Source organism: Bidens hawaiensis, unplaced genomic scaffold, assembly GCF_021521415.1.
Source record: "Bidens hawaiensis isolate Kalapana, Puna unplaced genomic scaffold, B.hawaiensis_p1.1 tig00006083_1, whole genome shotgun sequence".
Taxonomy (NCBI): Eukaryota; Viridiplantae; Streptophyta; class Magnoliopsida; order Asterales; family Asteraceae; genus Bidens; species Bidens hawaiensis.
In genome coordinates, this window is record NW_027491403.1 from 290785 (window position 1) to 362873 (window position 72089).

The 72089-nt window shown below is 37.2% G+C and overlaps 3 protein-coding genes and 1 pseudogene across 4 annotated transcripts; 2 read left to right on the plus strand and 2 right to left on the minus strand.

The window, feature by feature from the left end:
- Positions 1 to 34375: 34375 nt before the first annotated feature.
- Positions 34376 to 36735, plus strand: LOC143631471 (zinc transporter 4, chloroplastic-like). 2 transcript variants are annotated; one of them, XM_077100235.1, is made up of 4 exons: positions 34376 to 34427; positions 34503 to 34560; positions 34965 to 35686; positions 36252 to 36735. In XM_077100235.1, exons 1-4 carry the CDS (start codon positions 34413 to 34415, stop codon positions 36705 to 36707), a joined length of 1251 nt encoding a protein of 416 aa, XP_076956350.1. In that variant the 5' UTR covers positions 34376 to 34412; the 3' UTR covers positions 36708 to 36735. The 2 variants fall into 2 exon arrangements, with proteins under 2 accessions (XP_076956350.1, XP_076956351.1); XM_077100236.1 differs by having other exon boundaries at positions 34379 to 34414.
- A 3585-nt stretch (positions 36736 to 40320) lies between these two features.
- On the minus strand, positions 40321 to 40781 carry LOC143631465 (mediator of RNA polymerase II transcription subunit 32 pseudogene; annotated as a pseudogene).
- A 14831-nt stretch (positions 40782 to 55612) lies between these two features.
- Positions 55613 to 57655, plus strand: LOC143631466 (uncharacterized). Its single transcript, XM_077100232.1, has 2 exons — positions 55613 to 55749; positions 55980 to 57655. Exon 2 carries the CDS (start codon positions 55983 to 55985, stop codon positions 57321 to 57323), a length of 1341 nt encoding a protein of 446 aa, XP_076956347.1. The 5' UTR covers positions 55613 to 55749; positions 55980 to 55982; the 3' UTR covers positions 57324 to 57655.
- A 6954-nt stretch (positions 57656 to 64609) lies between these two features.
- Positions 64610 to 68043, minus strand: LOC143631473 (uncharacterized). The gene is made up of 3 exons (XM_077100238.1): positions 67710 to 68043; positions 66135 to 67064; positions 64610 to 65280 (listed from the first exon to the last, which is right to left on the minus strand). The coding sequence occupies exons 1-3, from the start codon at positions 68041 to 68043 to the stop codon at positions 64610 to 64612; spliced, it is 1935 nt and encodes a 644-aa protein (XP_076956353.1).
- Between the last annotated feature and the right edge of the window lie 4046 nt (positions 68044 to 72089).

A 72089-nucleotide genomic window follows, 5' to 3' on the forward strand; every position in this document is an offset into this window, starting at 1 on the left:
ATACCATATTTCATTTAGAGGAGTGGACTGTTCCTGCACAAAAGAAAGAGTTTGATTAGTTGAATGATGTAGTGCAAGCTTCTACAGCTTGCAACTCATCAATTTCAGTTTCTTTGACAGCTTGGGAAGTGAGTGTTGTTGGTTCTGGATCTTCATGAGTGACTTCTAAGTTGTCTGAATTATCAGTTTCATAACCGCACTCTCTTGGGGTTTTAACAAGTGAAGTTGAGGTATGTAATTCAGCTGAGTCAGTGTTATACTCTTTGATCACATAATCTTTCTTTTCAGAGTAGTCTCTCACATCAGCAACTATCTCAACTTTAGTTTCAGTCTTGGGTTTCCAAAGGAAACCATGTGGTTCATATCCATGTTTTAGCAAAAACTTCTCATCACCAGTGAATTCTGTTGGTTTCTTTCTAGGATATGCACCTTTTATTCTTGTCTTCTCACTGCTTGATGATTTTTGAGATTCATCAGATTTGACTGATTGAGTATCTTGTTTGATTCTCAATGGCTGAAAGTTCTTTTTGGTTAATTTCTCATGCTTCTTAGGAGATTTACTTCTCCTTGCTGATTCTGTCACTTGCTTCTTTGTTTTTACTTCAGCTTTCTTCTCAATCCTTGTCTCCTTTTCAGATTTCTTTTCTTCTCTGTTCATGGTTTCATTTCCACACACCTTTCCTTTTCCTAGATATACATCATACTTCTGTTTGTACAGGACAAAGTCTTGACCAAACTTTGTTCCATATGGGACATGAAATGGTTGAAATTTCAATCTCTCATTGCATGAGTCTGTTTGATGACCATATTCATCACACTTCTTGCACCATACCTTGCCTTTAAATTTTTCATGTTCTTTTGGTTTTTTGAACCTTTCTCTTGGCTTAGGTGTCTTGACTCCTAGAGTCTTCTGATTCTTTAAACCATCAAAATCAATTGAAAAAGGCACAAACTCCTCAATCTTGATATCGAGTCTATCAAGTTTGCTTTTGACAAAGATAACCTTTTCCATAATCATAGGTTCTTCATCACTGCTTTCTCTAACCCTTGACTGTCTCTTTTCATATTCTTTCATAGTTTCTACTTCTCCAACATCCAGTACTTCATGACTAGAGAAGACTGGATAAACTGGGATAAAGTTTTCTGATTCAACTTCTTCAGTTATTCTCTCCTTTTTGTTTTGCTTTATCCTTTCCAACACAGCCTTGCTTGGTGGCCTGACTGCATTGTAGCTTATCTTCTTCTTTTCACAAATGTCAAAAGATACCTTTTCTCTTTTCATCTTATCATTTTGTTTCTTCATTCTTGGTGGGACTTGTGGATACTTTGGAAGTTGATCAACAGACTCTGGTTTCTTGTATTTTCTTCCTCTTTCAGCAGCTTTGATTTCCTCTTCAGTAATTTGATCACTCAAATCACTCAAGTCATCTTGATCCAAATCAATTGACTCAAGGTCATCTTCATAGACTTGAACTCCAATTAACTTTTCTTCTTTCAGTTCTTTCTTCACAACAAACTCTCCTTCTTCACTCACCTCAACATTCTTATACAAATCTACAAGTTCTTCTTTGTCTTGAAAAACATCTATGAATTGTTGTAGATATGCATTTCTTTTATCTTTATCAACTTTTGGCATAAAGTTGTTGTTGAACGGTGGTGGTACTGCTTTGTACTTGTCTTCTTCCTTAACTTGATTTAAAATTCCACAGATGTTTCCAGTGGAGATCAAGTTCTTCATTAATTCATTATCAGCTTGTAGTTTTGTGTTCTGTACCTTTTCTTCTATAACCATTTTCTTCAACCCATCTATTTTAGTTGTGAACCTTTTCTGAGCTCTGTAGTTGTTTATACAGTCCTCTTCCAAACTTTTCATTCTTTCCTCACTTATCTATTCACTTGCCTCACATGTATTGATGATACTTTGTTTCCTAAAACACTCACTTTCCAGCGTGCCTACTTTTGTTTTCAATTCATTGATAAGTTCATTTAAATCAACAGTAGGAGCAGATTGTACCTGAGATGAATATGGAGTTTCTTTCTCAATTATAGCCATGAATGCCACATTTGCTCTCTTGATATCATCTTCAATGTCTTCTTCATGATTGCTTCAATAAAAGTTACCTTCATGTTGTGTAGTCACTGCCACATTTCCTTGGTTTCTTGGTTGATTTTGGTTGGCTGGAACAGTGTTGTTTGGAACATTTTGAATTGCTTGAAGGTTCTGATTAATATTCATTTGAAAACCTTGATTCTGAGGCACCCCTTGATTAAGATTATTCATTTGAGGCTGAAAGTTGTTGAAGTTGGGATTGTAATTGTTGTTGGGATTGAAGTTGTTGTTGAAGTTTTGGTTGTTGTTTCTTTGCTGATTCTGCTGGTATTGCTGCTGACCTCTTGGTTGTTGATTTTGGAATTGATTCATCTGATAATTTCTTGGCAAGTTGCATTCTCTTGCAAAATGTCCTAGCTGTTGGCAATTGTAGCAGATTGCCTTTGACTTGTCAAATCCAATCCTCTCATTAGGACCAGAAACCAGAGATCTACCATTTCTATTATACAACCTCTTACTTCTCAAAGCTAACGTGGCAGCTTGCCACTTCAAATCCATGTCTTCTAAATCATCTGCATCAATTTGTTCTAAATCATCTTGTACCACACTTGTGTGAATTAGATTCTTTGCAACAAATGCATTATATGAATCAGTAAACATAGACAGCAGTGCCTGTGTTTCATTGCTTTGACCATTTCCACCACTAGAGTGAGGTACATTCCCACTTGCCATTGAGGCAGTATCAGTGTCATCAATCAGTTGCACATTGAATCCCTGCTGATTTCCTTGATTACTTGTGCTACCACCAATAAAAGACTTTGGAGTATCAACATTGTGCTCAACTGGTTCTTCAATAATGGGAATTTGTTGTTGATTCTTGGTAGTCAAATTTCCCATGGGTGCAATCAATGCATTTGAAACATTGAAGCAGGGTCTTTCTTCTTTAATCATTTCATTCTCTATCATCTCTTGTTCTGCAGCCTGAAGGAAGCATATCACATCATCCAATTTCAAGTCATTGAAATTATGCTTCTGAAGGATGAACTTGCAAGCAGTATACCATTCTTTTGGCATTGAGTTGAGTAACTTTGTGTAAATTCAAAGTCAGTCATGACATAATCAGTTGTCCTCAACTCATTCACAATACCTAGAAAGCATTCTAGTATTGATTTTAACCTTTCTCCTTCCTTATACTTGAACCTTTCCAACTGTTGCTTCAATCTTTGCTTCTTTATGTTCTTCAGTTCAGTATTCCCTTCATACATCTCAATGATGGCATCATACATTTGCTTGGCAGTTGTGTGATGTGCCACCTTGGTTAAAATCTCCCAAGACAGTCCTAGCTTAATCATAGCTAAGGCTCTATCATCCACCTTTCTCATTCTTTCTCTTAGAGCTGCAGTTCCAGCTGTATTTGCACCTTCTTCAGCTGTAGCTTGTGGACCATTCTTGATGAAGTTCCACATATCAACATCATTGTAGCACACTGCTGCTTCAAAAAGCACTTTCCACTTGGTAAAGTTTTCCTGTCCATACAATCTTGGTATCTTGTTAGTAGACACCTCTTGTTCCTCATATCCAGACATTTTCAAAGACTTAAAAAATCAGTTCTTAGTAAAAATCAAAGTTTTAAAAATAATCAGATCTGAAAACAGGTTGTTCAGATCTGATGTGTCTGATATGATTAGAGCAAGATTTAGATATAAAGATTAAAGCTTTAATTGAAATAAGGAAGAGAAAACACCGGTATATTATAGATCTGGAAGAAAACTGAAGAACAGAGCTGCTGACGTCACGAATCAATGGAACAGTGGTCTGCTTATGTCATCTTTCTTCAAATCTTCAATCAGCAACAAGAATCTTTCCAAAATAGCGGCAACAAGCTCTGGTACCACTTGTCAGGTCCCCGATTTCAGCTGGATCTTACTCAAATCATGTCATAACTCACACAAATAGATGTGTTGACAAGGGAGTTAATGACGGGTTGCTATATTTAGAAAGTTCACCGTTTGTTAAAGGCGGAATCAATAACAAACATATGGTTGCTTAAAACGTATTCAAAGGTAATCAACATAAACAAGATTTACTCAAAAGATTTCCATTTATATAAACGAATCATACAAAGTGGATAATCGTTTTAGGGTTTCTTGATAAGGAAGGTTTCAGCCGTCACACATAAAATTCTTTCTTAATAAATGTGACTGTCTGCCTTGTTGTGTGTCCTTATCTTCTTAGATGTGCCCTAAATTATTCCATTTATAGGCCTGACACCTGTAGACAGCTGTCATTCCTTCTAGAAACCCTATCCGATGATACATATTCAGAAATATTCTAAGTGTAAAACAAGTCTTCCGGGTAGGCTTTGCATCAATCTTGTCTTTCCGAGTATGCTCGGCCATCCTTCATAACTTGGTAACATAGAAGTGTGCTCAGGATCAGTTTCCGGGTAGACTTTACTTGAAGAGTATTTTACCAAGTAAAATACTCACCGGGTAGACTTCAATCTTCTTGGCTTTATCAGACTTTGCCCGAAAAATCCTTACGAGCAACCTTATTATTCAATGGTCCTATCAACTCCTTGCCTGGAATAAGCTTATTAGCAAAGTGTGCTCGGAGGCACTTTACCTTGCTAGAGTTGAATCCTGCCCGATGATACTTGTGATACTTCATTAAACACTGGGCATACCCGGACCATCTTTATTAATGAATACCTTGCCCGATCTCCAAATACTTGGTTTCTTGAGCTTGGTTGGCCTAAAGCTTACTCGGAAGTGAACTTTACTTGGCTATGAAGAACAAACCTGCTTGATAAAGTGATCCTTGCCCGGACTTGCATATATTAGTGAACCATACCCGGTAACGTACTAATTAGCAAACCCTGCTCAGACATTCACTAAAGAAGACTTAGTGAAGATAACCTTGCCCGATAGACAAAATATCGTGCCCGGCTAAGTAAAAGCATGCTCGGAGGTCTAAGGTGTGCCCGGATCCATACTTAGCGAATTCTGAGGAGGTTGAGAAGATTCCAATCTTTCATCTGATCAGTTTTGTGTCAAATCTTGACTCAACTTATGTGACCAAAGGTCGCGACACCGTGGGTATGATATGGCCACACACAGTTTTGGGTGGCCTTATGTGGTAATAAGTGTGGCTAAAGGGTACAGGAATTAGTTGCTGGCCATCAAGAAGCCTCTCCAATAAGTGTGGCTAAACGGTAGAAAATGGCCACATGAGTATTTACTATGAGTGACCATTGCACGTATACAGCCACATGAATTAATGTTTCAGCCACATGAATTTTATAATAATGTGGCCAATAGGGTTGTGTTAAACGTGCATTGTGACCTATACCGTGTGGATATAGCAAAGCAATGGCCACCTAAATTTAATAATAGTGTGGCTAATTATATTATATAGACACTGGATATTACATTAAAAGTAGCTAAATATATTTACGTGCCACTCAAAAACTCCTTTGTAGATTATAGTGTGGCCATTGTCTTACCGTTTGTCACACAAAATGTTTTTCCTAATATAAAGTGTGGCTATTGTAAACCTTTTCGTCACACATACTGAAGTATTGTGTGGCTAATCATAACTTATAGACACTGGAGGTTATTGTAAATGTGGCTAAAAATGTGAACTTGCTAGTCAAAAACTCTTTTATAGTTTGTGGTGTGGCCATTATCTTACCGTTTGTCACACATAATGCTTTTCCTAATTTAAAGTGTGACTATTGTCAAACTTTTCGTCACACATAGTGAGGTACTGTGTGGCTAATAATATCATATAGACACTAAAGGTTGTTGTCAATGTGGCTAAAAATGTGAAGTTGCCACTCAAACACTCTTTTGTGGTGTGGCCATTGTCTTACCGTTTGTCACACATAATGCTTTTCCTAATTTAAAGTATGGCTATTATCAAACTTTTCGTCACACATAGTGAGGTACTGTGCGGCTAATAATATCATATAGACACCGGAGGTTGTTGTCAATGTGGCTAAAAATGTGAAGTTGCCACTCAAACACTCTTTTGTTGTTTGTGGTGTGGCCATTGTCTTTACCGTTTGTCACACATAATGCTTTTCTTAATTTAAAGTGTGGCTATTGTCAAACTTTTTGTCACACATAGTGAGGTACTGTGTGGCTAATAATATGATATAGACACTGGAGGTTGTTGTCAATGTGGCTAAAAATGTGAAGTTGCCACTCAAACACTCTTTTGTTGTTTGTGGTGTTCCATTGTCTTTACCGCTTGTCACACATAATGCTTTTAAAGTGTGGCTATTATCATACTTTTCGTCACACAAAAATGTTTATGTTGTGGCTAATGGTCATTTATAGACTCTAATTTTTGTAATTTCAGGTACTTTTGGCCACACCTATTTAATGTGTTCTATGTGGCCAAATTATGTGTAATTAGGCAATATATAATTATTTTTATTTTTTGTGCAGTAATATAAAACAGCTATAAGCAAGCATGACAAAAAAAATTAGAAACAAATTATATTAACAATAATATTCACTTAAGAAAATGTATATGCAAAATATCTTACAAAATACAAAAATAACGACTACCTAAGGCGTCGGTTTTCTGGCACTACTCCTTGTCTTCTGTTTGGTCACCCTGTCTATCGTTGTGTACTTTGCCTTTGGCTTCTTGCCAGCTATGTCTGGTTCTTTTGAGGATGGGAGTGGTGGTAGCTGGAACAACATAATATGAAAAACAAATATGTATAATTAATGTCGTATTTTGTAATTGAATAGAACAAAATAGTAAGCCTGCAGACGAACCGAACGTTCGTTTAACTGTTCGTGAACCTTTCGGCTGGAAGTTCGTTTATGTTCGTTTATCTTTGTTCAATTACGTTAGTTTAGATTATAAACAAACGAACATAAACGAACACAAGTGTTCATTTTTTAAACTAAATGAAAATGAACATAGATATTTGTTTGGTTAAGTTAAAAGGGAACAAACCTCCTGGTCACATAAGATTAGGTGTTCTGGCCAAGCAACAAAAGAACCACGTGTGTTGCCAACAGTCACAATTTCACCTGCCTCACAAGGAATAATTACTTGTTCCTTTATGACTTCATCAATACTAACTTTATAGCAACCCTCCGGGATTGTTTTTCCATGCAACTGTTGTGGAACCGGTGACCAATAAACTTTACCATTTGCCACCTTGTTACGCTTGTCATGCACACACAAACGACACTCATACACCTATAAACCAGCATGTGAAATTAATATGGCTTAGTTGAAGTCAATATATAAGTACATGCCCATGTTGGTGGGAAATTAACAATGTTTCGCGCAGTACATACCTTTATTTCAGCATGTGGGGAAGCTTCATCCGTAGATACATCAACTTTTCTTTACGGCTTCTCTGTTTTACCTAAAAACCATTCAATGAATCAATCAACAATTAAAGGAAAAACTGAAATTGTCAAATACTTACTGATGGTTTTATTGAGCCGTTACTATCCGAAGTGTGGTGTAGTTGTGTATCAGCTTGGTCAACATTATTCTCTACAGGCTTCATTGGTAATATAACAGAAATTGGAATTGTTAGGACTTATTAGGTTATAAAATATAAAAACTGAAACTGCCAAATACTTACTGATGTCGCACTATGGGGATCGACTACCGTTTGGTCAACACTTTTTTCCACAGACTTGGCTTGCAATTCGGTAAATAGAAAATGAGAACACTCACATTGGAAACAAATTATAAAAAGTACTGAAATTGTCAAATGCTTACTGATGTCGCGATATGGGGAGCGGGTACCGTTTGGTCAACACTTTTTCCACAGACTTGGCCTGCAATTCGGTAATAGAAAATGAGCACACTCACATTGGAAACAAATTATAAAAAGTACTAAAATTGTCAAATAAGTACTGATGCCGCGATATGGGGAGCGGGTATCGTTTCTACAACTATTTTATCCGCAGACTTGGGCTACAATTAACTTATGCAAAATCAGCACACTCACATGGAAAGTTAATTATTAAAACAAATCAATCAAACTGTCAAATGGTTACCTGAGAAGCGGATTCTTGTTGCACAGCCTCACCTGAGGTTAAGATGTTTCCCACAGAACTGGCCTACAAATCAATTTATTAGGTTATGGAAAATGAAAAATCACATGGAAAGTTATAATAAACAAAAAAACTGTCAGATACTTACTGGTGCTGGCATTTTATTTTGCGCCACAACACTAGTACTTTGGTTAGAACCAACCTGGTTGGGAACAGGATAAACCTACGAATTGTGACAAAAACAGTGTCAATTATGTATGTCGAATGCATTAATAATATGTAGCATACGTCACTGACTTGACTTGCCGACATTTGCGGCAACAATCGTTCGAGATGTCTGAACCTGGTCTCAAATGCTAACAGTTCCTTCTCACGGCTTGCTAGCATAGCACTCGTGGATTCAAGTAGAGTCGTCAACCTGTTCACCACTTCATCTCTCTGCACAGCCTCATACTCAAGTTGGGCAATCAGTTGCTTAAACAAGCCTTTTACCCGACTCACACCCCAATATTTACCTGTTGTCAATCCGTACCCAATCCATTTTAAAAACCCACCTTTCTCTTTGCCAAGCACTAAGGTGATGGCATCTGTGCACGGTTCAAGTGCTAGGGCTCCGGAGGCGATCTGCTCCTCATGCTGAGCCTACAAGAAAACAAATATTATAATACACTTGTAACACGCTTATGTATCCACATAAAGTTTTGAGACAAGTTATACAGACTCAAGTTTTTTTGACACCAATATAAGGCAATGAATTGACTTTAACATGATTTAAAAAGTTTAATACTAAAACATACTAATTTGGTTGCCACGCCTTCGACAACAGCATTCTTGTATGCACCATCTTTGTCCTCCCTTCCTTTCATCCACATTAATGCACGTCCGGGGATCTCATCCGGTCCAATTTCCTTCTTTTTGACCTTGTAAAATATTCAAGAGAAAGCAGCTGACGGTCATGCGTTAGACACATAACCAACAAATTATTGAACTAGAGAGAAAGCAGCTGACGGTGATTACCAGTTTCTCTCGAAGGTAGGTATAACCCCCTCGTCCCATGTGATGATCAAAAACATTCTTTGCTCGAGCTCCCTTTGATGAAGCCGATTTTTTCTTCAACCACACATTATAATCATTTCATTATATTTAAACAAAAAATATAAACCATATATAGTTGATCAATCTATGTTTGCAGAGTAGAGGATTTATACCAGAAACAGCTCTGATTGTGTGTACTCAACGAAGCGATCCCAGTCTTCTTGCCTAATCATCGTCATGTGTCTCTTGGGTGTCGCCTTCAGCTTCAGAGGTTTACCGATGTTCGGCATAATGTATTTGGCATACATTTTTCTTTTGAAATCCCGAAGAAGGTGTCCGAGCCGATTCATCACAGAAGGCCTGTGAGACGCCTCAATCTCAAAATATTTCTGCATAATATAATACAATAAAGGTAAATTACTTCTCAAAATATAAAATGCACAAATAAAAATTAAGAATAACCGTTATTTGTTCCCACAGTTTATCTCTAAGCTCCTTTGTGACCTCCCTCCAACTTAAATGTCTCAAGCCAACTATTTCCTTTACAACATCCCCTAAAAAACTTGCAAACTTTGATCTGTTTTGGCTAGTGAACCTACCCAGATTATCAAACTCCACTGCCAGTTTGACACCACCAGTGTTTGCATATTGGGTACGCATCTTAGGTAACCTCGTCAACCCTCTTGTAGGTTTTTTCGTAGTAGCAAAACTGTTGAGGGGTTCGATAACCTCCAAACTGTTGAGGGGTTCGATAACCATCGTCCCTATAACCTCGTCTGCTAGACCGTCGTCGTCATCGTTGGCTTCCTCGCTGGAGTAGCCTTCAATGTCGTCTGATTGAGAGTCATCGTCGTAGTTGGCTTCCTCATCGGAGTATAAAACATGTTCTTCTTCGATTCTTTCATCTATAAGCTTCATCTTCGATTGTTTTTTAATAATTTGGAGTATAAATCACTGTCGGCTGATTTGTGGAGTGGAAAATTTTTAATAATTTGGAGTGTAATTTGATTTTTGGAGTGTTAAATGTAATTTGGAGTTTTTGAATATTTGAAGCCAATATTTTGGAGCTTTTTGAGTTTTGCCTCCCTTTTAATTAAGAACCAATAGATTATTGGTATATTATTTACGGCAGAGAACCTGTGGCTGAAAATAGGCACTTTGACAGAAGATGGTTGGATAAGCGTGTATTGCGTATTAGGATATTTATATATGTTTATGTATATTAGCGTGTTACAAGCGTAATAGTGTTTTTTAACAAAGTGTTTTTTGTTTTATTTTTAGATTTAACCATAATTACCATTCATTAAAAGTTTTCATACAAAAGGCACCATTACAATACATTCCATGAAACAAAATAAGAGTGAATAACAAAATAGATGATACAAGAAACTATAAAATTAAAGAATTTAAAAGCTAACCAACCAACATTCAACACAATAAACAAAAAAGTGTATCAATACAACCATACATATACAAATAACCAACCAAATCACAAATGTTCCAAATTCACCAAACATGTCACCAAATATTTCCCAAATGTTCCAAACATCACCAAATCACTAATCAACTTTTGAAACTAACAACGTAGCTTCATTGAAGTCATATTCAAATCTGCACTTATCACCAATCTGTATTTCATTTTCTACCTTGAATTTTTTCTATTTTGGTAACCGATATCTGAATTTCAGGTCCGACAGTTCACCATGAAGTCTCATTTTTTTACAACCTTCGGGATTGACCAAAGTGATTGGCATTCCATCATAAGTATCAATCTTGGTGGCAATGTGACGCGGAAGACGCTGTGAAAAGCAAATTTTAAATATACTTGTAAATAAAAAAGAAATTTAAAAATTCAATTTACCAATTTCTTGGTGACGTTCATGTGGAAGACGATTTTAGAGTCATCATCTTGCTCATCAAGATGAATTGGGTTTTGGGAGGAACTACCTTGATTGCTTAATTGATAGTTGAGAAACAACTGATTTAGACCAGGAAGGTAAAATTCTATGCCATCTTCATGAAAGACATTAATATGAAATGTCTTATCTGATATGATTTCAAACACAACAAACGAACCACCTTTCAAGTTGGTTTGTTTAAAAACCTCAATCCATCCATCCTCTAGCCTACAACCCATTCCATCCCAAAGACATGAAACATTAAACATATATCTATCTGGAGCAATAAGCTCGAAAAGCGAATTCATGTAATTGTCACCAAATTCTTGAATCACATACCACTCAGGGAAATCCTATTAAACATGTTAATTAAAAGACATTTGAATTTGGAAACAATCATTAATAACAGAAATTAAAACTTACCAAGTAATGGACATGTCGGTTTCTGACTGGAATACATATCATAGTACCGGATTGATCATTTACGTTTCTTTTGAAAGTAAACATATTCAACATAGATCTTGATTTAAGCTCAAAAACAACATATGTTCCAACTTGTATACAACATTCTCTGATTAATTCAGTCCAACCGGTTCCAAAATAAAAGTCATCGAGTACTTTGATTATAACAACAGAAAACGTTCTACCACTTTGATCATAAATCAAACAACAGCCAGTATTCGATTTCATGTTAGCAAACATTGGTTGAACAGCTTTAGGAATGAGCTATAAGTAACACAAAAAATGTTCTTAGAATGTATATGTTGCAAAACTGTAAAATGTTTCATAAAAAAAATTTACCAGATAACATTAACATACCATCCTACTCATAAAATCGTTGTCGATATCTACCAGGAACTTAACTCCATTATTGATACATGGCATTTTTATGTTCTTACCAGGATAAGCGATGTCTACGAATTACAGTAAAGCGAAGTAGAAGTCGATTTAGGGTTTTGAAGTTAAAAGGGTTTTGAATTTTGGTTTTATTTATTTCTACACATTTAATTATTTATATATTTTGGTTTTTTGTTTTATAACTTTTTAAAAAAATAGTATAAAAACATAGTCTTACTTTTAGTTTTTTTTTACTAACATTCCGGTATTAAATTTCGATAAAATTTGAGTTCGTTTAATAAATCATATTTTTAAATAAATTTGAAATTTTATCCATTATTGAAGTATTATCTTAACCGTTAGTAAGATTTTCTGGATAAGATTTACAACTTCGTAATAGAGAGGCTCATAACATTCTAGTGTTATCATTATCATATGTAGTTTTGTATCATTATCATCTTCTAGGTTATCATCATCACCATATGTGTTATGATGATGATCAACATCATAAAGTTATCATCGTTATCATGTATTATAGTGGTTATCATCATCATAATCATCGATCACCATCACCATGAAACGGCATCATCATCAGACGTGCGGGTAATCAACATGGTCATTGTATAGGCTATCGTAGTCGGCGTTGATCATACGGGTAACATATATCTCGCTATAACTTTCGTCATCATCGTCACACATCTCCATCATCATCATCAGCATCATCATCATCCGATTGCCATGTACGGGATGTAGTCAGCATCGTATGGGTTATCGTAAACAAAACGCCCAATATTAGCGATCACTGTCGGCACCATCTTATGAATTGTTGTCGTCATCAAACGACATCATCAGTCGTACATGCTACCATCAGTATGACCATCGTATACGTTATCATGGTCGTCGTCGATCATACGGGTTACATGTCATTAAACATCGGTGTCACCATTATCATCAACATATATATATATATTATATATATGTGTGTGTGTGTGAGCGCGCGCCTGTGTGGCGTATTGTCATATAGGTACATATAATTGGTCCTCATCATATATATGTGTGATCATCATCATAGACTTTATGCTCGTCGTACGAGCTACAATCGCCATCGTATGGGTTGGCGTAAGCAAACTGTATATATAGGTTAGCAGCATCAATATGATAACCACCACCAACCCAGGTAGTTATATTAGCATCGTCTCGTCATAATTTGGCCAATCATCATGGTTATCATACGGGATAGCACCGTCATTATCTCATGTATTACATATCCGCAATCATACTACACACCACCGCCCACATTTGCCACAACGACCCCCAGCACCAACCACTAACCACACTCCACCACCACCCACCACAACCACCCACCACACCACCACCACCCACTAATATTATATATAAATATATATACATTTATTTATACCCATTCACCACCACCACCCACTACCCACCACCACCACCCACCCACCACCACCACCACCACCCACTGCCCACCACCACCACCCACCACCACACATCCGCCACCACGAACCACCGCACCTCCGCCACCGTTCACCACCATCATGACCACCTGAACCCACCACCACCCACTAATATTATATATATATATATATATATATATATATATATATATATATATATATATATATATATATTGCTACTATAAAAATACTAACCGTACAATTAAAATTTAAAAGCACGCGCCTTCTTTTAAAAGGGTCAAAAAACTACCCTTTTGGAACGTGGATAAGTAAGTCACTCATAAACTTCTGGAACGTGGATAAGTAAGTCAAAATTCCTAAAAACCGTCGACGATTCGTTTCTACTGTGAAGCACAAGCACAAGCTCGAGTGGTTTAATTATTCTGGAACGGAACCGAAATGAAGAACCCTAACTCATCTACTTCTGGAATGGAACCAAGGACGAAGCAAAAGCACGATAGGTCTCAGAATGAAGATGAAACAGGTGTTACTTTATGAATTTTTTAGCGTTTTAGGTTTACTTAATATTAAAATGTAAGCATTTGTTTTAATCTTCTTATGTATTAATGCGTTTGATAAGCGTGTTGTTATTGTAATACATATCCTTGTTTTTTTAAATCTATGTATAATATTAAAGCATGCTATATGCGTATGATTAGCGTGTTATGGCTTTGGTATGAGAATTTATCATTGTGATGTTTGATAAGAGTTTTCTGTTTCCTTGTGATTCGTGTTGTTATCCCCTACCCCCGTGTTTTATTGTATGTATGTGATTCAGTTGTCGAAAAAAACAAGACTGATAAAAGGAAGACTAAAAAAGTTGCTCCGGTGGGGAAAACAAAACATGTTGTGGAAGCAGACTCTGATTCAGACCTTGACACAAAAATCGACAGGTTGTTGTCAAAGAGGAACCAGGTGGAACACAGCACCTCTGACCCGGACTTAAAACACTCTTAAAACACTTATGCTGCTATTTTAAACTTATTACATTTGTGTGATGCAGTTGATTCAGATGTTGATGAAGTTGTTAATACAGTGCTTGCGACATTAAAAGAGGGTATTTAATTATAAATAAAAACCAAAAGGGGTTGAAGGTATTTAATTATAGTTGCAATTACTTTCAGTCAAATTTAATGTAAGTTGTTTTATGTTTAACAGTTGACACCGGATTGTCAACAAGTGATAGCCCAGATGCACTGAACTCTCCATATCTTCTGAGAGAGGTTGACGTATCCGCTAGTGTCACGGTACATGAAGAAATAATTTCAGAGTATATGTTTTTTTGTCTTGGAGACATTTGGGAGGAGGTCTACAAGTCCACTCACATAGAATCGTTCAAGGTGGTCTGTGAAAGCTTCTGTCGTGGAATTTATATAGCCGCCAATGCAATGGATGCATTCAGCTATATAATGAACTATGAAGAAAAGGAAAAATCTGCAGCATCACCGTTCAGATTCTTTGCTTCAAGCAATGTGCTGGTACAAATTAATCTATTTTGTTTGCACTATTAGAAAACGCACAATAAACGCTTTAATCATCTGCATTTTAATTATTATACAGACAAGTGACCATTATTCTGAGTCAAGGGGTTTCACAGACAAAGAAAGACTGGATGTGTTTTCAGACAACATCGAAAGAGAAATGGAAAGGAGTGTAATTCTATCACTCAAGGAGGTTGCTATAGTGCTCGTGCCAATAATAAAACGCGATCATTTCTTTGTGGTTACCTTCAATCTTCAAACAGGAGTGATAGAATTACTTGACAACAGTGCAAATCAAGAAATATCAGCTAATGCAAAGTTTAAAAGCTTAGAAGACAAATCAAAAGCAATTAGAGAGAATTTTGAAGAAAGATACGGAAAGACTCCTGATATACTGGTAAACATATATACCTTTACCCAAAAAACATACATACTTGTTATAAAAGTTGTCAAAATACTTAAATTGCTTTCTATTTTGTGTAAAGAAACGTTTTTTGCATGTATCTTAAAACAATCAAACACCCCATTACTCAGCAAATCCAAGTAGCAACAATCAATAGATTGAAGATGAGATGGAGAACAAAAAGTAATGGAATAGATTGTGGTATTTTTGCTATGAGACACATGGAGAAATATGATGGGAAGAGACCATGGGGGTGTAATCTCCAAAAGGAAGGCCATGAACAAAAAAGACAGCTAAAAGGGTTGAGGTTAAAGTATTTTTGCAAAATCCTCCTCTCGGATACAAACCAACACAGAAATATCTTATCAAGATTGCACTGCTATTCCATGAAAATGACGACACTCGTTTAACCGGAGAAGAGTTGATTGCTGAACTTAAGATAAGGCAACAAAAAATTTGAATGATTTCAAAACTGACTGCTATGTACTTTAAGATACTTGTTATGGAGATCTCTAGTCTTCTGTTAACAGTTTGTAATACACTTTAAGATAATAGTTACATGTTGAATCAATGTTTTAACACAAACATAAAAATTTTATTATTACCAAAACACACCATCACAAACATACAAATTTTATTACTACTAATCTCTGGGTGACACACATAAAAACACACCATGAAACACCATCACATACTAATCTCTGAGTGACATAAGAAACTTCGACTTCAATTCCATTGAGCAATTCAGTTCAAGAATTGCCTTGCCCAAAAGTTTTAACTCGTCAAGCTCTCTCTGTCCTACATCAAGCATAAACAAAACAACAAGATCTCGGATAGTACTAGCGAGCATTCGAGTAAGAACTTTTGCAATGACATCCCTGGCATCCAAGTTGTTGCTAGTCTTTACAAATTCTTCAGTAAGAGTTTCCTGACAAGCTTTATCTATCTCAATTTGAGCCTCAATATGCCTTCTAAGGGCAGCCTTGTAGGATCTGGATGATGATGATGACAAGCAATCCATTATTAACTAAAAAAATAATTTAAAATTATGTAGGTTTATGAGTTTCACAAATGTGGTGTAGGTATATATAACCAAAAGGCTCACAGACAAAACAAAAGGGTGTCCCACGCATGGGAAACGCACACAGACGAATGGTAACTCTGTAATAAAAAAACAAAAGGGTGTCCCAAGCTTGGGAAAAACACCGGATGAATAGTAACTGTATTAAAAAAACAAAAGGGTGTCCCACGCTTGAAAAACGCAACAACTTGTCTCATGTATTTTTGTTTAATCTGGAGATTACTTGCATTTATATCACCTGTCAGAATTAATTGATCACAATTATACGTCACCTGTCAAAAATGCCGGGAAAAATATTATGGTAATGATAGCCTACATTAAAGTTAAGCTATATCTTACTAGATCTTACTATATCTTACTACAAATCAAACTTAACTATATTAAGTTTGGTTATTCAACCACACTAGCAGTTTCAGAAAGATAATAAAAATGAATTCTTCTGAGAAAACCGTGAAGGCCATAGTGAAAAAAACGATGGATTTTCAGAAAGAGAAAGACGACTCTTTGTTGAAAAAAGTCGAAGCGATTAGGGCTACACTCGCTTGGGAAAAAACAAACACCTTCCAATCCTGTAACCTCATGTTGTGGGAAGACGACATTGAGTTTCGAGCAATGGTTGCTGATTATCAGCAACAACAGTCTGAATGCTATGACTCAGTGTGTGAGACCCTGGTTGACACCATAACTACGGTGTCAACCAACATGAGATTTAAGGAGATGGGGCGGAGACTGTGACAAGTCGGAGTGATGGTGATGTTAGCTTCTCTCTTTTTGGTTTTTTTGTGATGCATTGTAGTTAATGGTACTTTTTGTAAGGCATCTTTTGAGGAATGGTAAATATATGGATTATCTTAAAATGCTTTATGTATAGTAATTAATGGTACTTTTTGTGATGCATCTTTTGATGAATGGTAAATATGAATTAATGGTTCTCATCTTTCTTTGTTAAAAATGCGTATAATCAATTAGCTTAAAATATGTTATATATTTGTTCAAAAGAGTCTATTACGCTTGCAACACGCTACTGTACAAAAACATATATAAATATCCTAAAACACTGGTAACACGCATGTGTACAACAACTCCTTTCTAAACCCTCCTATATATATACTTATATATCTAGTTTTGTTTTCAATAAAAACTCCTTTTTCACCATGGAAGAAACCACATCGCGGACCACAACATCCAGTAACAATCGATCTCGGGTTTATTGTTTTTGTGGTCAAGAAGCCATTCTAAGAACATCAAGGACCACCAAAAATCCAGGTCGGAGGTTCTACAATTGTGCATCTCAGGTTAGTGAAATTGCAAATAAAGTTGAAATTGCAAATTGTTGACCCTAAACTCTATATTTTTTAACTTAGGGCAAAAAAAATGTGATTTATTTACATGGTCTGATTGTGTTTCGTCCACAAGATCTGATGTGTGCATAAGATGTACAGACATAATTCCTATTTTGATAAGGGCAAATAAGTCATTAGAGGATCAACTTGCTAGAAGTGTAGCTTCACTGATTGAATCAGAAACAAAAGTGAAGATATTGTATTTTATTTGCTTCTTGTTGTTTTTAGGGCTTTTAATTAGTTTTGTAATTAAAAGCTAAGAAACTTTGTTATGATTTTAGACCAGCTATTATGATGTATTTTAATGTTTCTGAACGGATTTAAAGCCTTTTAATGAGTAGTTTAGTTTGAGTGTTTTCAAAATCACAGTGTATTTATTTCATTGAAAAGAGGTTATTATAAAAAATTAATAAAAATATGTTCCCTCCAGAGTTTCGAACTCGCGGTATTTGCAATCTATGTTTAATCACAAGTGCCTCAACCATTTGAGCTACACACTGAGAACGTAATAGAACCTCTTCTAATATTTATATAAAGAAATTTAGAAGTTTAAAATTTTCATTTTTACCCGCCAATAAATCGAGTTATCTTCTGGAAGACTCCCAAATCAATTAGTATTTATTGAACCAAATAAAATCTCACTAAACCCTAATAAATGATCTGCTAGTGTATTTATTGAACTCTCATCAATATAAATTCTACCAAACAGCTTCATTAATCTCAGGTGAGTACCAAATATTTTCGCTTTTAATTAGTCGGCTACATTTATTGGCGTTAATTAGTGTGTGTGTGTGTGTGTGTATCGTTGATGACACAGTTAATAAAAAATTTCTTGGAAGATGGATAAGTCTTGGATGTCAGTAGGCGACAGGTGCAGTAAAGCATATAAAGATGGTGTTAAGGCATTTCTACATTTTGCAGTTCGTAATTGCAATGAGACATCACCACCAATTTCTATTTCATGTCCATGTGTTCGGTATGTGAACCACGTATCTCTTAGTGTAGACGATGTAGAACATGACTTGTACAGGTTTGGAATTGATAAGAGTAATACTACTTGGATAAAACATGGAGAAACCGACACCAACATTCCAACTAATGTTAATAATACTGGGTTTGCCTACACCTGCATTCCAACTAATTATGATAATAATACTGGGTTTGTTGACACCAACATTCCAACAGATGCCTGTGAAACTGTGGAAATGGTAAATGCTACAAAAGACAATTTTAAAGGCGACAAGAAGTATCAACAGTTTCTACAACTACTTGTTGATGCTGAGAAACCCCTATATAAAGGATGTCTTGACTTCACCAAGTTGTCTGCATTAGTACAACTACTCAACTTGAAGAGCAAGCACGGGGTATCTCATAAGTTCGTTGATGAACTTCTGAAATTGTTGAAAAAGATGCTACCTGCAGATAACGAAATGGCAAATAATATGTATGAGGGAAAAAGGATGATGAAGGCAATGGGCTCAGGATACGAAAAGATACATGTGTGTATAAATGACTGCATTATTTACTATAAGGATTACAAGGATTTGGAAGCATGTCCAGTTTGTAACAAGTCAAGGTGGAAGGTGGATGAGAAGACTAACAAAACTTACATAAACACGCCCGCTAAGGTACTGTGTTACTTTCCCATTATTCCACGATTCAAGCGCCTCTTTCAATCAAAGACCACAGCAGAGAATTTAACATGGCACGCCATAAGTACCAATAAACCCGGTGTTTTACGCCACCCATCAGATTCACCAGCATGGAAAGCCATAGATGACAGGTACTCCGATACCATCGGAAGCGATCCAAGAAATCTTCGTCTAGGGATTTTCACTGATGGGGTCGACGTACATAGAGGAAACAGAAACCACAGTGTCTGGCCTATTTTAGCAGTCATTTACAACCTTCCACCTTGGATGTGTATGAAAAGAAAATTCATCATGCTTTCCTTATTAATATCCGGAGTGCCAGGAAACAATATTGATGTGTTTTTACAGCCTTTAATTGACGATCTAGCATCTTTATTTGAGGTCGGGGAGCCAACATATGATGCATATAAACAAGAAATGTTCACACTACGTGCAGTTGTGTTATGGACGATTAATGATTACCCTGCTCTTGGTACACTATGTGGTTGCCCTTACAGTGGATTCAAAGGTTGTGTGGTGTGTCGGGGCGACACTCAGTGTGTTCGACTTTATCACACAAATAAGCAGAGTTATGCTGCCCACAGAAGGTATTTATCACATGACCACCCTTTTAGAAAACAAACAACGACGTTCAACGGAAAAGAGGAGATGAGAACCGCTAAAGAGCCTATGACAGGGGAAGAGATATACGACGAGGTCAAAAACATTAACAATGAATGGGGAAAGGGATCTGAATCCCTAAGTGGGAGTAAGAGGAAAAGGGATAACACAACGCCGCACCAATATTGGAAGAAGTTCAACATATGGTACCAACGGCTCAGCTATTGGAAGTATTTACCTGTCCAACATTGTATTAATTTGATGCATGTTGAAAAGAATGTGGCAGAAAGTATTGTCGGGACGTTGCTGAACATTCCCGGTAGGACAAAAGACGGATTGGCAGCTAGAAAGGATTTGGAGTTTTTAGGGATTAAAAAGGAGTTGCAACCGAAAGCAAAAGGCAACAATACAGAACTGCCGCAGCATGCTTCACATTATCAGCGCAAGAAAAAGACATGTTTCTTGAAACACTGTATAAACTGAAGGCTCCACTAGGGTATTGTTCCAACTTCTCTAGTTTGGTGAATCTTAAAGAAAGGAAGCTACAAGGCCTTAAATCACATGATTTTCACATGCTTATGCAACAGTTTCTGCCTCTTGCAATACGGTCCATCATGCCAGAACCAATGAGAAATGCTATAATTAGGCTTTGTTTTTTTTTTCAAGTCAATTTGTAGCAAAGAAATCATTGTAGAAGAGCTTGATAAGATGCAGGAAGAGAAAATAGTTACACTGTGCCTGCTAGAGAAGTACTTTCCGCCATCATTTTTTGATGTCATGGTTCACTTAACCGTGCACCTTGTAAGAGAGATAAAATTATGTGGGCCACCATGCTTTCGTTGGATGTATCCCTTTGAAAGGTGTATGAAGGTTATCAAAGGGCAAGTGCGAAACAAAACTTATCCAGAAGGGTGCATTGCTGAGGAGAACATTGCGGAAGAAACAATCGAGTTTCTGAGCGAATATCAAAAAAAATCAAGAGTACTATTGGTATTCCACGTGATAAGCATGATGATAATGGGGAGACAATTCCTGTCACGGGCGTTAAATCAGTTGAAGTTTCTCCTGATCTTTTCAAGAGAGCACATTTCTATGTGTTGCAGAATACGCCTGAAATAGCGTCGTATATCGAGTAAGTATTACTAACATATATACTCTAAATTATATATATATATATAAATATATATATAGGGTGCAGTTACTGATATAGAAAACTTAAACGCTCAGCAAACGCACCAATATATTAAATCAACTTAAACGCTCAGCAAACGCACCCATATATTAAATCAGAATATTCCGTACGTTAAGGAATTAGCGTACAGTAACTGCACCCATATATATATATATTAATTCATAATATATTATACTCCTACTTGCAGACAACACAAGACCTCTTTGAAAAACCAAATGCCTGGTAAACGACAAGCATTGCTGGAGAAGGAGCATACTTTAAAGTTTGGTGACTGGTTATGCGACAAGGTAGATCAATTATTAAGTCTTCTATAATTTTTAAAATTCTTTTATAGTTTCTGCAATGTAGGTGAAGAATCTAATCCTTGTAATGAAATTCAGGTTGAAAGAGAGCTAGCGGGCTCCCCAGGTTCTGTATCGAAAACCGTAAAGTGGATTGCACACGGAGCACACCGCAACGTTTACAAATACGACTCGTACGGCATCAACGGTTTTGAATTTCGTACAAAATCTCATGATAGTAGAGTTTACCAGAACAGCGGGGTTGGTGTAGAGGCGGATGACATGCACATCAAAAAAGACGTGGTGACGTATGGACAAAACTTTTATTTTGGGGTTTTGCAAGAGATATGGGTCCTAGATTATCATACTAAAAGAATTCCGGTCTTCATGTGCCAATGGGTTGACCGTAAACATGTCAAATATGATATTCTTGGTTACACGTCGGTCGACCTAAACAAATTTGGCCACAAGGATGATTTGTTCATATTGGCCTCGCAAGCATGCTAGGTGTTTTATGTTCAAGATCAGCTGGATAGAAAAAAGCATGTTGTCCCCATGACTCCACCCAAGAATTATAGGCATTCGTATGACGAGGTCAATGAGGAATTTAGTACGGTAACTTTCCCTCATTAGGGTAATACATTGCCACTTGTACAACCAAATCAACTACTTCGTAATGAGTCCCCGGATGATTACTGGAGGCCCGGGAAAAAGCCTACAACTATTCGTAATGGAGATTGACACCGATGTCGGGGTTGTCGACCCAGCAGTTGTGTTCGTTCAGCTAGTTAGATGTAAATAATGTTTAAATATAGTTGTGATACATGATATCATCATTCTTTACTTTGTACTTATTAATTCAAACTAAAGAAATAATGGTTGTTTTTAATACTATTACTACTTATACGTACAGGCCAGTTTGTTGAATTCATTTCATCTTCTGGCTATTTTGGTCAATTGGTGTCAAGTTCAAACATACATCATGTTACATCGATAAAAGTCACAATTGACTTGTAGTGTAGCATAGTAAGATCAATAAAGTCATTACACTCATAACTAACTCGTGCGATATCAAAGTTACATTAATACAAAGAAAGCCCAAAAATGCATCATGTTGTCTAGGGTGTTCAGTGACAGTCATCATTTCTCGTCCGATAGTTTTGTTTCTTGCACAACCTCTATTTGGTTATGTTTCAACATACTTTTCAACAGCTGGTTTCCTGCAAAACATTATCAACTCATTTTATAAAAAAAAGACCATTATGCCCTTCTTTTCACTAACCTGCATACCAAAATTGTACCCTCCAGACTTTGAAGAAGCCTTTGAACAAATAACATTCAGTTTTGAAAAACCGCTTCCAAACTCAATGCCATCACCAGTAACCTTAGATTTAAGATTTGGTGATGGCATTGAGTTTTGGAAAGGATTTTATCAAAATCTAAGATCTTTGGAAAGTTTAAGATCTGTGGAAACCTTAGATTTTTTCTGCTTGGCCAAGTTTGGAATTCACATAAAATATATAGAAGTGTAATAAATTTCACTCACCAGTTTTATTGTAGTCAATAAAGTCTCTGTTGTTATATAGTTGGTTGTTGAGTGTATAACACACTATAACTGCATACTACATGTCAAATGGTTTCCACACGCTTTGGAAACGCACAGAAGCTAATTATTTTTGGAAATTAATTACATTTATATCTACTACATGTTCAAAATCTTGGAAATATATTTTGTAATGATAGCCTACATTCAAATTAATTAAAATAAAAAAAAAACTAGTAAATCACACGCTTTGTACGCTTTTAATACCTGTCAAAAATCTTGGAAATATATTTATGTAATAATAGCCTACATTCAAGTTAATTAAAATAAAAAAACTAGTATATCTTACTAGATACGCTACAAATCAACTGAACTACAATAAATTACTGTCTCAACTACCAAAAATTAATTTTAGGTCTATTTTGTTATTCAATCACACTAACATCTATTTTAAAGTTAATTAAAAAAACTACATCCAATACGTTATACATACGCATAAACCAAAATATAATAATAACATTTAAAGTTAATAATTAATAACATTTACAATAATAACTCCTAGTTAATAATATCACGCTTTGAAAACGCTTAACGCTCTACAGTTAATAATAACATTTACAATAATAACATTCACATAATATAAGTGATTAGGTATTAAAAAAAACCAGTCATTAAATTTCAGCCACCAGTTATATATATCACGCTTTGGAAAAGCTCCACGCTTTACAGTTAATAATAACATTTACATCAATAATATTCACATAATATAAGTGATTATGTATTAAAAAAATAATATGATTAATCAATTCACATAACATAAACATATTAATACCAAAATATAAAAATTACAATAACAACATTTACATTAATATAGAAAACCAAAAATTACATAAAACTATAACTAGCTCCTAGTATCCGACTCCGTCTCATAATCTACATCGACATCCATCGTAGACCTCCCTGTAGATTCCGTATCCGAATCTACATCTGGATTCTCCTCTGGAGTATGAGAGGGCATGATCCTCTCGTACATGCCATCGGAGGTGTAGGTGGAGTCCCTAAGCCTATGGAGGCGAAGGTTCACCTGAGAATGGAATGCCCCATAAACGAACACTGCCTTGAAGTGCTCCAAGTCGTTCAACTCGATGTACGCCATCTCAATTCCCAGCACTACCATTTCAGTGCTGAAATAATCAACAGTCGTGTACCCAAGCCACCTAACCATTCGGTTAAGTTGTTGGTACGAGAAGGTTTGAGGGTTGACATAGTCAATATACCTCACCCTTTGATTCCTTCGGAAGGCGCCGGAAAAAAAGTGGAATCGTATCGTGAAAAATGTGGGGTCGTAGTAGATAGGGGCTTGAGCACCCGGTGCACGTCCGAGCCAAGCTGTAGCCATTATCGGAAATTATAATCGGAAGAAAGGTGGATTGTGAGTGTGATAGTGGATTCTGATTATGGATTGTGAATGTAATTGTGATTGTGACTGGTATTTAAACACCATCGGAAACCGCCGGTACATCTCCCTGACAATTTGAATTTGGCGGCACAAGAAACTGTAAAGGCAATGATGACGTCGCCACTCGTCAATCAACGTGTAGCCATTAATTACGTTTTTGACACGCTTAAACATATTTTAGTGTGACCATTTATCAATTATAGCCACACATAATAAGTGTATATGTGACAATAAAAAACTTAGAAAAAATAAAACTAACATACTCTTTGGTCACACAACCTCTTATAAGTGGCCATTAATTATATTTGGACACACTTAAAAATATTTAAGTGTGACCATTTCTCACTTATAGCCACACATAATAAGTGTATATGTGACAATAAAAAACTTATAAAAAATAAAACTAAGATACTCTTTGGTCACACAACCTCGTATAAGTGGCTATTAATTACATTTGGACACACTTAAAAATATTTAAGTGTGACAACTTATCACTTATAGGCACACATAGTAAGTGTATCCGTGACAATAAAAAACTTAGGAAAAATAAAAGTAAACTATTCTTTGGTCACACAACCTCCTATAAGTGGCCATTAATTACATTTGGACACACTTAAAAATATTTAAGTGTGACAATTTATCACCTATAGCCACACTTAAATAAGTGTATCCGTGACAATAAAAACTTAGGAAAAATAAAAGTAAACTACTCTTTGGTCACACAACCTCGTATAAGTGGCCATATATTTTAAGCGTTTTAGCCACATTACTAATAAATACAATGGTTGTTCGTCATATTTCGCCACTTTATTAAAAATGTGGCTAGAAAATGTGACATTAGGTCACACAACGTAATATAAGTGGCTATATCTTTTACCTTTTAGACACATCTCTTATCAATACAGTAGCCGTTTGTCACATTTGGCCACAGTATTAAAACATATGGCTAGTTAAATGTCACAGTTTGGCTAATGCATGTGTTTTTGGTCACATGTATCAAAGATCAAACAAACTATGACTGTAGGTCACATTTCGCCACACGTTTTTATAATGTGGCTAGTTTTTGTCACAATTTTTTTCAAAGATGTGGCGAAAAGTACCTGAGTAGGTATAGAATTGTCACATGAAGAATAATATGTGTGGCCAAAACATTCTGGAAGGTTTTCAAACATGGTCAAATACCTTTTAGCCACACATTTAAGCCGAAGTGTGGCAAATCGCCCAGACCACATGTGTGGCCGAAGGTCGATATTCATGTAGTGTTTACGGGCGTGCAATACATCTAGTGGGGCATTGTGTGCCGATTCCAGATTTCAAGTGGATTTTTTTTGTACTTTTTATGGTATTTTCATGTCTTGTTAGGTTAAAATCATTCGCTTAGCATGTTTAGTTGTGGTGTATATGATCAAGTTTATGCTGAAAAATCTGGAATAAAAGTGATCTAGTCAGAATCTGTGTAACTAGGTATGAAATATTAAAAGGATGAATCCAACTTTTGTAGAAGCATTAAGTTTTAAAGTTGTAATCAAATCGCCTAAAAATACCATTTATGCAATTATGTGTATAATACATTTAAATTTGAAACAATACATTTAAATTTGAAACAATTTATGGGAAAAACTTATTCCTTTTATTAAATCATTTACATAGAACGAAACAATTTTACAAATTTAAGGATATGCGTTATACATCACTCTCATCAATATGGATCATTCGTCGCATTAGCGTCACCTTAAATTTTTCTTCATCATTCAACCTTACCATTCAAGCTGTGTTATTCTCGATTTATCACTGTTCTATTTATTTATATTATTTAAAATCAATAATAAATGAAAAAGAAATCAATAAAGGAAAGGAAAAAATGTTTGGGCATTGGGTGTGGTGCTCAATGGCTTCTGTGGGTTGGCTCGTTGAGACCCACCACAAGTGGTCCGGGGAGTATGGATGTGGTGTTTCAATGAGGCCATTGATGTCATCTCAGCATTACTAGTGGTATTGCTTGCCTTCTTGAATGATACCGTATAGACTAATGCAATTTACAAATGGTTAACCTCTCTCCATTTTCTCCATTTTCTGTAATGTAATTATATTAGTTTGTTACACAACAAATCTCAAAATTACGAACCTAATATAATTCCAAGTGTGATTAACATTGATTTATTCCGTTAAACCTTTTTGATAAGATAAATCTTAAGGGATGCCATAAATTCTAAAGTTGAAAAAGTACCCTTTTTGATAAACGTAGCGAAAGATAACCTCATCTCAAGAAAAGTAATATATTCCTAACCACATAATTAGTATAATCGAAGACACATAAATAAAGAATAAGTATACGTTTATTAGCTAAAAACTAGTAATTTAACCCCCGTGTTGCGGGGGCGCGGGACAGTCAATTTGAGTGTTAACACGTAAATGAACCCGTAAACATCTAAAAATGTTAATGTGACTCAAAACATAAATGCAACAAAGAAATATATAATGAAACTTTAAAACAAATCGAAATGTAACCTTAATTACAAAGTAAACACATATGTTTTATGCAGCGCTTTGTAGTGTCTTATAACTCTAATTGTTGATACAAATTGCAAACGCTACAGAAAAACAACACGATTATAACAAACAAAATTTATTACAAAATACAGTTCTTGTATTGCAACTGTTTGTACATCATTAGTGATTCTAAGAATGTCTTTACTTTCTCCTTCCAAGTTCTTTGATTCAACATTATCATCTATCAATCAGTTCAGCAACAGCATCTTGCAGCAATTCTTCAAATTTTAGCTTCAAGCATTCGTCCTCAGTAGACATAGTTTTTATGTTACATTTCCAATCAAATGCATTGTTGCTTCAGTATTTGTGAAGCAGAAACTTTCTCAAAATCACTAATGATGAAAATGCTAAGAATCAATTTTCAAATATAGAATTGAAAATACGAAAAACTAAAACGCATTCCCATGTCGTCAAAACAACATTATCTAGAAATCAAGTTTTGGTGAGCCTGTTTGTAAAATTAAATCAAAGTTTACATGGATAAGATAAAAGTTGAGAAATTTTTACCTTTTTTGTTGGATTACTCAATAATAGTTTATTGTACTTGCATTCCCTTTTGAATCCTTTTTCTAACTAAACTTATCAAAATTAGAAAAGAAACCCCTTTTCCCCTTTTGATTGTCCCTTCGATTGATTGTATATTATCTCAAAACACACAATGTCAAAAAGCTTCCCCTCACTTTTCTATTGAAAAATAAAATGTATATTTACACTCAAAAAAACCAAAATTTATGACAAACAGGATATTCGTTGACTGAGAATTCGTCAATGATTCTTGGATTTGAATCTAAAATTTGGTTTGCCAAACGACATAAGAAAATACAAATTGATACATACTTGATTTATCCTTTTCTTGATTTATTCTTTTGAATCAAAAATCCTTCTCAATTTCCATTATAACAAAAATGATAAATATATGTAAACCCCATAACGGAAATTGTTACACGGATAATAAATTGGCTATTTAGAGTATGTTGCCTATAAATAAAAAAATGAAGGGAATTTTTTGTAACAAAAAAAGGCCCGGGTGGGTATTGACCGGGCCAGGCCAAAAAGGCACTTCGAATAAAATAAAAGCAAAAAGGTCTACTTTTTTTATCTTTCTATTTTGATCTTTCGAGCATCTAAATGAAATTGCTAATTCTATAATAACGATAAAGAATGTGAAAGAAATAATGTAATCCTTACTTGAAGTGTAATGTAACATAGTAATTATCTTTTTCAATTGGGAGAGATGGCTGAGTGGACGAAAACTTAAATCATCACAGCCTCTTAATACCTGGATGTATACTCACTCCAAACACCCACACCTATACGAAGCCGATATAATTGAGCCGTTACCCGACCGACTTGTTTAGCTCATATTTGTCTATTGGACCACCATGGTTGCAATAGTAGTTGCAACTGGAGAAACTCGCACCTGCCGTCCTCAGATTATGCCGCGTGGCACCAAGAGAAGATCACAGCTTAACTCGTAACAGCCTCTTACATCTGCACAAAAAGTGTAGTTGCAGCCCATAAAAGGTGTAATTATAAATTTATAATACTTTTAACTTTGAATTGAAAAAGTCAAACCGACAAATCATTTAACATGTATTCACTTGTATCATCATGTTGATAATAAAAAATGTGATCATCACATAATGATGCTCATCATTTTAAACCTATGATTGTATGTATAGTTTGAAAGTGTAATTATATTCATGTTGCAATTGGTTTGTACGTGAATGATTACAAAAAAGAAAAGAAAACATCTTTAGCCTTCCAAGTTTTCAAGTCTGTTTAAAGACTCATTAAACCTGACTATCACCCGGATTCGATATAGACATAGATGTTAGTTCACGGGTCTATGTAATGGCATTGAATGCAATCTCAGTTCGGTTTTGGCTGGTAAACCCGTGTGCATATTCCTAGCCATACAACCGATTAAAATGGACACAAAACAATAACATTTTCAAATCAATAATTTCATTTCCTCTAGAATCAAACATTTCAATATAACAAATCCATCCGAAAATTTCTAACTGAAATGCTTGAACCAACTAAGCAAGCACCACATATTAGGAATTTCCACATTCAGAGTTATTTACAAACCAACAACTTGCATCTCTCGTATTATTTTTATAAAACGAACCATCAAACTTCAAGCCATAACTTCACGCTAAAGCTTGTAAATTCTTTGAAACGTTAGTAAGTAAAGGATTATATTACGCAAGTTTCCAATACACAATTTAAACACTAAATAAGTATAATGATATTGAACATGTAAAGTTTTGATAACGCCTCTTTAACCTAAATCAATACCCGAATATAGTCAGCTGAAGAGGATAGGTTACCGTGATCTTCAGCCAGTGAAGAAAAGTGTTGGCCGAATCAATAATATTGTGGCTGGCGGTGGATGTTTGGTTTTGTGAAAACAAATAGGCTTTCTGCCCCCCCCCCCCCCCCTTTTTATCTATGGCAAAAATTGGTGAGTGTGCGCCACCAGGCCCACCATCACGCCAAACACCTAGAGATCCAAATTAGAACCAGTCAATGAATGGCTTTCCACCTACCTGCATAATGTTATCGAGCTTTCTCCATATCAGTAAAAGATCATCATTAGAAACCAAAGCGTATGAATAAAACCTCTTACCATAAACCAATGGTGAATTAATGCAATCTAATTATAAGAGTAAAAATATGTAAAAGCTATTCTCTAGCCATGTCCCATACCATGGTTGATGACATCCAAAGCATACTGAAACCATAAAATATATGATTTATAAACAAACAGAGACAAAAACCAAATCTATAATTTTCATACGTATGCATAATATGTAACATCAAACATACCATAGGTGGTGAGATTTGACATTGCAAATATCGGTGGTGTGATTAAAGTTTAGATTCAAGTGTGTCTAATAACTGCAGGCAACCCAAGCTTTACGTTTGTAGAAATGTAGAGATACCCTACCAAAAAAATTCAAAATTAGCAATAAACCTAACTGAAACTACAACAACAACCGTAGCAGATCACCACTCACCCCACCGGTCCATAAATCAAACTGAGGGGATGTTAAAAGATCTTTATGCTAAAAATTTTAATCAAACAATTAAAAACACAAACTTGATCAAAAACCCTAATACCTAATCCAATATATTAAATGAATAAACAGAAATTACTAAAGAACAACAAACCTTATGGGAGAAACTAAGGTTCTTGATCCGAGTTTTTTCTAAAATCTTGATTTCGAACGGATGCCAGATTAGCATAGTCAACTTTTGAACAACCACCATCGCCACCGTCACAAAGGTTCCGTATTTACGACAATGCACTACCCATCTGTGTTGTTGAAACAAAATCGATGGAAACGAAAGTTATGATTGTGACGGTGGTGGAAGAGTGCACGTGGTTGACTGTGGAAAGCAGAGTATGCAAAGCGATATATGAAGCGTGTTGTAGTGGACTCTGCGGTCCAATTAGAACCAAGTACAAAGTTAGGTGCACAATGTACAAAACAGTTATGCACGTTTCTCCCAATATTTTTATATTATAAATAACAAGATATGCACGATAAACATATGATGAGTCTTTTTCTGTCAGAAAGGTTGTTGTAGATGAGTCATTCCATGATTCTCAGAAAATGGGTTATAGCACTTTGATATAATTGTATGTTCAACAAGTAGAATTCGTATGGCCACAAGCATAATATCTTCATTTTCTGGAACGATCATTGGGATTAGTGACGAGCATTGGCTCATCCAATTATCTTTATTTTCGTAGCATGGACAGTGAGGTGCTAAGTTGGCACACGCCTAAAACAAAGCTCGCATATCAGTATGCCACGTCAACCCCAACTTAGAGACCACCCTTATTGGAAAGCACACCATATATACCCAACCTAAAACCTTTAATTTTATTATTATTATTATTATTATTATTATTATTTACTGCTACTACTGTTACTATTGTTGGTCACAATTAAGATTTAAACCTAAGAGTACATTCTTTTTAACAAGGAAATATTTTCAAAATAGACCATTTGAAGATAGAGAACTTGAAAATATGCCAAAAGTTTAAAAAAATTCCAATATTAATCCTTCAAAAACCATCAGCGACGATGTTTTTAGTTTCCCGTCTGAAGAAGCACGGATCTAAACCCAAATAGGCAAGACCGATGGTTCCACAGAATACGGGTTAAGTAAAAAGTAACACAACAACACGAGCAACAACTCAACAAGTCCGGTGACGGAAACCTACAAAAAAGAACACCGTGAGCTCGCTATGGGAAGGTTTTTCATTATTCTTCTTCACATAAGTTAAGCGGGTGACGGGAATGTTCCGCGGGTGACTTCTGAGGAAGCCCTGAATGACCCGCGGATGATCCTTTATGAGTATTTGGATCTTTTCACTACCCTACCTCTATAACTCCCCCAGTCCATTGTTTCTTCTACGTGATGTTTTATGCGGGTGAAATTTTGGACTTAAGATATTTTTATGGGAATTTTGAATTTTTTGAGTGTGCTTGTGGAGATGTTTCTGTCTTTTAAAGACAAACATGGGAAAATCTGATGTAACATGTCTGCAGACGCCGCATGGTGATATGACGTATGTGCCAGCTATCAACTGTACCCTATTGTACCTTCTTTTTCGCTTTTTCAGCTTTCCCGCGTGACGTGTCACATTCTTACTGAACCTTTCACCTTCTCTCTCCACTGTCACCTTCCCATCGCATTAACTGCGATGGGCATAAATAGGACTTTTGGGTTTCTTAGGGAACTTTTATCACCCTTTCTTCATCATCTTTATCTTATTTCTCCAAACTTGATATTATTATCATATGCAATCTTCTGTGCATTATCCTTTAGCCATCATTGCTCGTTGTTTTCCTTTAACTCCTGAAATATTGGCCCAAGGGAAGAAGATGTCGCCCTAAATAGAACATATCGAGATCAACTGGAAGAAACCTGAGTTTGAGAAACTCATCTCTACTTACGGCATAGCGCCGAAATGGGGCCAAAATACCCTGCTGCCAAGACCACGGCCGAAAAGCCTCCGCCTGGCAAGATGGTTGTATATACCGAGTATTTAACCACCGAAAATCTTCGGTTTCCAATAACCTAGTTTTGGGAAACGTGCTTACTGGCCACGTAATCCATCTGTCACAATTTCATCAGTTTGGCCTTAGGCGGATTCGACATTCGATGTAGAGAGAGAAAGATTCTAGAGAGAGAAAGTGATTTGGTGTGAGAGGAATGAACTGTGAACCTTTTATTTATAGGCTGAATTTGGGCTCCATCGCGATACTCGATGGACCCCTTTCTCATGGTCATCGCGTATCACGATGACTCGTGTAGTTCAGAGAGCGCCACGTGTCGCCACGTGGCTAGCGACGTCTGCCACGTGGTGGACACGTGTCATGAGTTGTCAGACCACGTCATCGCGATACGCAATGACGTAGTGAATGCTGGTGATCGCGTATCGTGACACCGCCCTTTCTTGGGTTTGATGAGACAGCCATCGCGCGGCGATGCGAGCGTGCGAAGTGCAAAGTGCGCCATCAAAGCGCCACATTGCGCCCAACGCCCTTCTCTGTCGCCTTCGCCATCGCCATCGCCATCACCATCGTCCTCGTCCTCGTCTGAGCCCGAGCCTGAGCACGTGCGCTGTGCGCGTCGGGTGCTACGCAACCTCCGCTAGAACCACTTGGTGCATGCTTACATTAAAGAATATTACTAGAGGAACTTTCTTCTTTAAAAAGAGCTTCCATTTCGGTTTTATCTTCCTTATTTATACCCATGTGAAATGCTTACATTTTCTTCCATCTTTCCATGTGGGATGGATTTTCCTTTTTCTTAACATGGGATAACTTCTTCATGGAATATTTTTACTTTCCTTATTTCCTTTAAATTCTTTATTTAGATTTTTCCATCACTTATTTTTAAGAATAAATTTGATCCTTCAACTTTCCTAAGTTGTCAAATTTGGATCAAAATTTTGGGGATGTTACATCCTCCCCACCTTGGAATGAATTTCGTCCTCGAGATTCGTTGTGAGTGATTTCTTGCCTATTGATTTGCTATCAAATTCTTTCTAATCTGCTGCTTGAGCTTAACTTGAACTGTTTGCATGGTTGCAATTTATGATTTTTTGTTAACTTGTATATTTGGATGATGTATTAAGTTAATAGTCCAGAATATCCTAAGTAATTGTAAATTGCTAAGCACAGTGGCCAATTGTGTTTAACTATTTACTTTACCTTTGTATTCTAAACATTTACTGATGTTAACAAGATTGCTTCTTGGATTCAGTATATTGAATCCTTTTAACTTACTCATCTTAATATCTTTCAAGATATTCATACTTGAGTAATGCTATTCTTTTACTTCATGATCTTGACAAATTTCTTTCGTTTATGTCCATCAATCATTTCTTTGAACTTTCGAAGTTCGGATAATTGATCTTCTTGGTATTTAATATATTACATGAAAACCCGAGTTGTTACAACTCCCAGCGATAGTAACAAATGGTTTAGCGTTGCATCTGCATCTTGATAAGCTTGATTATGGAGTGGAAGGATGAAAGCATGGATGATTATGGTAATTAAAGGGTGTTAGGATGGTGTATAACGGCTCCAAAATCGCCCAAGGATGATAGGATATGATGAATAATCGATTTAGGGTTTATCCCCATTTAAATATGGAAGAAAAACAAAAAAAAATCGGATTTCCTGCCAGACCCAGCCGTAGCCAACGGCTGGGAACTGTAGTTTACGGCGGACCCGTAGGCTACGACATGTCTTCTGCCTTACGGTCACAATTCATCAGCCAGAACCGTAGGCTACGATCTGGGACCCGTAAACATAAAACCAGTCAAAATAATCGTTTTCGATACATATAAACAATTAAAACACACAACACTAAACATGTTCTTTTACCCACACTATCTATATGTATTTAAGTTATATAAATACTTGTTTATTTATTAAAGCACGACATTTACGTTAATAACATTTTAGGTTTTGTGTTCGATATATGCTTCAAAGTTCAAACCACTCTTCACGTCTTTCATGGATAACTCTACGCTTCTCGTGTATTCTCCTACCTCGTACAATTTATTTACATATCCGGACTCGCCAACGTCGAAGTCGTAGGTTCTCTAGCATCATCATTATCCTATCTTGAAGCCTTTATTCCCAAAAGTTTTATAAAAAAAACCTTGTTTTATGAAAAGGCAAAAGAAAGGTGAAGAATAAAAATGATAAAGGTCCAAAATGAAGAAATGGCAAAAAGATGAAGCACCTACATATTAAATATAGAGACAAAAGTAGTTATATAATGTCGACACACAGCCTCCAAGTCACAACTATTTCATGTCCTCTTTCCACCGAATCTCTCAAATATGTCGACATTTCTGATCACATTCTTGAATACAAATTGCGCACCAACAAACTTGATTCCTCCTACGGATCCCTGGATTCTAATAAAACCCCAATTCTCAATCCCATGTCAGTGCTTCAGGTTATTGCTCTTCTTCTTCTTCTTCTTCTTCTGGGTTTTGTTTCTTTCTTGATATCTGATCTGGGTTTGTTTCAGGAAGTCTTTCCTTTGTTGTATTCGCAAGAATTTGAAGCAAAGATTCAGACTTTACCCGGTAATTTCGAAAACCCTCTTTTGATTGATTAGGGTTTTCAATTTGATGATTATGTAACTATTTATTTATTGATTTATTTAATTTGGTGGATATTAAGTTTCAAGATTAAAGATGTATGTATGTATGTATAATTCTAGTCACCCTATCTATATGCACACCACTTGTTTGTTTATATGTCTTTGGACAATTTTAAACTTTTTGACTTAGAAAAAAGTGTATTAAAAATCATCTTCTTTTTAACACTTTTTTGATTGTTTGTTTGTTTATCAAATGTTCTTTTAACGACATTATTATTATTATTATTATTATTATTATTATTATTATTATTATTTTTTGATTTTGTGAAGATTTATCAGCCTTTACTTGGCTTTAATGATTCATGTTTAATTTCGATTCTCAAACAGGCTCGTTTCTAAAAAATCTTACTGAATCAATGTCAACCGTCAGCTGCAACGACTCACCCGATCTAGAATCATGTCGGGACGAAAAGGCGGCGTTAATAATCAAATTCGTGGCCATTGCCGCCATCCTCACCGCTGGAATAATCGGAGTCGCGATTCCATTGATCGGAAAGAAGCGGCGGTTTCTTAGAACCGATACTAACCTCTTCTTTGCTGCCAAGGCCTTTGCCGCTGGTGTGATCTTAGCAACTGGATTCGTTCACATGCTACCGGACGCCACGTCAGCGTTATCCAACCCGTGTCTTCCTAAAAACCCGTGGTCCAACTTTCCGTTTTCAGGGTTTATTGCAATGATGGCGGCTTTAGGCACGCTGCTTGCGGATTTTCTTAGTACTCAGTATTATGAACGGAAGCACGAGAGGCAGGTGCAAGCGGCTAGAGTTGACTCGTTTGACTTGGCCTCGGAGTCGGGGATTGTACAGGTGGCGGGGGGTAAAGAGGATGGTGGGATTCATATTGTGGGAATGCATGCTCATGCTGCGCAACATAGGCATAATCATGCAACTGGGACAGAGGGCTGCGAAGGGCAATTGAGTGAGGGCGGTTCACATGAGAACTCACATTCACATGCACACTCGCATTCACATTCACACTCACACTCACACTCACACTCACACGGGTTTGATGATGATGAAAGTGGCATTCGACATGTTGTTGTTTCTCAGGTAACGTCTAATGTAAGAGGGCTTGAACTCAGCATGCTAACAAGTTTTCGTGCTCGAGCTTCGGCTGGGCTCACCCATTTGTTATCTATTAATTACTATACATGTATAGTTTTTAAATTATATTTATAGTTATGGTCTAATGTGTAACTAAATATATATTATATAGTTGTTATTGTTATTAGCTTATGTATAACAGTATTTATTATGTAGTTAAATATTTGTTATATAAAATGAAAATTAATATATTTTTTAATAAATAATACTTAGTGATTTTATTTTTGTACACATATAGATATAGTTGGTTGTTTCATATTCTATAATTATAATTATAGATATGGTAAATATATATTATTTATTATTTAAATATATACTTGTTATGTAAAACAAAATTTTTTATATTTATAAAAATTTACAGGCTCGTATATGTTTATGCTCGCGAGCCTACTAAAGCTCAATATGTCAAGCTTGAGTTGATCTCAAGTAGCTCATGATCCTTGTGAGCAGCTTGACTTGTTCACACCTCTGGTTTGTTTGGATAATAACTGGTTATTCATACATTTTGCAGGTTTTGGAACTCGGAATAATATCACACTCGATAATAATCGGGCTTTCACTCGGAGTGTCACAAAGCCCATGCACAATAAGACCTTTGTTGGGCACGTTATCTTTTCACCAATTCTTTGAAGGATTCGCGCTCGGGGGGTGCATCTCACAGGCTAAATTCGGGAGCCTTCATTCTACAATAATGGCGTGTTTTTTTGCAGTAACGGCTCCAATAGGTGTGGGTATCGGGACGGGTATATCCAAGTTTTATAACCCGAATAGCCCGCGGGCTTTAGTGGTCGAAGGAGTCTTGGATTCGATATCCGCGGGGATATTGGTGTATATGGCTTTGGTGGACTTGATTGCAGCTGATTTTTTGAGTAAGAGGATGAGGTGTAATACTAGGTTGCAAGTGGTGTCTTATATTGCTCTTTTTCTAGGAGCTGGATTAATGTCTTCTCTAGCAGCTTGGGCTTAGGTTTGTTTTTTTATTTTTATTTTTTTATGCCAGAGTATACCACGGGTTTATAATGAGATTGATATGGTGTGGTTAATGGTTATTGTGTTCAAGTGAAAAACACAAAACTTAGTATTGTATTAGGTAGGTAATTAACAAATGATGAATTAAATTTATAGTTAATAAACCAGGTTCAGTTACAAGATGTTATATTCCTGATTGTTATGGGTTGTTTTGTTTATTTATAATCATAGGTTAGTTTGGGTATTATTCGAGAATCCATATTATAATTTGACACCCTAAATACGTCGGGTCGGGTATATGTAGCGTATTTCCGACAATCTCTGGCTGACTTTGGTATTTGTGAGTGCCAGAGAAAGTGTCCGCCGATAGGTGGTGGTGGTTTACATACTGTAGATGTTTGTGGTTACAAGACATGACAGAGTTTGATTTTGAGAATGAGCATGACTTGTAGACGATGATAGGTTGGGATCTTCGTTGATTCAATGTGCAACCACTCATCAACCCTTAGTAGTTATGCTAAAGGTGCTTTATCGTAGTCGTGGGTGTGATGATAGGTTTAAATGTAAGGAAGAGATCAAAGAGAGATACGGACCACCCTCAGAACGGAAAGGGCATAGTTATTTTGGTAGTCAAGCCTGCTACCTTTAATTCTTCTTGCCTGTTTGTTCAATTGGTTTTGTGACGATCAAATAGGGGAAGCTATTATCCGTAGAAACGACATCAAGATCTTTGACCCAATGGATGTGTTTATGTTTGGGACATCCATCTTAATGAATAATCCTATCAAGGTGCGGTGATGTGATGTGATGGGGCAAAGATAAAGTTGGAAGCTAGTCTGTTCACGAGGGTTGTGAGATGAGATGCTAGTGCCCGTCCGTCTTCATAAGCTACACCAATTGAGAATGGTTGGCATGCCAGTGCCACGGGGGAGATTGCTGAGTCAAATTAGGCAACCACATACTTTTCGACTGAAAGCCAACATAGTGGATTAGAAGAACGAGCTGAAGATTTGGATAAATCTATGAAATATTGTGTTGAAACGTATAATAAAGTATTAGGGTCGTAAGAGTTATTACGTTTTCAAACTTTGACCGAGAACATTTTCAAATGATCTTGTGGAACTCAGTCTCACTTTCTACAATAACCTACCAACACAAGAATAAATATCAAAACTTTCTTGGCATATCCCAAAATATACCCATTTTCATGCATACACCAACTCTTCATTGTTGTATGTCTTTTCAAATTGTAAAGGTCGGGTAAAAGGATACTAGCATAAAGTATTATTATTATTATTATTATTATTATTATTATTATTATTATTATTATTATTATTATTATTATTATTTTAGTATATTTTCAGTTCAATGTCTTCTTAACAAATAAATAGAGATGAAGGGTAGGGGAGAGATATTGTAAGTATATGCTAGAATACTTGGTAATAGCCTATAAATAGTTGGAGGAATATGAATTCTATCAACTAAAGTGCCTTTAAAGGTTGTTTTAAGTATATGAATGCATTACCGGGTAATTACTCCTTTGGTTTGGCTTGCAATAACCGCCAAGGGAGATTTGCCCCGCAGTTCATCGTTACTTCGACATTTCTAGCTTCTGTGTAAAGGATGTTCCAACGGATGATGTCCCAAGTCATCGGACAAGATTAGCTCGATCATGCCTATGGAATTGAGTTACCTTTAATGTAGGAAATATGAGTTTTAGTGATACTACATGACTAATGTTCAAGTGTCATATGGTTTTGTTCCTAAATTGTCTATAAAATAGAGTTGTTATCTTAAAGTATTACGCTGCCATTTCTGTGCTTGATACATGACTGCTCCGACTGACACGGGAGTCCAAATCGCGTATGTATTAAATGATTATCCGTTGATGACGACTACTACTACTACTACTACTACCAATGAACGCTTAATCATGATGCATGAGTGAAGAGCTCATACGCGACACTAAGTCCCCGTATCACATGCACTTAAGCCTTTATTAGTGGGCAACAGTCTGTCGCTCATGCAAAAGAAGATACATGACTACAAAATTACGTGTATCATAACTACACTAAGTAAAATTTTTGTATAACTATAAAGAGGTAACACACCAAGAAACAAATAGCTACTTTCATGATTTTCTACATTTTTTTTCAAGTATTGATCCAGATTTTTAATAAAGATCATACATGTGTTGTCCCACCAAAGCACATGATTTAGTGATGATGTTAGAGGTGAACAAATTTCCAGAACCAGAACCGATCCTGAAACAAATTTGGGTTAACCTACAAATTTCCTATATACACCCATAAAGTAGATATATTGCAAGACCGTTGCTTTTTGTTTTTGACACGTAATACTAGTCCTGGGCAAGCCGGCAGGGTGGTCCGCAGGTAACAGGTCAAAGCGGGGAGCCATTTTAGGAAAAAGGTAATGGTTCGGCCCAAACAGACTTAAAAGATGGTTATCTTAGATCGTGTCAGGGCGGGTTCTGGTCTGAACAGACCAATTTTAAAATGGTTTTTTTTCTTTGTTCTAAAATAAATTGCATTGCAGCAATAACACCAACTATGATTCATATACTCATCAGCACAGACAAGATCCGCACCAATTTGAACACTAGTGCTAACTGATAGTAGTAGTAGCTAATCACATTTGTATAGATCTCCAAGATCAGAACACACACACACACACACACACAGAGAGAGAGAGAGAGAGAGCACAATTTAAACCAATTCAAATTCAGCAAGTATCATGTAAAACGAAAAATATGTAAACATTAAATCCTCTCTTTTAATCTCAAGCTGCAATGGAAACATAGATGAAGGAAGAAGAAGTTCATTTTCGGTGTTAAAAGAAGATAAGGAGAAATGTTTTATAGCTGCCTAATGTGACTCGTTCATTCCTTTAGCTCAGCCCATCTTGACCGGCCTAGATATTTTGTTCTCCAAATTTCAGCCCATAGCGACCCAACAAAAAAAACCATATGACCCAAAAATGTTATGAAAGAAACCCGTTATGACCCAAAAATTTGATAACCGGGTGGTCTCTTTGCCAGGTCAACTAGGCTCCAAGTAGTGGTAGAGATGATTCATGTACCAGAACAAAGTGTTCTCTCAGCTACAACGGATCTGAATGTGTCCCAACCCAACATTAGTATTATCAGTTTCAAACCTATTTAATTGGTTGGTATTCAAGCAAATGTTGACGTTGATCAAGTACAAAAAAAAAGCCATTTTTTAAGGCTGCTAAGGTTATTAATAGGTGACTGAATAAAACCAACAACAATCAAAGGGAATAACTTGGCTGACCTCTAACTTATCTAATCAGTTTCTGACCCGGACCGTCCCAACCCAAACCCCCGTTTCGACCTGCACAAAAACAACCCGACCCGTTTGCTAGTCCTACTAGTAATCACCCGTTACGAAAACTCTTGCCTCCCAACTAATTGCCGACATTAAACTTGAAACAGCCACAAAAAATACAGCAATTTCAACATCAAACTGAAAGCAAAAAGCGCATAAACCCTAGTAAACCGAAGTTCTTGTTTATGTGTTTACAACCGACACATTGAAAGCCATCTAAAGATAACATTTCATTCATTAAATTACCTATTGAGCCGAATCTTCATGAAACCTAGCATCAAAGGAATGCTGCGGCATCCCCAAGATTCCTGCAGATCCCGACCCCTGCTGAAGCTCAATCACCAGCCACCGAACCGCCTTACTCATTTGCTCCAACCGAACCGCACTAATCGGTGGCAAACCCGGGGTGACCGGCTGACCAGGCTTCCCGGGCACTGACCCGGTGGCCTCATCCACCAAACACTCAGAGCCGATTCTGAGCTTGACAGACTCTACGAACTCCTCGGACTGATCGCAGGCGACGCGAAACAGTTCGCGGGTTTGTTTGAGATTCTCCAAGGCGGCATCAGCGGAGGCCTCCTTGGCTTCGAGAGTGGCGGCGATTGCAAGGACGAAATCTTGATAAGCATTGTTCATAGCGTCTACTATGTCGTCCATTATTATATGTTGCAAGCTGTCTGTTATTGAAAGCAACAAATTAGAAACTGAGTTAAGGGTATGTTAATGAAACCCTAGGAGAATTGTTATATAAATAAATGGGTTGAGATTTAGCATAGAAGTTGCAAGGAACGATTAACGATTGTATGACAGGACTGAGATGAGACCAAGACAATTGTACCTTGAATTGTTGTTTTTGAAGGCAATTATTCTTCCTCCGATCAGACTGAGTAGTTAACGGGTACAAATACAAAACATGAATGAATCAAAAGGGGTTAGGGCTCCATTTTATTTGATGCAACTACTAGCGTTTCATACAGTATTTATACATTTAAACCTTCTTCAAAACCAACTATCCCACATACCGAGTAACTTTTCCAAACCTTAATATTTTCTTACAAAAATTACATTATAAAAACAAGCATGTTATTATTTTAATTTGAGTATGATACTGTTATACTTTTTTAACTTTCAAACATTAACATATTACGTGATAACCGGTTAGGATCGGCATCAAGTTGAGTCAGGCGAGCTCGGTTCATGTGTAAAACCAAATTAAGGTCGGAACGAGTCGATTAAAAAATGATTAATTTGGTTCAGTTCGTGTCGGTACGGTTTTGAGTCGAAAGGGGTTAGGTCAGAACATGTTTCAAATTAGAACAGTGTCGGGTCGGAACGGGATTAGGATCAAAACAGGTTGGTTTAAAAATTTATCTATTTGAAATTACTCTATATTTCAGCTTTGCTTCTTGATTTTCGCCACCGGTGCCTTTGCACAAATTACACGTCTACATTCGAGTTATGTGTGCACTGTCAACATGTAAATCATGTATCGACACTGATTATGTGGTTGATTTCAGATTGTGCGCCCACCCTACCGCACCATGCGACCACCAAGCTAGTTTTATTAAAAGCTTCAGCTACCCTACCAACACTTAAATGTAACAATCCAAATTTTTCGTTTATTGTTTTGATAGCCGTTACCCGGCCCGTTTCTATGTTCGAGTAATTTAATCAATAAAATATCGCATTTATCGAATTATTATTATTTTTTTTATCATATTTATTTTATTATATAATATAACTTTGGTGTATATACAGAACTAACCATGCACTTAGTTTTAATTCATAATGTATCCATGTATGAACTGCAGAGACTAATTTGCAAATTAGATTAAATAATATATATCATATTCAGGATCTAAACCCATATCCTAGTTAAAACCCGTATTTGAATCCAATCCCGTGACCCGTATGTTTTCTTGTACCTTAATCAATGGATTATAATCACAATTGATTCACCAAATCGTTTATATTGCCTAAAACGATCAACACTGACATGTTAATTAGAGTACGAGATCAGAAATCGATCTTGTTGATCAAATAAGTTACCGTCTTATAACAATTTAGTATTATACCAATTAGGATCTATACATTCAATTAAATTCGTGCAAACCTTCCTGCAAGCCTCGCAAACCAAACCCTTTAAGTAATTGAATTATATATATCTGTTGTTAACGTTTCAAATCCGTTCTTGAGCCGGTCCTGTTTCAATCTAATTGACCATCAATTCTTAACTATTTAATGTAATTTTTGTATGATTCTTATTCGTCGTTAATCCATTTATAATAACCCTCTGGCAATTCGGCCAAACATCAAACTATTTGGCCGATTGTAAATTCTAGGGTTCATATTGATTTGGGGATGAACTGGTGATGTGTCGTAAAACACACTAGTTTTCCGCGCTATTTATCATTGTTTTAATCGCTTGTTTATCTAATATTTTATGTTTTTAACTTGCTTTAGCATGATATTACATAAATATATATTTTGTAGGTTGCGGGTTTAAAGAGAAAAGAAATGGGCTTTGAAAGAGATTTAGAGGCCTTTTATGCACTATTCTTGAGGAACCAAGTTAAAGGCTTGGCCCATATCCATTTGTGTGAAGCCCATGCATGATTTATTATATAATAACATAAATAACAAACCCTAGCAGCCCCTAGACCTGATCTAGCCGAAATCATCAGCAGCTAGCAGCTAACACCCCAGTCCGATCGCAATCTGCAGCCAAAAGAAGAAAGGACAAAAAGTGTTGTGGAGGCTAGTGGCGGCTAGAGGAAGAAGAAGATCATTAAGGGTGACCTTGGACAACAGCTAGGGTTAATATTAATCACTAATCTCAGCCCTAATAATTGAGTATAACATTCATAAACCTTGTATTCTTGTTAGTATTCATAACTCTTTGATTTTGAACTTTAAAGTTGATTTCTTTTGCAATTGAGTTAGGGTTTGAGTTGTTACTGATTATCATAGATTGTTGAATGATTTTAATGATGTTTGTGATGATTAATATGGTGTTTACATTGATGTATACCTGCTGTCCAAAAATCATGAGAGGCTAAACTTGTTAGTTCTTCATAGGTTTGATGAATATTGTTAGGTTTTAGTGAGTTTTATGGATTGTTTGATCATCATGACTTGATTTTTTATTGAAAGTTTGGTTTAATATTGAATTAGGTTGTGTTTAGTGGCTGTAATTTTATTAATTATACTCATAAACCCCTTGCTTTGATTGGTTGAATTAGTTTGTGATGATTGTTGCTTGTTTGATTCTTTACTTCGTGTTTAGAGATTGTTTGCGGGGTGTACAACCGTAGGGTTTAATTGGGTGTGTTAATTGATTGAATTTAGCGGGTAGGCACCTTCTTAGAGACGGATAGGTGATAGGAAGTAAAGTGTCTCATAGCTTTTACTGTTAGGATTAGCATTGCGCGAGAGCGGGTTCGGTTCTTGTCGGGTTTGGGTTTGTGAGCGATTAGTTGGTCTAGTTTGAGTTAAACCAAATTGTTCCTCTATCCTTGGTTGCGTAGTATTTGTTTCCATTAGGGTCGTGTGTCGGTGAGACCTAGGGGAGAGTCGACATTAGAACACTTTAGCAACTCGTTTCCCGATTTGTTCTTAAAATCAATTAAGTATAAGTTAGGGTTTGTTAGTGAGACCGAGAGGTGATCTAGCTTTCTTGAGCGAACCTTAGTTGTGTCATCCTTAGATATCGGTTTCGTGAGAGTATTCAATCCATTAGCTTGTTAGACATTCAATATGATTCTTACCTAGATAGACGTTTTCTCCATTGTCAGTTTCATTCGTAAAGTTTCGTTAAGTCTTGTTAAGTCGTTTAATTTAGTTAAAGTAAGTTAGGTCAAGTAGTTTAATTATAAAAAATCATTTAAAAAAATATTTTTCTTAGGAAGGTCTTGTCTAGGGTTTAGTGATCATAGACATTTTCACGTATCCTTGTGTTCGATACTCGGACTTCCTTAGTTCTATACTACTTACGATCGGTACACTGGCCGGTTGTGTGTGGTTTCGTTTGAAGTTTCGTTTTATAAATTTAAAGCTTAGTTGTGAGTTCCATAAAAAGAGCATCATTAGACACACATCAACTGGGTTGTTTATTTAAATTTTTGGTTCCAACTTTCAAATGGGTTAGACACCAGCCCTGTTGGCTGGTGCAATTATGTGAGTTCATATGGACGACTAGAGGCGCGGGTTCGAGCCTCTAGTCGGTTTTTTGGCATTTTATTTTTGTTTATATTTTTAATACATAAAATCTAATATAATTAATATAAAAAGGATAATTAAGTAATATTTTTATGGAACTAACACGTTTAGGTTGACGTTTTCTGTTTCTTTTAGTTAAAACTATATATGTATGTATGTATATATGTATGTATGTATGTATTCATAAATATGTGTGTGTGTGTGTGTATACTAGCTTTTAGCCCACGTGTTACGCGGATTACTTTTAGTTTTTTTTTAATAATTGTTTTTTTTAATTATTGTTTATGTATATTTTTCATGTAGGATGTGTTTAGGTATTAAACTTTAAGGTTACATGAACTTATAAAACATGTTATATTTATTAGCTGTAGTTAAAATATAGTTTGTTTTGATTTTTGTTTATATCTCAAATGGGTCTCATTGGTCTAATAGTTAACATGACCCAACATTTTGTTATTTAAGATGCGAATTTTCGTCTTAATATACATGAATGCATAAAGAAATTTATATGGTTTGTGTTATTTTCGTTTGTATTGAGTTGTTACGGTTTGTTGGTGATGTAGAACGTACATGTTGTTTAATGGATCACAAAAAATGGGCTCTCATGTGTCTGTCAATTAATGTTGCCCAATATTTTGTTTTTTGTTGTTTAAAATATGTATTTTGTGCTTGATAGTGAATTGAGCTTTTAATAAATTGATGTATTTGAAATTCTTTAGGCCAATTATAGTTCCACGTCTATCTGAAATGGGTACGTCATGTGTTAACATTTAATTTTTGGGTGAATGATTAATTATATTTTTCTAGTATGATGTTTAATTTGTGATTTTATTATTTTTTTTATGTATTTGTTGTATTTATAGATTTTGTAGTTTAGTTATTATTTTGTATTAAAAGAACATTTAATTTGTTAATTAGTTTTTATTCTTATCAAATATAATAGAAGTTATATTAATTTATGAATTATATTAACGAAAATTTTATGATCATATGTAAAAACTAAGTTTTTAAAAATTTGTTTTTTATTAATAATGTATACGTTTTTAATATTTTATACATAAATTTTGTATTATGAAGTTTTGTATATTTAATTCTTTTTTTATATTCTAAAATGGGTAATATTTGGAAGCCGTCATTTGAAAGTGACGCTATAACGATAATAAACCGTCTTGAGAAACTCTTTTCTCGTCTTCTTTATCAAATCATTCGTTTCATCTAACAATTAGAAACCCTAAGTTAATATTCCCCTTAATTAGGACGAATTTTGTTGTTAGATGGAAGTTTTGTAGGTTGTTGAAGGGTTTTGTGTTTGTTCTTAGTTTATTTAATCAAACATTGTGTCAATAACAATTTACAACCACTTTTAAAATAATATATTCATTTTAAATAATCTCAACTATCACCTTTTAGCCACTGCCGATCATAACTAACGAAATGACTAATGAAAGTCCCATCGTTTATCATTTTTTTCTACCAGTGAACCCTGACTAACGAAATCCTAACGTCGTTAGTTTTCATGATGTGGCAGACTTATTTGGCATATATGTGGCATGCTTATGTGACATATTGCACTACCACCACCACCACCACCATGGTAGTCACCACCACCACGACCACCACCACCACCAGTTTCCTAAAAATTATTGGGATAAGAATATGGTAAAAGAAGATTGGAATCTTTTCACCCTCCTTGGAAAAAGGCTAAGTATGGACACTGAGCAAACTTAGACATTCGAGCAAACTTAAACTTAGTCAAGCAAGGTATTTTGATTTACGAGTAAGGTTATATTCTTGAAGTCTTCTAAGTGTTAGTTCGAGCAAACTACACTTCATCAAGCAAGGTTGTTCTTCAGGTCAAGCAAGATTGGTTTCAGAGAAAACCCTTGGCTAAACCATGCTAAAACCAAGTAATTTGGTGGATCGAGCAAGGTTTGTTAAAACAGCGGTCCAAGCAAACTTGAAGGAAGCTAATGAAGAAATTACTCTAAGGAATTCTAACGAGCAATGTTCAACCTCGAGCAAGATACAATGTCACCAGCACATTTGAACTTGTTCAAATAAGTTAAGTTACAAAAGGTTGAAGAGACCCAAGAAGAAAACGTTTGCTCATAGGATATATACCGAGCAAAGTTTGATATTATCATAAAGATTGAAGTTTGTTTGAAGAACATTTTCTTGGGAAAATATTCAAAGTAAAGCTTACTCGGAGAACTGTTCAAAGCACACTTAATGGATACCAGGTTTGCTCGACAAGGACAACAAAAGCTTACAAGTTTACTTGAAGACCTGTTTACACTTAGAATAATTTGTAATATGTTTGAATATGTTAACAATCAATCATTAGGGTTTCTAGAAGGTATTAGTGCATGCCAATTTAAGGAAACTTTAGGGCACGACTATGACAACGGACACAGAGCGAATATTGTGATTTGACAGCTGTCTCTTTCCTGAAAAGAATATATTTGTACGGAAAAGCTGCCATAAATACATACATTCCACCTAGAAACCCTAACTGATTTTCATTGTATCCTTCATAATATTAATGGACATCTTTTGAGTTACCTTTTGTGTGTGTTACATTTCTGTCCATTAAGAAATATTTTGAGTACTATTGATTCCACCTTTAGTACTCTTTGGTTTTTCACAAAAGCAGAATTTAGTAACCTTGTCGACACGTTTGTGTTGGTTACGAGACTGATTAGTGTGTGCTTAAGTGAGATAATCGGGACCGACAAGTGGTATTAGAGCAAGTGTTGCTGCATTTGTGAAGAACTAGTGCTGATTTGTTGCTGAAAACTGTTGATTTTGAAGATGAAGAATGACGCCAGCTGACAACTATTCCATTGATTTGTGATGTCAGCTACCCTGTTTTTTCATTTTTCTCAGATCTACTGTTTTATTGAGGTTTAAAAGGGCTCTTTACTCAGATTTACTTTGATTTATTTACTTTTGTGTCTAGATCTTATTATTATCCATCCAGATTCATCAGATCTGAGGATTTATTTCATAGATCTGATTATATTTTAAAGTCTCTTGAATTTTAAGTAATTTTTCATTCAAAAATCTTTCAAAATACCAAAAACATTTCTGGAACAATGGATGAACAAGAGGTGTCTCTACTAACAAAATTTCAAGATTGTTAGGACATGAAAACTATATTAAGTGGAAAGTTTTGTTTGAGGCTGTCGTGTGCTATAATGATGTGGAAATGTGGAACTCAATAAAAAATGGACCATATTTCCCTGATGGCACTAACAACAATCAAAATGTTGAAAGACAAATGAAGAAGAAAGATGATAGAGCACTGTCTATTTTGAAACTTGGTTTGTCTTGGGAGAATTTGACTAGTGTGGCTCGTCACACTACTGCAAAGGCTATGTTTGATGCCATTGTGGAAATATTTGAGGGAAACATTGAACTTAAAGACATGAAGAAAGACATATTAAAGCAACAGCTGGATAGATTCAAGTTTAAGGAAGGAGAAAGGTTGAAATCTATTTTGCAGAGGTTTGTTGCTATTGTCAATGAAATAAGAACCACTGATCTTGCAATAACAGATTTTGATATAAACAACAAGCTATTGTCATCTTTGTCTGGAGAATGGTATACTGCAAGCAAGTTTATCAAGGAAAAAGCTAATTTCCCAACTGTCAAGCTTGATGATGTGATCTGCTTTTTGCAAGTTGCTGAGCATGAGATGATTGAGAATAACATGATTAAAGAAGACAAGCCAAGCTTCCAAGTGTCTAATGCTCTCATTGCACCTTAGGGGAATTTGTCAACGAACAACCAACAAAAAGTCCCTATAATTGAAAAACCAAGTTAGTATGGTGCTGAAACACCAAGAGTGTTTGTTGCTGGCCAGTCAAGCAATCAAGGTGGACAATCATGATTCAATGTCCATTTGATATATGATAGTGATACATCATCAATGTCCAGTGAACAAGCACCATATGTTGCTGGAAATGTGAATCATGAAAATGATTATCAAGCTCTCTTCTTTATGTTTACTGAGTCTTATAATGAATTTGTGGCCAAGAATCTGATTCATACTAGAGTGGTTCAAGAAGATCTTGAACAAATTGACGCTGATGATTTGGAAGATATGGATCTGAAGTGGCAGGCTGCAATGCTAGCTATGAGGAGTAAAAGGCTGTATAATAGAACTAATATGTCATAGGTTTCAAGACCAAATGATAGAATTGGATTTGACACATCCAAGGCTATTTGCTACAATTGCCAATTACCTGGTCATTTTGCAAGAGAATGTAATCAGCCAAGGAAATTCCAGAACAACAATCAACAAAGAAATCAGTTTCAATATCAAAATCAGAATCAAGGTCAATAGAGGCACTTCAACAACAACAACAACTTTCAACAGCATAATCAACAACAAGTGATCTGATCGATGTCGAAAGGTGAATCAAAAATACTTATAAAATACCTTTACTAGCTAGGGCAAGTAAGGTGTCGAATCCACAGGGAATCAGTGGAAAGTGAAACTCGAATTTTGTTATAAAAATATTTAAAGTGGACAGACGATGTCAAGCGGTTTAGTTGATTAGTTTGTAAACAATAATATAAAAATAACTAAACTCCAGGGTTCGGGTTTTGCAGCAAGTTAAGGAATTGATAAACTTCTTTGGACGGTTTCTTATAAAATATGTAAATCAAAAGACTTAACGATTGACTGTGTTGATCGTCAGAACTGAATCCGAACAATTGACACGGCTTAATGAAAATCTATCTGATAGTCGGTTTTACTTGTTGAAACACAAAATCAATAATATGGTTAACGATAAAACGGGTCAATGTTGAAAGAACTTAATCCTTATTATTGATGACCACAAATCAATTAACTGACAAAAGATTAAGTAATTAATTAATAAAACCGTTTAAGCACAAAAGAAAACACAAAGAATTGATCAACCAAATGATTGATCAATTACAAATCCAAAGTTGAAGTATAGAATAACAAAACCTAACATGCAACTCAACCCTACACCCGGAGATGGTTATGAAGCCTTTAGCCTTGCATCTTGATATTCATGCTCTTGATTATGATGTTGGAGATGGTGTTCATGGATCAATATTGTGATTAGGATGAGTGTTTATGGTGTAAGATAACCTCCAAGAAGTCCCAAGACTATTTATTATTGAATGCCTTTGACTTTAGGGTTGTAGAGCTTTAAATATAGAAGAAAATAACCCAAAATCCCTTTTTCCATCAGACCAGACCGTAAGCTACGGTCTGGCCACCGTAGCTTACGGTCAGACCGTAGCTTACGGTCCATGAACTCTGCTTTACGGTGCTATCAGTCCAAATACTGTTTTCTTCATAAAATCTTTATTTCAACTCCGTTTTCCTCCCCGTTTGTGGCCACGTCTTCGTATTTGAATTCTCTATCATCTCATAGATCATTACTTTCATTTCCACTCCATCATGAATGCTCCAAATTAGCTTCTTTAAGCTTCGTTAAGCTCTGCAAACCTGTAACCACAAACGCACTCAAAGTAATCATGTTCACAATATATAACTAATCAGAACACACGAATTTACACACTTAATACACATATTTTTACCCACACATCACATCCCCACACTTATCATTTGCTTGCCCTCAAGCAAACTCTCATGCAACACATACACCTTGATCGACAGTTCATCAATTATCAGTATTAATACTAATGAGGTATAAGGTCATACCCAATTCCTAAAACTGACACTGTCAAGGTTGATAACCCACAAAATAATTTAATGATACATTTTAAAACTTTGAAACCGCCCAAATGAGTGTACTTTGTTTCCGGTTAAGGCACACATGTTCATACCTCTCATAATATAATATCTCTCCTCTCGGTTTAATATCTGGACTAGCAAAAATGTGCTACTATACCTCTGCCCTCTATACCAAGTATGACCACAAAGTAATAAGCTTGGAAGCAAGTCATATCTCTACCCATATAAATGCTTTGACACAAATGCAAATCCATAGGACTTAAAACGGGTTGTAACGGGGCTAAGTGTAAGGGTATGGAAGGGAATTTTTTAAGTAGCTTAGACGATCCAATCTGGCTTATTACTAAACAACTAAATAAAGAATGACTTAATTTATTCCAACGACTAAAAAACTAAACAAACTCACTGACTTTCATTTACAACCAATACTAACTAGAACATTGACTCTTTTTGAGCTTTTCTTTGACTTTTCATCATTTTTTTTCTTTTCTTTTTTTTAAACTCGTAATACTTGAACTTTGCAACTTTAACACAAATTTATTTATTTATTTTTTATTTATTTTTTTCACAATAAACATAATGATAAATACATCCTATTTATAAATACTAAACAATTACAAAGGAACCTATTAAGCCAGATTGTCTCGCAATATAACACTGGGGTTGATTGAACGAAAGAATAGGTCCTAAAATGTTTTCTAAGGGAACCAACCCCCCACCCCTCTTATTATCCACGCTCATATATATAACGTATGAGGCTCAACCCCCAATACCCATACTCTCACTCATCCAGACGAGGATTAACCTAATTGCCTCTATCACTTTTGCATTCATGCCAAACTAAGATCTCGAAATGCATGAGACAACCAAGTTCTAGATATTATGGGCATACTGGTTACTCTCAATAATGGCACTCAAATGACATGTGTATATACTATATATTATATGTGTATTATATATAAGGCAAATCTTACACACGTACCGGAGGAATTAGGCTGCTGACATGAAACATGTGTACCTATCCCCATGACACGTTATCCCCATCTAAACGGTTTATTTTAATTGTCTAATTTTTGAAAAATATTTGCATGGGAAGCCTTTCAAGAAGCTTAAAAATTGACCGTGACCAAAGACCTCTATTTGGCATCAGTACTAACAATTAACAAGTTACAATTCCGACTTTTGCGCACAATCAAGCTACTTTAAGGCTAAAAATTTTAATTTCTACATATTTTTCCATCCCCACACTTGAGATTTACATTGCCCTCAATGTAACTCAGAGTTTCAAAAACAGATGCAAACACGGGATATTCATACCAATTGCAATTCAAGTGACAACCAATTACCCATATCCAGATTTAAATAAAGTTGCATACCATTAAACGAAACACACGAAGTTTTTTAAACATAAGCATAGACACTAGCATCAACCACACGACTCGAAAGTTCATCATGCCACCCGACCACCCATAACACAATTATCAGTCAAGAAAACATAAAATATATAGAGAGACACATGGACCTTATCAGCAGACTAACGAGTGCCCAAAAATATAGCGGTTGCGGGTCACCAAAGATAGACCTCATAGTGTAGAGAAGTTAAACGCTTCTGACGAACTTCGTGCACCAGCATTCTGAGTTGCATTTGCACGAGGATCCACCCACCTCGAATGATGAATGTGAGGTGGTGGATAGTGTATACTCCCGTCAAACTGCCCCAAGGATGAGTAGTCAATCATCGGTGGATTATCCACCACCGGCTCACCCTGATGCCACGCTATATGTGCCCGACTCTGGCGATCATTCTCATATCGATCACTGATTTCTTGCTGCCAGTTATACGCGTGGGTTTGATTCCATGACTCCATTCGGTCATACAATCTTCGGGTCTCCCTTCGCCGCATCTCTGCGTTCTGATTCTGTTGGTCAAATATGCATTGAAACTCACTACCCCAACAACCATAAACCGGTGGCCTCGAAGCTTGTAACAAGTCAACCATTCCTGCATCATCTTGCACCAACTCGTGTGGAAGTTGAGCCAGGGCTCATTGTGGTTGCCCCGATGAACTCCCCCCCTGATCACTTCTTACTGCCAGTCGTGGAGCCTGATGACCCCGACTATCCGGAGAAAATACATAGTGTTCCTCAATCACATCCTCACCATGCCCACTATTTAATGCCTTCAGCTGCACTTGTGTATCAAAATGTTGGATGTAAACATATCCTCCTTCCTCATGATAAAGCAAACTCTTTTTCTGCAACTGCTCTTTATCAAAAAGACGCAGAGTCTTCTCAACCGTTGGTTTATCCGCTCGAATCGCTCCCCTTGCCTTTAATAAAGCTGTAATCAAACAACAGTGTGAGATAATTAACTTTAACTTCATCTCTCTTGCCCTCCATATATTCATCATAATCAAATACCGGTACGAAATCTTTGGTGTACCCGTTATCAATGCATGCAACACTGGAATTTCCCATTTTCTGACTTGAGCTTCGTCACCTCGCTTTGGCATTACATTAAAGACCATCACACTTAACAACAACCTTGCTTGCAACTTCAGATTGTTTCGCAGCATCGTATGGGCACATCCCAGTTTAAAGAGATCCAATTTCATTCTCTCGTACAAAGGATGTTTATCCGGGTTTACATACAACTCATCTTCCGAGGGATACACATACTCTCCTGATGGTTTAGAATCAAATGGTGCTATCCTCTGCAAATTGTCCAACGACATAACCACCTCCTTATTATTTGTCTTCCCAATCAACCTCATTGACTTGTACGTATTACTTCCCAATCAACTCTCAACGATGCGTCCCACTCTTGAATGGCATCCATGTAAATTTCCTTATCTTCTTCATCATAACACTTCAACAATGCCTCCCAACCTAAGTTTTCAAACATGGTTATAATACCAAACGGCCTCAAGAGATTACTCGAAACCCGTCTCTCACACATAAACCCATCTATTTTGTTTTTCAACTTTTCTATCGCATCATTAAACAACTCCGCTTGCCAATATGGATCCATTCCGATAACGGGCCCCGCCCAAAATTGGCTTAAGGGGAGGCGCCATTCCTTCATCTTCATATGGTTCCTGCATGGGATCCTCCTCGTCCTCGGAATCCCTCAAAATTAATCTTTTCTTGGGCAAAGGCGGTGGGTCGGCCGACGATGAGGCAGCCTTCCCTTTGTTCCTTGGCGGGTTTTTCCTATTATCACTGGTCCTTCCCATCCTACAAAATCACAAGCAAGAAAACAATGCAAGTCAAATAACATGATAGACCTTCCAAATATCCCTACACTTGTTGTTGGTTATGGGTGTATGACTCGTTGATTCAATGTTTATAAAACCACTTCAAACTCTAACTTGTAAAAGTTGATCTATGTCATTAACCCAACATGTTCCATTAATTATATAAACATCAATCACTTTATTATCAATTTTCATCTTGCAAAATTTCAACAAGCCATCATAACCAAATCATTATAACCCATAACATCCATAAACTAATCCCTTAACAAATCTAATCTTACAAGTGTGGAGACATTATCACCATAACAATCCCTAACCTCAATCAATATGCATAAAGTAAAACTTGAACTTCATCACAAACCTTAGGCTTCATCAATATAAAATCAAGTTAAATACATACCTTTTTAGTGATGATAGTTGATGTCCTAAACTTTAATTACAATAAAAAAACACTTAAACTTGAAAATCCCCAAACTTTATTTTCAGGGTTCTTCACACCCTTACGTATCCGGCAAAAATCGAGCAAGAATTGATGAAAACTGTGACAATCGACAATTTCAGGTTAACTCCGTTAATCCAAACTCCGTCAATTCAAACTTAAGATCACTAGAACTATAACGCACATCTCATTACATTTAAACTAGGGTTTTAAATGACGCTTGACAATCACTACACATGTATTCTTTCGGGATTGCACCGAAACGCAAACGAGTTGACTCAAACCATTGGTGAACAAACGACAAACATCAAAACAATAAGTGTTTGATAATTATGTGTTAGATTTATGTATTATTTGACATTTATATGTAGAACATTAACTCAAGATGCAAAAGTCTATTTTATGCTAGAAATTTAATAACTAGAAGTAGAGGGGCCATTGTGTAACATATTATTATTAAATAATAACAAAACCCTACACTCCCTCCCCCCTCCCAAACTCGATCGCCACCCCTCCCTCTCTTCTTGGCTGCCGTAAACATACACACACACATACAAGGATTTTTCAAGCTTTTGGTTGAAGAATTAAGGTGCTAGGAAGGTATTAACAACTACTCTATGCATTCTAGGTGTTTAATTTTAATATTGAATGGGTTAATCAAAACCCTAATTCACGAAATTGATGATTAAGATGAGTTAGGGTTTGATTATATGCTTGATGATGATTTGTTAGTGAATTGATAACTAGTTGTGTCATTGTTGCTTGTTAATCACTTGTTCTTTAATTTTAAACTTTCAAGAAAAACCCTAACTATGTGTGTAATGTGAGATTGATATGCATGGTTTGTTAATCTTGTGTCTAGAGTGTTATATGCATGGATTATGATTCATAGATTGTTGTTATGTTGAGTTTTGATGTAAACTTGTTTTTAAACCGTTATTAATTGGGTTTTAAGTCGTCCTGCGTGACGCAACACTTGGTTTATGAATTTACGCTTCCGCACTCATTTAAACTTAAATGTTTTCGTGGTTTGAAAACTTTATTTATGGTGTTTGATTATAACTAATGATTCCGATTCTGTTAGTTCACACCCTCTGACGGTAAAACTCCGTTAGTGGATTTTGAGGGTGTGACAGATTGGTATCAGAGCCATTGGTTATAGTGAACTAGAATTTGCATGCATACTAGACTATAACCGCAACGATCCATTAGTTATAATTTCTGCGCACTGCATATATATTTTATTTAGTCTTTCGTTATCTTTATCTCTTTACCTCATTCACTCATACGCGCGCATACACGACTTACCTGTAGGGATGTCGACGCCACCATCATCATCATCCGACCAGGTGACTCATGCCCATGGAAAGGAACCGCAGCTACCTACCTCGTCGCCACCACAAGTAGCCCCGGAACTAGAAGCCCCTGCACCGAAGAGGTATCGCCTATCTGGAGGCATGTACGATGACGATGTTAGCTGGGATTGGTACCAGAGTCCAATCAGGCTTATGGTTTATCGCGAGCAAGTCCCCACACTACCTCACCCGAGCCGTCCTGCATACCCCAACACTCTACCACCCATAACCGAGCCAATAGAGCGTGTTCTCGCAGCTGTTGTTTCCTGTTTAGAGCGTGACACGGGTTTTATGCGCTCGGCGAGAGCGAACGTTTCCGGATTGATAAGAGATGGAACCGAGGCTAGGGAGGAAATTTCCCGCCTGACAGCGGCTATGAAGGAAGTGCAGGATGCTAATAATCAACAGATGAAGATTATGAGAAAAATGCAAGCAGAGATGATAGATTTGCAAGAGCAACTCCTTGTGGCGAGATCCCGGACAGAGATAGCTCTAGAGCGTTGTGATATCTTACAGACGCAAATTGCCCAGAATGCAGCAGAACCTGAGGAAGAACCTGAGGAGGAACCCGAAGAGGAACCGGAGGAAGAACCGGCTGAGCCGGAGGCACACTCAGAGGTGTCCTCAAACGATGACATCCGAGAATGATAACACCTAGATGGAGGGGTTGTCTCCATCCAAACTATTATTTTCTATGATTTTAAGGATTGGTTTTAAATACTTTGTAGCGAATACAATGGTTTTAATCATGAATTATTATTTGGATTATTATATGGTTGTGATGTGATGTTTGCTTATTTTATTTTTTTTCTTTCTTGCCTACCTTTTATTACATGTATGGTGTGTTGCATTTGAAACCGAGAATTTATGTCTAACATTTTATGCTGTGATTCTAGGAGATGGCTGGAAGAAACGCTGGACATGGTCGCGGTAACATCAACCTAACCGCAGCAGAACTCCAAACCCTATTGAATGACCATGCGGCGGCAGCTCTAGCCGCACATGTTCAGAATCAAGCCGGAGGTCTAGCCGGAGCCTGTACTTTCAAGAACTACCTGGATTGCAAGCCCAATTCATTTAAGGGCACTGAGGGAGCCATAGGTTTCCTTCGTTGGGCTGAGAAGGCAGAGTCAGCTTTCGAGATGTGTAACTGTCCACCCGCCAGCAGGGTTAAGTTCGCTGCTGGGACACTGGAGGATTCTGCCCTCACTTGGTGGAACTCCAATGTGCAAATTCTTGGGTTGGATTTGGCGAACGCTATGAACTGGGAAGAGTTCAAGAATATGATGCGGAAAGAGTATTGTCCTAGAGAGGAAATCGCGAAGTTGGAATCTGAATTTTGGTCGTTGAAAATGGTGGGTTCCGAGATTGAAGCCTACACCACCCGTTCCCATGAGCTAACAGTAATGTGTCCACGAATGGTAGACCCGCCGAGTAAGAGAATTGAGATGTATATCGATGGGTTGGTACCACAAATTCAGGGTATGGTGACGTCTTCCAAACCGGCTACAATTCAACAAGCGATCCGATTAGCTCACAAACTGCCGGACCAGGCAGTGGCACAAGGTGCGTTACCACCTAGAGGTTCAACCTCTAAAACCCGAGACAACTCAATCACTGACAACAACCCGAGTAATGGAAAGAGAAAATTCGACAACACCAGGTCCTCATCATCGAACCTCCCACAGCAACAACACTACCGTAAACCTGAACTCGCTCGGAACTTCTATAATCAGGGTTCCAACAATAACAACAACGGTGGTGGGCAGGGTTCGAGTGGCTATGCTGGGAAGTACCCGAAATGCAACAAGTGCAACTATCACCATGCTAGCTCATGCGACCGTATCAAGTGTCTGAGATGTGGAAAAATGGGTCATCAGGCCAAAGAATGTAGGGGAGACCTAGCGGCAAAGGGTGCTCCTAAACAGCCTACGGCGACAAAAGGGTGCTTCGAGTGTGGTCAAGAGGGTCATTTCAGGAAGGATTGCCCCAAACTAAAGCAGAATGAGAACAATGGAGGCAACAACAGTGGCGGAAGTAGTGGTAAGGGTAGAGCTTTCGTCATTGGGTCGGGCCAGGCCCGCAACGATCCGAATGTGGTTACCGGTAAGTTTCATGTGAACGAGTGTTTTGCTTCTGTTTTGTTTGACACTGGAGCTGATAGGAGTTTTGTATCGAAAGCCTTTAGTAAACTCTTAGACTTAACTCCAACCACGTTATATGCTAAGTTTCCTGTTTAATTAGCTGACGGTAAGTCTATAGAAACAACTCACGTACTAGCGGGATGTAAGTTGAAACTGTCGGGTCATACTTTTGATATCGACCTCATACCTTTTACACTGGGTAGTTTCGATCTCGTTGTCGGCATGGACTGGCGATCCGAGAACCGAGCGGAGATTATATGTCACGACAAGATAGTCCACATCACTACCCCTTCCGGCGAAATCATTTCGATCCAGGGCGAGAAGAGCGGCATGACCACCAGCGTCATCACCCTCATAAAGGCGCAGAAATATTTATGAAAGGGTCATCCAGCAATTTTAGCCCATATTGTCGAGAAACCCGCGGAGGAGAAGCGAATCGAAGACTTACCGATTTTGCGAGATTTTTCGGAAGTCTTCCCGGAGGATTTGCCTGGACTCCCACCTATTCGACAAGTCGAGTTCCAAATCGAATTGACCCCCGGTGCAGCACCCATAGCACGAGCCCCGTATCGGCTCGCACCGGCATAGCTTCAAGAGTTGTCCACTCAATTGCAAGACTTGTTGGATAAAGGTTTTATCCGACCTAGCTCATCACCATGGGGAGCCCCTATCTTATTTGTTCGAAAGAAGGACGGGACTTTCCGCATGTGCATCGACTACCGAGAGCTGAACAAGGTGACGATCAAGAACCGTTATCCCTTACCCCGAATTGATGATCTGTTCGACCAGCTGCAAGGATCGAGTTACTACTCGAAGATCGATCTGAAATCTGGTTACCATCAATTAAGAGTGCGCGAAGAAGATATTTCAAAGACGGCTTTCAGAACTCGGTACGGTCACTACGAGTTTTTGGTTATGCCTTTTGGCTTAACCAACGCACCAGCCGTATTTATGGATCTCATGAATCGAGTATGCAAGCCGTACCTCGACCAGTTTGTGATTGTTTTTATTTGATGATATCCTCGTCTACTCCAAGAACAAGGCTGACCAAGAAGAACACCTGAAGTTGATCCTAGAATTGCTAAAGAAGGAACAACTGTACGCTAAACTCTCGAAATGCGAATTTTGGCTTCGCGAAGTTCACTTCTTATGACATGTGATGAATGAGAATGGTATCTATGTCGATCCCGGCAAGGTAGAGGCCATCAAAAACTGGGAAGCACCAAAGACTCCAACTAAGGTGCGACAATTCCTAGGACTGGCTGGCTACTACCGACGTTTCATCGAGGGATTTTCAAAGATTGCTCAACCCCTCACCGCCTTGACGCACAAGGGTACTAAGTACAATTGGGGTGACGCGCAGGAATCCGCTTTCCAACTATTGAAAACCAAACTCTGTAGCACCCCTATCCTAGCCCTCACCGAGGGAACGGAGAACTTTGAAGTGCACTGTGATGCATCGATACAAGGTCTCGGTTGCTTGCTGATGCAACTCGAGAAGGTTATAGCCTATGCCTCTCGACAACTACGGATTCACGAGAAGAACTACACGACCCATGACTTGAAACTCAGAGCTGTGGTGTTTGCTCTTAAGATATGGAGGCATTACTTGTACAGTACCAAGCTTACCATTTACACCGACCACAAGAGTCTCCAACATATCTACGATCAGAAGGATCTGAACATGCGACAGCGTCGTTGGGTTGAGCTGCTTAAGGATTATGATTGTGCCATCAAGTACCACCCTGGCAAGGCCAATGTAGTGGCCGATGCTCTTAGCAGAAAAGAAACCGATAAACCTAGACGAGTGCGAGCATTACAACTCACGATTCACGCCAACTTACCCGATCAAATTCGTAATGCGCAACTCGAAGCCTTGAAAGACGATAATCTCCCATCAGAACTCATGCGAGGCATGACCAAGAAACTTGAAACCAAATTGGACGGGGTTTGATATTTTGAAAACCGGATTTGGGTCCCTCGATACGGAGAGCTGAGAACCCTAGTGATGGACGAAGCACACAAGTCCCGATATTCCATCCACCCTGGCTCAGATAAAATGTACCACGTCCTAAAGGCACTTTACTGGTGGCCAAACATGAAAGCCGACATTGCCATCTACGTGAGCAAGTGCTTGACTTGTGCAAGAGTCAAAATAGAATATCAGAAACCATCTGGTCTGCTACAGCAACCGGAACTTCCAACGTTGAAATGGGAACACATTTCCATGGATTTCATCACGGGATTACCCAAAACACCGACGGGATGCGATACCATCTGGGTGATCGTTGACCGGTTGACTAAGTCTGCACACTTCTTAGCAATCAAGGAATCAGACAAAATGGAAAGACTGACTCGCATCTATATGAAAGAAGTAGTGTCTAGACACGGAGTGCCTGTCTCAATCATATCTGATCGAGATTCCCGCTTCACTTTGTACTTTTGGAAGTCACTACAGAGTGCACTAGGCACCCTCCTTGATATGAGCACAGCATACCATCCTCAGACGGATGGGCAAAGTGAGCGCACCATTCAGACCTTGGAAGACATGTTGCGTGCATGCGTGTTGGATTTCGGAAAAAGTTGGGAACCTCACTTACCTTTGGTAGAGTTTTCGTATAATAACAGTTATCACGCAAGCATTAAAGCAGCGCCGTTTGAAGCGTTGTACGGACGAAAGTGTCGATCACCTCTCTGCTGGGCAGAGGTGGGTGATAGCCAAATCACCGGTCCAGAATTAGTACTTGAAACCTCTGAAAAGATTGTCCAAATCCGAAACCGCATGGCAACAGCACGAGATCGCCAAAAGAGTTACGCCTACAAGCGCCGAAAGCCTCTTGAATTTCAAGTAAACGACCAAGTATTACTCAAAGTCTCACCTTGGAAAGGTGTAGTTCGCTTCGGAAAGCGAAACAAACTCAATCCACGATACGTTGGCCCTTACCGGATAACTGAGCGCATTGATCCGGTAGCGTACCGACTGGATTTACCAACGGAACTCAGTAGCGTACACAATGTATTCCATGTATCCAATTTGAAGAAATGCCTTTCCGATGAAACCCAAGCAGTTCCTTTGGACGAGTTGCAAGTTGATGAACAACTATGCTTCATCGAAGAACCAGTCGAAGTTTTGGATTGGGAAACCAAAACACTCAAGCACAACAAAATTCCAATCGTTAAGGTTCGTTGGAACTCGAGACATGGACCAGAGTTCACGTGGGAACGCGAGGACCAAATGATGAAAAAGTATCCTCACCTTTTTGAAGGATTGACCAAACACCGAAAACCGCGAAAGCCGTCAAACCGTCAGAAATCACTAGAGGTATGAATTAAATTTCGGGACGAAATTTCTTTCTACTAGGGGATGATATGACAAACTGAAAATTTTTCTTGCTTTTTCAGACACCCATCGCGACTTGACTCAAATTTTCGGGACGAAAATTCTTTCAACATGGGAATGATGTGACACTCGACAATTCAGGTTAACTCCGTTAATCCAAACTCCGTCAATTCAAACTTAAGATCACTAGAACTATAACGCACATCTCATTACATTTAAACTAGGGTTCTAAATGACGCTTGACAATCACTACACATGTATTCTTTCGGGATTGCACCGAAACGCAAACGAGTTGACTCAAACCATTGGTGAACAAACGACAAACATCAAAACAATAAGTGTTTGATAATTATGTGTTAGATTTATGTATTATTTGACATTTATATGTAGAACATTAACTCAAGATGCAAAAGTCTATTTTATGCTAGAAATTTAATAACTAGAAGTAGAGGGGCCATTGTGTAACATATTATTATTAAATAATAACAAAACCCTACACTCCCTCCCCCCTCCCAAACTCGATCGCCACCCCTCCCTCTCTTCTTGGCTGCCGTAAACATACACACACACATACAAGGATTTTTCAAGCTTTTGGTTGAAGAATTAAGGTGCTAGGAAGGTATTAACAACTACTCTATGCATTCTAGGTGTTTAATTATAATATTGAATGGGTTAATCAAAACCCTAATTCACGAAATTGATGATTAAGATGATTTAGGGTTTGATTATATGCTTGATGATGATTTGTTAGTGAATTGATAACTAGTTGTGTCATTGTTGCTTGTTAATCACTTGTTCTTTGATTTTAAACTTTCAAGAAAAACCCTAACTATGTGTGTAATGTGAGATTGATATGCATGGTTTGTTAATCTTGTGTCTAGAGTGTTATATGCATGGATTATGATTCATAGATTGTTGTTATGTTGAGTTTTGATGTAAACTGGTACTGGACAGATTGTTAAGTTTATGTTTAGACGACTGTAACTGAATGTTAATGTGGTAATTGGTCAACATTATTAACACTAATGTGTACTAGGTTGAGTCTAGTTTCTAAAAAGTCCAAGTTTGTAATTTTTGGACATGTAAAAGTTAACTTTTATTATTTTACAAAACTGAAGTGCAATTCTGAATTGTGAGGTCTGCTGTTAGGCTGTTTTGTAATTATCATATCGCATAAACTACAAGACCAAATGGGTTAGTTCAACTTCTGGTAGTTAAAATATTGAGTTAAAATTCTAACCCAATTGGTCTTGCATTAATTGAAATTACCATTTAACAGGAATAACAAATATCATTCTGTTGCGCATGATTTTGACTGCTGTGAGTTTACTGTAATGTTTTGATCATTGTGAGAAATCTATGTGGAATAAAAATACAATAAAAATAGTTATGGAAACCTAACTCATATGTGCTTTTGTGATGATTTTTGGTGAATTAATTGATATATTATGATCTGTTGAATAGAGTAATCTTCCAAGTAGAAATCTGTCTTGAAAAAACTAGCTGCTGAACTATGTGAAAATACATGAAACGTGCTTGTTGTTAGATAATTGCTATGTTTTTGACTAAATTGCCCTTGTGGGGAATGATTGCTAGTAATGTACAATGTTAGTACTTGATACTTAAGTAGTTGTTTACACATTTAACGTGTCACCAATGTGTTTGTCGAGTCACACATAATTCACAAACGAAACACGAAACGTATCTTATGCATTGGTATTATGTGCCGAGCCTAGAGACTCAATAATAGTTTAAATACTTAGAAAATCTCATTTCTGTTTTAGAGCACTAGTGAGGATTTTCTGTGACGCGCATCTCTCGGTTGACTTGTTTTTGAATTCTTCGCAAACAGTGAGTTTCACGTCCCCTTTTTACTCTTTTAAACGCTTTTTATTTGGGGAAGATAACATACTCCAAAACGCTTTAGATTTTGTTATTAGTTATATATCACTTGTAAGGCTAAGTGGCAAACGAACCAACTAAAGTCCTTCATAACATCGAACCATTTAGTATTTGTATAATAGCGAGTCACTGTTGAGTAGTACTACTGGGTTTTGAAAAACCCCACCCAACTCTAAACTCGACAGCAGGTTGAGTGGGTGTAATCTTGGCTAACACATTTTCCATGGTCGTGGTAGACATGGTGGCAATGCAATTGATAAACAGTCAGCTTCGGTGTTGAACACTTAGTAATACTTGTTTTATAGGCTAGCTACCTATCGATATATAATTGACATAACATTATCTGGTAACGCAAACGCAAACGCAAAACGCAAACACTTAAACGCAAACATTTTCTTTATTTATATATGTGAACTCACCAACCCTGTGTTGACACTTTTAGTATGTTATTCTCAGGTAGCCGAGGCGGGCGCGCGGTATAGGAACATGCATTTCATTGAACACTCGTTTTGCAAACTTGTTTTTAAACTGTTATTAATTGGGTTTTAAGTCGTCTTGCATGACGCAACACTTGGTTTATGAATTTACGCTTCCGCACTCATTTGAACTTAAATGTTTTCGTGGTTTGAAAACTTTATTTATGGTGTTTGATTATAACTAATGATTCCGATCCTGTTAGTTCACACCCTCTGACGGTAAAACTCCGTTAGTGGATTTTAAGGGTGTGACAAAAACCGACACCACGGGTGAGTTCCTCTCGAAAAAATAATGAGTTTAGAGTCCGAAATCAAGATATTTGGTTGAGTAATGAGAGAGTTAGGGTTATGGGTTATGGGTTATGGGTGTTCTTTGGTATGGAGATGGAGGAAGAAGAGAATGAGAAGAAAGAAAGAAGATGAAGAAGTAGGTAGGTTAAATTAGTGGTGGAGATTAGAGAGAATAATATTAATAAAATTAAAATATGTTTTTTTTGGAATTTCAAAAACCCCCTACCGTAAGCTACGGCCAGGGTAGCGTAAGCTACGGTCTGCATGTTCACCGTAAGGCAGATCCTACTAACCTTAGCCAACGGTCAGACCGTAAACTACGGACTCCTGATTGTAAGCTACGGTCCATGGAATATATATTTTATTTATTTATTTATCTATTTATTTATATTTTATTATTTTTTATTTTTTTTTCTAGAAGAAGAGAAACAAAATAAAAAGCTCGGGTTGCCTCCCGAGAAGCACTGAATTTAAAGTATACAACCCGACGTTACCAGGCCCTTATCACTCGGCTGAATATGATGGTGCAGTAGCTATGAAGCTCACCACCGACTCATGTATGCTCTTATTCAAGTCCGCATATTCCAAATATGGCTTTAACCGATACCCATTCACAATCTGCCTTAGATGATCATCGAAATCATCAGTTTCAAGCTCGCCAAACTGACCGACATGCTTCACCTGATACGGTCCCATCCACTTACTATTTAACTTACCAAAGAACAGTTTTGCTCTCGAATTGTATAACCAAACTCGTTGTCCTTCTTCAAAAGTCTTCCTCTTATTCTTTGCATCATGCATTTGTTTCATCCGGTCTTTCTATGCTGACGCGCACTCATACGCTTCATCCCGCAGCTCCTCCAGCTCATATATATTCAACTTTCTTTCTTTACCTGCACACTAATAGTCTAGATTAACATTTTTCACGGCCCATAAAGCACGATGGGCAAGTTCCACAGGTAAATGGCATCCTTTCCCGTAAACCAACTGATAGGGGGTGGTACCGATAGGCGTTTTAAAAGCGATATGGTAAGCCCATAAATCATCGTTTAATTTTGTTGACCAATCTTTTCTATCGGGTCTTACCGTTTTTTGTAAAATTTCTTTAATTTGCCTACTAGATACCTCAACCTGACCACTCGTTTGAGGATGGTATGGTGTGGCTATTCAGTGGTTTACGTCATACCGTTTAAGTAATTTGCCAAAATTAAAGTTTTTAAATAGAGAACCCCCATCACTGATAATAATGTGAGGGACGCCAAATCTCGAGAAATATTTGATTGGACAAATTTACAAACAACGGCATGGTCATTCGATTTTGTGGTGATTGCTTCAAACCATTTTGAAACATAATCAACTGCCAGCAAAATATATTACTTCCCGAAGGAATTTGGGAACGGACCCATAAAATCAATTCCCCAAACATCAAAGATGTCCACAATGAGGATTGGTTGGATGGGCATCTCGTTCTTCCTGGAAATGCTACCTAACTGTTGACATCTTACACAGTTTTTAGCATATTCTGCGGCATCTTTAAATAAACTAGGCCAATAAAAACAACAAGCTAAAATTTTATGACCCGTTTTCTGCCCGCTGAAATATCCACCGCATGCAAGTGAGTGGGCATGTGATAACACACTTCGAATCTCCTCATCTGGAATGCATCTCCGATAGACTTGATCAGCCCCTACTTTAAACAAGTCCGGATCTTCCCACACGTATTGCTTCACCTTAGACATGAATTGATGTTTCTTTTTCTTGGGCCAGAATTCTGGGATGGTACCTGCAACAAGAAAATTAATGATGTCAGCATACCATGGTAAAGTAGAAACAACAAATAATTGCTCGTCCGGGAATGGATCGTTTATAGCCCTGGTATTCTCTTCCTCTTGACCCGTCAGTCTAGATAAATGATCAGCAACCACATTCTCGCTTCCTTTCTTATCACGGATCTCCACGTTAAACTCTTGGATCAACAAAATCCATCCAATTAAGCGCGGCTTTGCATCCTTCTTCTTCATCAGATACTTAACAGTGCTGTGATCTGAAAACACAATAACCTTGCTCCCACAAATATAAGGATCTAAACTTATCCAATGCATATACTACTAAGAGAAACTCCTTTTCTGTAGTTGTGTAGTATATTTGAGCATCAGAAAGGGTTTTTCTTGCATAGTATATGGCAACGGGCTTCTTATCCACCCGTTGACCCAAAACAGCCCCAACCGCATAATCACTTGCATCACACATAATTTCAAATGGAAGTGACCAATCAGGTGATAGTAAAATTGGGGCCTCAACTAGTTTGTTTTTAAGAACGTTAAATGCATTTAAACAATCTTCATCAAAAACAAATGGTACATCTTTTAAAAGCAATTTACACAACGATTTTATGATGACACTAAAATTTTTAATGAATCGTCGATAAAATCCGGCATGTCCCAAAAATGACCAGATTCCTTTAACATTTGTAGGGGGTGGCAAATTAGATATGACATTAACTTTTGCCCGGTCAACCTCCATCCCCTACTCGATATGACATGTCCTAAAACCGTTCCCTCTTGAACCATGAAATGGCTCTTTTCCCAACTTCAAACCAAATTCGTTTCTACACATCTTTTTAAAACTTTTGTTAATTCGTTTAGGCATTAATCAAAAGATGAGCCGAAAATAGAAAAATCGTCCATAAAAATTTCGAGTGATTCCCCGACCATATCTGAGAAGATACTCATCATACACCATTGAAAGGTGGCCGGGGCATTACACAAACCAAAAGGCATTCTCCTAAATGCGAAAGTACCGTATGGATATGTGAAAGTGGTCTTATGTTGGTCATCGGGGTGGATAGCAATTTGATTGTACCCCGAGTAGCCATCTAAAAGCAATAAAATTTCTGACCTGATAATTTTTCGATGATTTGGTCAACGAACGGTAGAGGGAAATGGTCTTTAGATGTCGTGGTGTTTAACTTCCGGTAGTAAACACAAATCCGCCACCCGGTCACCGGTCGGGTAGCAATTTCTTCACCTTTTTCATTACGGGTTATCTGAATGCCCGCCATCTTTGGAACCGTTTGCGTTGGACTTACCCAAGTACTGTCCAAGATAGGGAAAATAATTCCCGCATCCAACCACTTCAGGACTTCTTTCTTCACAATTTCCCGCATGTTCGGATTTAACCGTCTTTGTGCATCATGTGCAGGTTTCACCTCGGGATCCGTGATAATCTTATGCATCACGATATATGGACTAATTCCTTTCAAGTCTGCAATCATCCATCCAATTGCTGCTTTGAACTCTTTCAATACTTCCATCAAAGCCTTTTCTTGAGATTCTTCTAAGTTTGAAGCTATGATGGCAGGTAAAGTATTGTTGTCTCCCAAAAACACATATTTTAGATGTTTTGGGAGTTCCTTCAACTCCACTGCCGGTGGACTCTCAAGTGATGGTCTCAATTTGGAGTCGATAGTGTCCGGTAATTTCTCTACCTGGTGAAACCATGGCGGTTTTCCGATGCCTGCAGCATAAATTTCCACCTCTTTTTCTTCCTTCTCCAACTGATGTGAATGCTCAACTAGAGTCTTGCAACAAATAACATACTCCTCTGTGGCATCTTCCTCATTTTCATGAGGATTCAACCCGTCAATGATGTCAGCGGCGAAGCATTCATTACTCACCAGAGGGTTAGATACGTTTGAAAAAACATTCAACCTAAGATTTTTATTCCCAAAACACAAGTCAACTACTCCGGTTCTACAATTTATTAAAGTATTAGCGGTTGCCAAAAAGTGCCTACCGAGAATCACGTTCGGTTGCCGTTTCAGGTCAACTGTAACATAATATAAAACCATAAAGTCGACCGGGTAATAAAATCCTCGATCATAACAATCACATCAGTAACAATTCCTCTAGGATGTTTAAGTGTCAAATCAGCTCACACCACAGTGGTGTCGGCTTTTCGAAGGGGACCAAAATCATATTGGTCATATAAGCTTCCCAAGAGAATACTCACCCCTGCTCCAAGATCTGATAACGCCCTTTTCATTTTAAAATAGCCAACTTGAATGGGTATTATTGGCGTTCCCTTATCTTGCAACTTGGGTGGGAGGATTCCCGTCAAAACCGAACTCGCGTTAGCCGTTAAATCAACATGTTTGGGCATCTTGTGAGTTCACTTTTGAGTACACAAGTCCTTTAAATACTTAGCATAAGCGGGGACTTGTTTGATAGCATCAATGAGGGGTAAATTAATTTTTACTTGTTTAAAGACTTCCCACATTTCCTCCTGATGTGGGCCCCTTTTTTGGTGATGATGTTGCGGGATTCACCAATGCCTGACAAAACGGGATGGATTTACCCATGGGCCCCGTCTCCTTGGTGGTTGGTGTTTCTTTTTCTTTTATCGATTTGTTTAAATTTTTATTAATTAACGTTTTCGGTTTATTTATTTGTATAATCTCCACCTCATCATCACTGTTCCCATTTTCTCCCAAATCTTCCGCCAGTCCTTCTTCGAAGAATGATGATGGATTTACCCCGTTATCATAAACTTTACCATTTCTAAGAGTACTTACCTGGTTAATGTGGGTGTTCTTTCCACTTGAAGAGCTGTTGTTTTGATGGCTAGGATTCTTCAAAGTGTCACTTGGTAACTTGGATGGATTTCGCTTTAGGCTCGCCATTTCTTCGGCCAATTGACTCACCTGTTTATCTCTCACAGCATTTGCCTTCTCTTGAAGCTCTAACCTCTTATTCAATGCCTTATTCTGAGTCTCTTGATCTGCCTTCATCTCTTTCAATAACTCCATCACATCCTTAAATAACTCCTCTTTGTTTCCCGAAGAATTTCCTTACCCCTGGTGATAACTCTTTTGATAACCCTTATTGTAACCCCTAGAATCCCTTTGATTGTGCCCACTCTGACCGCTGCCCGAACTATTACTATATTGTTTTTGGTTCGACTAATAACCTGTCTTCTGAGAACCGCCCTGAAAATTCGTGTTCTGTTGTGTGTTCGGGTTTCCATAACTGAAGTTTTGATGATTTCTGAGGCCCGGCGGGTAGGTATTCGAATTCATGTTATTGTATCTCCTTTCACCCTGCATATAGTTAACCTCCTCTTCCTCAGTTTCTTCATCTTGCCCAACCCCACAACTTGCAACCTCGTGTCCTAATTCACCACAACCTTCACATACCGGATATGTTTTTCCCGAATTTTCAGCTCCTTGTACACCTGCTACTAACAACCTATCCATCTTCTTTTCCAATCTATCCATTTTATCATCTGACCCATGATTTTCAACTGATTTTACCACCGTCCTTTTTGACATCTTGTTCGACTGTGCTTGTCTCTTTGAATTACTCGCATGTCTCTCCAAATATCCCCAATCCTCATTTTCATCATTTGCAAGGAAAGATCCATTGTGGCTTGGAGGTCACAAACAACATCATTTGAGAGACTATCATGGAATGCCTTTATCAACTCCCATAAGGCGATCCCTTGATGCGGACAAGTCCTCAACAATCGTTTAAACCGTTGGAATGATTCATAGAAATTTTCATCGGTGATCTGTTGAAAGTTTCGAATGTTGTTGTGGGCCTCTGTGGAGTATAATACTCATCTAAAAATTGTTGTGCCAAGTCTCCCCAAGTGAAAATACTAGCTGATAGCAATGATAGAAACCACTGTTTCGCCGCATCTTTCAAACTAAACTGGAAGACTACCATCTTCACCTCTTCCGCAGTAAAACCTTGACTCGAGATGATTGCGCATATTGAGTTGAAGTCATTCAAGTGTATGTATGGTTCTTCTGTAGCCTTTCAATGAAATGTAGGTAATCCCGTCAAACTATTTTGCCTTACCGAAAAAGTTATTCCACGTCTGACTGGAATGATGATCGGTAGAGGATTCGTAGCCACTTGTGGAATGAAGTGGCTTTGAACGCCTCTGACTGGCGGTGAAACAAATGCCCTTGGAACTCCATCGTCAAAATCATAATATGGTTGTTCATTTTTTGGTTGCTGTCTTAGAGCTCGATCTCTCTGATTTTCCGGATGATTCTGTCTAATCTCTTGGTCATCACAGAGATCTTGTTGCTGATATCGACCCCCTTGTTCATCTCTAAACTCCTCCTCATCCTCAGAAATGAAACCAAGGTCGTCCCCTATCTGCTAATTTTCCACTCGTGAACGAGCACGATTAACCTCGGGTCTTTCCTCTCTCAAATCATCGTGTCTTTGACGGTTACTGGGGCGGATCTGATTGAAAGTTGTCATCCATGTTTCTAGATTTACGGTTAAGATCTCTTTTGTTGAACAAATTGTGGTTTCTCTCACAGTTAACGTACTGGTTTTGTGGGATTGGTTGTTCTTGGTTATGTGGTTGGTAAACATTTGGGTCCCTTCGGTTTCGGTTACTCATGGTCTCTTCTTTTGGTGTTATGATTTCGGGCATTTGGTTTGGTATAAGTTTCTGAGCTGCTCGTTTCGTCTTGTTGTTTTCTCGATTTCGGGATCAAATTGGAACGGCTATTTCTCACGGGAATATCTCGTCGGCATCAACTTGTGAAGTTACCTGAACAAACAAAAACACTAGCACCCCGCGTAAAATCAACGAAGAAAAATTAAAAAAACAAAAACTAATAACTAAGCTAGACTAGCACTTTGCGCGTTGATTCCCCGGCAACGGCGCCATTTTGATCGATGTCGAAAGGTCAATCAAAAATACTTATAAAATACCTTTATTAGCTAGGGCAAGTAAGGTGTCGAATCCACAGGGAATCAGTGGAAAGTGCAAGTGAAAGTCGAATTTTGTTATAAAAATATTTAAAGTGGACAGACGATGTCAAGCGGTTTAGTTGATTAGTTTGAAAACAATAATATAAAAATAACCAAACTCCAGGGTTCGAGTTTTGCAGCAAGTTAAGGAATTGATAAACTTCTTTGGACGGTTTCTTATAAAATATGTAAATCAAAAGACTTAACGATTGACTGTGTTGATCGTCAGAATTGAATCCGAACAATTGACACGGCTTAATGAAAATCTATCTGATAGTCGGTTTTACTTGTTGAAACATAAAATCAATAATATGGTTAACGCTAAATGGGTCAATGACGAAAGAACTTAATCCTAATTATTGATGACCACAAATCAGTTAACTGACAAAAGATTAAGTAATCAATTAATAAAAACCGTTTAAGCACAAAAGCAAACACAAAGAATTGATCACCCGAATGATTGATCAATTACAAAGCCAATGTTGAAGTATAGAATAACAAAACCTAACATGAAACTCAACCCTACACCCGGAGATGGTTATGAAGCCTTTAGCCTTGCATCTTGATCTTCATGCTCTTGATTAGGATGTTGGAGATGGTGTTCATGGATCAATCTTGTGATTAGGATGAGTGTTGATGGTGTAAGATAGCCTCCAAGAAGTCCCAAGACTAATTATTATTGAACGCCTTTGACTTTAGGGTTTTAGGGCTTTAAATATAGAAGAAAATCACCCAAAATCCCTTTTTCCGTCAGACCAGACCGTAAGCTACGGTCTGGCCACCGTAGCTTACGGTCCATGAACTCTGCTTTATGGTGCTATCAGACCAAATACTTTTTTCTTCATAGAATCTTCATTTCAACTCCGTTTTCCTCCCCGTTTGCGGCCATGTCTTCGTATATCAATTCTCTATCATCTCATAGATCATTACTTTCATTTCCACTCCATAATGAATGCTCCAAATTAGCTTCTTTAAGCTCCGTTAAGCTCCGCACACCTGTAACCACAAACGCACTCAAAGTAATCGTGTTCGCAATATATAACTAATCAAAACACACGAATTTACACACTTAATACACATATTTTTACCCACACATCATGATCCCACAACTACAACCTTTTTAGAGACACCAACAAGTGCTCCATATGCTCCTGCAAATCAAAATATAAGCAATGCCAATCAGCCAAGAAATCAAGAAAATGTTGCCTTAGCTCAACCACAGCAAGATGGTGTGTTTAATAAGAGTAACCATGCTGAGGATATAGAGAAGGAAAATGTGGCATTCATGGTAAAAATTGAAAATGAAGCTGAGTCCTCTTCATCTTAGGTACATTCAAAACCCACAAATCTTGAATTACTTGAAGTGAATGATTCTTTGAGAAAAACAATTGGTAACTTGCAAAGTGAATGTTTTAAGAAACAAAGCATGATTAATGAGTATGAAAGGAGTGAGTTGATATATGAGAACCAAATTAAAAGTTTAAAACAAGACTGTATGGACAGCTACAACCTTCAGTCAAGATACACCACTGAAATTGAAGAATTAAAGAAAATGTATCTTGATGAGAAAGTGATGAATACTCAACTTCAAGTTGAAGTGGATTTTCTAAATAATTTGGTGTCAAATGGAAATATTTGTGGTTTGTTGAAAAAGATAGAGTAAAAGGGTAAGTATAAAGTTGCGCCTCCACCTTTTAATGATAACTACTCATTGAAAATGGATAAGGAAAAGAGAAGTGCTTACCTTGATCAATTCAGAGAGGTATTTAAAGATAGAAAGGAGTTTATTGAAAAATACAAGGTGGTTGAAGTTGATGACAAGAGAGAATTTGTGGTGAAGTCAAAAGAAACAAAAGTTGAAAAATCTGTTGGAATACAAGTGTCTTTAGATGATCAAGACTATGATTTGCTGAATAGAGATGGTTTAAGTGACTCAAGTGATAAAGTTTCAAGCTGTGAAAGCTCAAAAGAAAAGGAAAGGAGTGAACAAGATTCAAAAGAAAAGTTCCCTCTACTACCCAAGATCACACCCAAAATGAAGAAGCATCATGAACAAATGAGAAGGGAACACAAATCA

What these genes read in the sequence shown, in the direction of transcription:
- LOC143631471 (XM_077100235.1), top strand. An exon ending in AAAGATTCAGACTTTACCCG is followed by an intron (nt 34,561 to 34,964) that starts GTAATTTCGAAA and finishes ATTCTCAAACAG; the next exon opens with GCTCGTTTCTAAAAAATCTT. An exon ending in GACATGTTGTTGTTTCTCAG is followed by an intron (nt 35,687 to 36,251) that starts GTAACGTCTAAT and finishes TACATTTTGCAG; the next exon opens with GTTTTGGAACTCGGAATAAT.
- LOC143631466 (XM_077100232.1), top strand. Translation starts at nt 55,983, where the DNA reads ATGGCTGGAAGAAACGCTGGACATGGTCGCGGTAACATCAACCTAACC.
- LOC143631473 (XM_077100238.1), bottom strand. Translation starts at nt 68,043, where the DNA reads ATGGAGTTATTGAAAGAGATGAAGGCAGATCAAGAGACTCAGAATAAG. An exon ending in TTTGGGAGAAAATGGGAACA is followed by an intron (nt 67,065 to 67,709) that starts GTGATGATGAGG and finishes ATTATGTTACAG; the next exon opens with TTGACCTGAAACGGCAACCG. An exon ending in AATCATCGAAAAATTATCAG is followed by an intron (nt 65,281 to 66,134) that starts GTCAGAAATTTT and finishes TTGTGTTTTCAG; the next exon opens with ATCACAGCACTGTTAAGTAT.